This window comes from Corythoichthys intestinalis, chromosome 12, assembly GCF_030265065.1.
Source record: "Corythoichthys intestinalis isolate RoL2023-P3 chromosome 12, ASM3026506v1, whole genome shotgun sequence".
NCBI classification, from domain to species: Eukaryota; Metazoa; Chordata; class Actinopteri; order Syngnathiformes; family Syngnathidae; genus Corythoichthys; species Corythoichthys intestinalis.
Window position 1 is genome coordinate 35895390 of NC_080406.1, and position 72089 is coordinate 35967478.

General features: G+C 40.4%; 1 protein-coding gene across 2 annotated transcripts; it reads right to left on the minus strand.

Annotated features, from left to right (window-relative positions):
* Positions 1–25364: 25364 nt before the first annotated feature.
* On the minus strand, positions 25365–52239 carry LOC130927524 (matrix-remodeling-associated protein 5-like). Of its 2 annotated transcripts, XM_057853414.1 has the most exons (12): positions 51886–52239; positions 48370–48566; positions 46191–46320; positions 45266–45507; positions 42876–43027; positions 38261–41532; positions 36210–36351; positions 35196–35331; positions 31956–33047; positions 31653–31860; positions 29112–29333; positions 25365–29052 (listed from the first exon to the last, which is right to left on the minus strand). In XM_057853414.1, the coding sequence occupies exons 2-12, from the start codon at positions 48546–48548 to the stop codon at positions 27148–27150; spliced, it is 7680 nt and encodes a 2559-aa protein (XP_057709397.1). In that variant the 5' UTR covers positions 48549–48566; positions 51886–52239; the 3' UTR covers positions 25365–27147. The 2 variants fall into 2 exon arrangements, with proteins under 2 accessions (XP_057709397.1, XP_057709398.1); XM_057853415.1 differs by lacking the exons at positions 48370–48566; positions 51886–52239 and adding an exon at positions 46590–46690.
* Positions 52240–72089: the final 19850 nt, after the last annotated feature.

Consider the following 72089-nt stretch of genomic DNA (forward strand, 5'->3'; position numbering starts at 1 on the left):
GTTGATGACAGTGTTGATTTCTATTCACTGTTGCCCCCCCCCCCAACTGTTGTAATCTACGAGCACCCGCCCCTCCACCGGTCTCTGCACTGCCCTGCTGAAACACAGTGTGGGTCAACAGAGCTCAATATTTTGTTGGGTTGTACAGTGTACCGGAACATATTTCCTCCACACCCTTCTCACCTTTTTAACCCCTGACCCATTTTCATGCCTGAAAAATGCCATAAGAAAATTATTGCATGGTAATATCAAATAATGGTGGTTTAAATACGCTACGTGACTAATGTGGTCAACAGATCAACAATCTGCTTTAAAGCTACTACAGGAAAACACAATGCTTAAAAGTATGAGAGGGAAACGCATGCAAAAAGTATTTTGAGGCAAAGAAAAGGTAACAAAAGACTATAAAAACACAAGTACTTGCCGCTTTTAACCGATGTGTGCATGTTTTGGACGTCCCAACCACTTAGAAGGAATTGCAGGCCACCGTCTAGTGACAGTGACAAACTACGTTATCACCCCGAGCGTCCATTGCGCCTAAAACATGGCGCCCTTCACAGGTCAAAACATATAGTAAATATTATAGATTTTTTAATACATGGCAATATTTTATGTGTTTCTAACAAGGGCGTAGGTTTGGTCTGAACATTGGTAGGGATGATATAACAGCATAACCTGCATGTATACTTTTTGCTTAGGAGGGGACATTATTAAACCCAAAAAGATTGGGTGAACGGGGGTCAGGGCAACACTTCTCATGAATATGAACCTAATTAATTGATAGGCCAAATGATCAATGCAAAAGAAATCTGTTTTGACTTATACTAACTTTCATGTGTATTGGTTCAGGTGATACACTGTTTGATTCAAACCCTTGTTTTCGAAAACTACTAAAGAAAAATTCTTGAAAACTTCCAGAATAAATTTCTGGATTTTATTAGCAAATTCAACATACACAATAAATACAAACCTATTGATAATCTCTTAACTGTCCAGGACGGCAAAAAAATAAACATTTGTCATTAGACCACTCAACATTGTCTGTCTAAATTAATAAATATAACTGAAAAAAACTCATAAAGTTAACAGCAGAGAACACATACAGGACATTTCTCTATAAGCAGATTCCCACTCGAGTTTTGCAGGTTAGCATGTTCACACAGTTTAATGTTATGCTAACTCTGATGCAGGTCGGACTTTCAGTAGCAAAATTGGTGATGTCACAACACTGACGTCTTTTATATTCCTTACAGTAGCTGCTGCTGGCCAAAAAAAAAAAAAAACTTCTAATACCCCTCCTCTTTAAAGGGGTCGGAGGAGACGGCATGTTGTCGACATGTTGTATTTTTGTCGGGTCTGTGTGGGTGTGCGTGTGTATGTATTTGTGTGTGTGGGGAGGGCGTGGCATGTCATTAGCCAATCAAATGTACATATGAGGTTAAATAATATAATGGTCCGGCACATTCAGCAAGTGAAAAGGGGTAAATGTCAGTCTGATAATAATGTAAATTTATCATTTAATAATAGTAGGGTCAATTCTATTCTTAAAACATGAAAAAAGACTATATAAATTACCTACATAACTGAACACATTATACAATACAAATAAGGTTGCCTGAAAATTGGTGGGGACAATTTGAGAATCCTGAAAAGTTGGTAGTGTTATGTCCCTCCCGTCCCTATGTAAACCTACACCCTTGGTTTCTAATAACATTTTTTTTTATTTATTTATTTTTTTAACCTGTCCTGTTCAGCTGTTTGACGCAGAGAATGGAAGTCTAAGTGCGCGGATTCTGAACAGTTTTAATGTTTCACATGGAGAGTCTGACATTCTCCCATTGTGATCCTTCAAAATACCTTTTTATTATGACAAAGCAGCGAACAGGAAGGGATTATGGGGGGACAGAAGAAAAGAAATACAAGAGAAGAAAGAAAAGAAACACATACACAAACAACAACAAGAAATACATTGAACATCTAAACTAGTTACTAATATGCTGGTGCTATCGTCAGCGAGATGTATATCCGGTTTACACCATGTGGGGGCCAATTGGCCAGTGAAAGAGGAGAATGGGGGGGGGGGGTGTCTATAAGAGTATAAGCTAAGTGATTGAAAGGGGTAGAGTGTACACAAATCAGTTCTGTGATCTAGAACCCAGTAATCGTGTGAATCCCCTATGAGTGTAAGCCCTACGCCGCCGCATCGCCAATCCCGGCACCGGAACCCCCAACCCGAGCATGCCCTACCACATCCAGCAGCACGCAAGCCCCACCGGGCGCGCGACAGCCACGCAGACGGGCGGAGAAACCGCGCGGGCGCCAACCCAGGGCCACGGCCCCCACCCAGCCAGCCCGGGGAGGGAGGGCGGGCGGGGGGGTTGGGGGGCCATGCGCAGCCCATCCCTCCTCCCGCCGCCCAGCAAAGGAGCCACCGTCCCCCCCCCCGGGACCCAGGGTGGTCCCCTGGGCCACCCGCGCGCCCATCAACCGGCCTTCAGGGATGGCAGGAGGGGACGCATCACCAACCCCACGCCTACACCCACCCCCGCCGGTGCAGGCGACACCCCGCTGATACACCGGCGCCCAGCCAGCGACCCGCGACGGAGCGCAGGGCGGATGCCCAGCCAGAGAAGAGAGGGGAAGGCGGAGGTAGGAGAACGCCCAGGAACTGCCACGGGGCGATGCAAGATCGGAGACCCGACCCCCCAACCCACTCCTGCGGCCGGCAGCCGAGGCAGAGGGGAGGCCACACCCCGGGAGCCACGCCATATAGAAAAAGTGTGGGACCCACCTACCACCCTATTACTGTGGCTGCCAGGTTCCCAACTGGCAGCCATCACCCAGCACCGTGATGGGGGTGTGAGGGGAGGGTAGTGCAATGTATGCATTAAAATAGGAGAGCTTGCCTTGGGGCAGTGGGACCGCAGCATGGAGTTTCTGTCCAGCCGCCCGTCCCACCGCCCTTTGCCGGAGCTCTCCTGTGGAGTATGATGTGTGTGGTGCATTTAAAAAAGGTGCAGGGATGGCGGGGCCTGTGGTGAGGAGGCAGCCGTGAGGCCCCCCCCCCCCCCCCCAACAGGTCCCAACCATCCCACAACCTTGGTGTGTGGTGCATTAAAAACAGGGGGGAGTCGGGCTGGGACTGTAAAGCCCCGTCCCAACTCTCCCCGGAGAAATGTATGAGCATGTAAGTGCCAGGGTGAAAAATATTTACAGTGCCGAAGTGAGAAGTGCGTGAGTTAAGAGGCAGGCTCCCGCGGGCGTGGCCCCGTCCACCAGAACCACCGGCCCCAGGGCGGAAGAAGCGTCAGGGCCCCGATCAATCCCCGCCCCAGACCACCCACGGCGCCTCCGCGACCGCCCACCCCCCTCCCACCCACCGAGCACCCACCCCGCACCCCGAGCAGGCGCCACACCAAGCGCCGGCGACCAGGGGGCGTCCACCCCACCGGCAAGGGACAGCAAGCCTCACCCTAGGCCCCGCGGGCCCCAAGAGGCCCCGCCAACGACCCCGCTGGCCGGGGGGCAGCCGCGGCCGCCGCGGCCCAGGGAGGCGGACAGGGCCGGAAACAGACCAAGGGGAGGGAAGCGCACCCCCCACAACCCACCCCCGGGCCAAGAGGGGCGCGCAGTATGGCACCAGAGGGCACCTCCCCGGCACCCGGTACAGGGAGACGCGGCTCCGGCCGGGCGGACCTGGGAGGGAACCATGGCTGCCGCATACACCCCCCGGCCCCCACCCCAACTCCACCCCACCCCGGCCGGCCGGGGAAGGGCCGCGGCCCCGGACCGGCACCCGCGCGGCCCCCCCACCCGCCCACGACACCAGCGCGCGCCCGACGGGACCCCCCGCACAGCCAGACGCAACCAGACAAGCCCCGGCCGAAAATCCCGGGGGCCAAGACCGGCGGCGGGACGGCCCAGGGCAGGACGCCAACAAACTCCACCTGTAAAGCTGATAGAAGAAGAGGTTTATCAAACACCATTAGATGTATGCCAAGGACCAGTGAAGTGTATTATTTACGCATAGTTCCTTAATTGTTCCAAGTCTGATAAGTAATATATAGGGTGTTCCAAAAAAAGTTGCATATGATCCCCAGTAGCTGGAAACCAAATTGTCTATGAGTATCCTTGTAAAATAAGCCCATTGACCGACTAAACTGTGAAGGAAGAAAAATTATTTATTACATGCTGTTGGGAGTGTATAAAACAGTTCGGATTTAAACATGTCCAGTTTCCAGCTGCAGAAGGATGCATACAACTTCCCTGGACACCCCGCATACATCCATTTATGTATACATTTCTATTATTTTTGTGGCATTCCTTCGCAGGTGAGAGAGAATCCTTATTCTATGTTCATCATTCTTGCGACCGTTTCCCACTGTTGTTCGTATTTGACCATTTTATTTGTCTGTTTGGCAGATATTTTCTCTAATGTTATATATTCAATGATTAGATTTAGCCATTGGTTAATGCTAATGTTTTGTTTTTCCAATTCAACAATATTGTTTTTTTGGCTATCGTTAGACTTGCTAGTAGTGGACGGGTTTGATGGATAGAGATATTGACTGTATTCAGATCGCCAAGTAGACAAAGAGTTGGAGACAATGGAATCCTGCAGTTCAATAGGAAAGAGAGTTTCTTCGTTACCTGTGCCCTACCTCTAATAACATATTTTGATAAAAGAGAACAATTGTAGCTTATTAGAGCCTACAAGTCTGATGTTCCCTTTAAAAAATGTTGTGTCATTGCTGTTATGTATGTATATTGGAGGTGTGCATCGGCACTGCCCTCACGATTTGATTCGATTACGATTCGGAGGGTCACGATTCGATTCAGAGGGTCACGATTCGGTTCGATTCGGCAATGCATCACGATGCATTAAAGCCTGGGATGCATTAAAATTCTAAAGCAAAGCACATTTTTCGTGAATCATGAGGCAACACAAGTGGTCAGACATTTAACAACTTTTTATTGGCTCTTGTGTCACTCCTGGTTGAAGTCAAATGAAAATACTTTCATATGTATATATATATATATGTGTGTGTATATATATATGTGTGTGTATGTATATATATATATATATATATGTGTGTGTATATATATATATTGGGCTGTCAAAATTATCGCGTTAACGGGCGTTAATTTTTTAAATTAATCACGTTAAAATATTTGACGCAATTAACGCAGATGCCCCGCTCAGACAAATTTAAATGACAGTCCAGTGAAACGCGCACTTTTTAATTGTGTTTTATGGAGTTTTGCCGCCCTCTGCTGGCGCTTGGGTGCGACTGATTTTATAGCACCCATGAGCATTGTGTAAGTAATTATTATTATTATTATTATTATTTTTTTTTTTTTTTTTTTAAACCTGTCCTGTTCAGCTGTTTGACACAGAGAATGGAAGTCTAAGTGCCCGGATTCTGAACAGTTTTAATGTTTCACATTGAGAGTCTGACATACTCCCATTGTGATCATTCAAAATACCTTTTTATTATGACAAAGCAGCGAACAGGAAGGGATTATGGGGGGACAGAAGAAAAGAAATACAAGAGAAGAAAGAAAAGAAACACATACACAAACAACAACAAGAAATATATTGAACATCTAAACTAGTTACTAATATGCTGGTGCTATCGTCAGCGAGATGTATTTCCGGTTTACACCATGTGGGGGCCTATTGGCCAGTGAAAGAGGAGAATGGGGGTGGGGGTGTCTATAAGACTATAAACTAAGTGATTGAAAGGGGTAGAGTGTACACAAATCAGTTCTGTGATCTAGAACCCAGTAATCGTGTGAATCTCTTATGAGTGAAAGCCCGTTGGCGACCAACCCTACGCCGCCGCATCGCCAATCCCGGCACCGGAACCCCCAACCCGAGCATGCCCTACCACATCCAGCAGCACGCAAGCCCCACCGGGCGCGCGACAGCCACGCAGACGGGCGGAGAGACCGCGCGGGCACCAACCCAGGGCCACGGCCCACACCCAGCCAGCCCGGGGAGGGAGGGCGGGCGGGGGGGCGGGGGGATCCATGCGCAGCCCATCCCTCCTCCAACCGCCCAGCAAAGGAGCCACCGTCACCCCCCCCCGGGACCCAGGGTGGTCCCCCGGGCCACCCGCGCGCCCATCAACCGGCCTTCAGGGATGGCAGGAGGGGACGCATCACCAACCCCACGCCTACACCCACCCCCGCCCGCCCACCCGGACCACGAGCCACAGCCCCCCAACCGGCACGGCACGCCACGGGACCCCCAGCGGCCCACCAAGCCCCAGGCAAGGCAGGGTCCCCCGCCGGTGCAGGCGACACCCCGCTGATACACCGGCGCCCAGCCAGCGACCCGCGACGGAGCGCAGGGCGGACGCCCAGCCAGAGAAGAGAGGGGAAGGCGGAGGCAGGAGAACGCCCAGGGACTGCCATGGGGCGACGCAAGATCGGAGACCCGACCCCCCAACCCACTCCCGCGGCCGGCAGCCGAGGCAGAGGGGAGGCCACACCCCGGGAGCCACGCCATATAGAAAAAGTGTGGGACCCACCTACCACCCTATTACTGTGGCTGCCAGGTTCTCGACTGGCAGCCATCACCCAGCACCGTGATGGGGGTGTGAGGGGAGGGTAGTGCAATGTATGCATTAAAATAGGAGAGCTTGGCTTGGGGCAGTGGGACCGCAGCATGGAGTTTCTGTCCAGCCGCCCGTCCCACCGCCCTTTGCCAGAGCTCTCCTGTGGAGTATGATGTGTGTGGTGCATTTAAAAAAGGTGCAGGGATGGCGGGGCCTGTGGTGAGGAGGCAGCCGTGAGGCCCCCCCCCCCCCAGCAGGTCCCAACCATTGTGTAAGTAATTATTGACATCAACAATGGTGGGCTACTAGTTTATTTTTTGAATGAAAATTTTACTAAAACGAAAACATTAAGAGGGGTTTTAATACAAAATTTATATAACTTGTACTAACATTTTTCTTTTAAGAACTACAAGTCTTTCTATCCATGGATCGCTTTAACAGAATGTTAATAATGTTAATGCCATCTTGTTGATTTATTGTTATAATAAACAGATACAGTCCTTATGTACCGTATGTTGAATGTATATATCCATCTTGTGTCTTTCCATTCCAACAATAATTTACGGAAAAATATGGCATATTTTATAGATGGTTTAAATTGCGATTAATTGTGATTAATTATGATTAATTAATTTTTAAGCTGTAATTAACTCGATTAAAAAATGTAATCGTTTGACAGCCCTATTATATATATAAGATCACAGCATTTAATTAGTGCTTTGAATGAGACCAGGGCTTTCTCTTATTTTTTTACACACAGAAGCAGCCTTTCACACAGTGCAACATCCGAACTCCTGTGCAAAATCAGTAATAACAGTCACTGTATTTTAGTCACAACGACCCATCAATAAAAATATTCAAGTAGATACTAAAGAAAATGACAAAGATAATATTGTAGTGCAGCAGCATCTTTATCGCAATATCAATCCAGGGATCAGTTCAGTTGCAAACAAAACATCAGCTAAATTGCAATGTACAACAAAAGTAAAATGTAGGCCTAGCCGACTATATATGTGCAATAGGGGTTAGATCGGGCCTAAAAAATCCAGCCCGACCAGACACGGCCCGCTGGTATTGAAGCCCGACCCGGCCCGAGCCCGATCTAGAACTAGATTTGCAGGCCCAGCCCGAAAAAACAGATGTTTTTTTTTTTTTCATTTGTTGGAGTGACGTGGGAAAAATATGCAGCAGCAGCAATTTATTTCTTCGAGTTGGCAGAAAAAACGCAAGTTTTCTTAATGTTTAAATTGTCTACATATTAATATGATCATTTATGACAGCATTTACACAACGAAATAACGCTGGGAAAGTTAAAAAAAAAAAAAAAAAAAAAAAGTTTTGCAGACACACAGAGGTGAAGATTCAAAAGGATCACATTTCTGTTGCCTTTGTGTGCATAAAGAAAAGTGTCCTTCGTAACGAATTCTCAGTTTGCAGAAAAAAAACGTTTCTTAATGTTTAAATAGTTTACATATTTTTATGATCATTATAAAATCATTTACACAATGAAATAACGCCGGGAAAGTTTAATATAAAAAAAAAAAAAAAAAAACATGCGGTTTTGCAGACACACAGAGAAGATTCAAAAGGATCACATTTGTGTTGCCTTAAATAAATAAAAGTGTCTTTCGTAACGAATCGCAAGCGCCACAGTGGGAGGAGAAGAAGAAAAAGCTGGTGGCGCCACGGCGTTCATGTGCGTGCACAAGCAAATGCACAATACAGACAGCCTGCTCTCGGTTTTATCCCTTTTTTTTTTTTTTTTTAATTTTTTAAAATAATTTATTAGTCGGCGCGGCGGCCCGACCCGACCCAAATGTGAATGCTTAACATTTTGGGCCCGGTCGGGTTCGGGCACAAGATCTAACCTCTAAGAGATAGGACATAACAGAGCAATGGCTGAAGCGGAGAAAGAGGGAGCGAGAAAGATTATTGATGCACCTAAGACATTGAAAGCAGACATCTGGAGACATTTTGGCTTCTACGAGGTTGGTGGGAAACTTGACCAGAGTTATGCGTGTGTAAAAAATGAAACATTAGAATAATAATACAAATAGGGAAACCAAATCCGTTGCATCACCTGAATTGCGCAGGGAAGATTTTTTAACGTTCTTATATATTTTAAAATGCGCTGAATCGATTCGACTTGTTGCCCGCATCGAATCGAATCGTCCATGTCCCGCATCGGGATGCATCGCCGCATCGATTATTGTTGACACCACTAATGTATATTGTGAAAAATTAAATTTGTATCCACGGCAAGCAGGTAATTGGTGAGAAAAGCCACCTGCCGAAATCTCTTCCAGCCGGGATTTTGCTCTAAAGTCAACAGTGTTTGAAAAGTCAGGTCTGTGTAAATGTAATATTTGCCTCTGCTCTTGCATGAATTCACGAGCGCTAAACAGACACTGGTGTGGACGAATTCAAGCATCCTTAATGATCTGTGTGCATGTCAGCGTGATGCGGTGCACAAGGAGATTAATCTGGGCAAATCAACGACAGCCTGTGTGCGTTTGTACGTGCGTGACAGGCCGCCGGGAGCGCAGGCAACACCATCAGAAATTTAGCAGGATGGCGTTCTGAGTCAGCAAACCTGAGGGGATCTGAGTCAACTCAGGACTGGTGCTTGATGTCTCTTGTGTGTGTTGTCAACGCGCGTGTGTACGAGCCAAGTGATGGCGTGTGTGTGAGAGGGGCCGCATGTTGGACATGTGAAGATGGGAAATGGCAAAGGGTGATGAGGAGAAAGATGATGATGTGGAAGAGGATGTGTGAAATGGCCACCTGGATCTATTTTGAGTCTGAATTAGGACCCAACACATTCACAAAATGTTTTTTTTCCCCTCATAAATACATTTGATATAAAATTAGCAGCTAAGGAGTTAACCTTGTAAAGTTGCTCCAAAAGCACTATCATTAACTTCCATAAAAACATAGGCTGTGTGACAAGACATATCACTGGGGAGTCTAAAACGTGTCTTCTCGTCATTCCCTCAGCTGAATCTCATCCTTTTATTTCCTCGCCGTGTACCTTTTATGCTGTCTCAAACCTTTTAGCACTGCACGAAACCTAATTTTCACTGCAATAAAGAATTAAGACTGCACAGCTGTGCTGTCACAAAGTCCTACAAATTTAATATACTGGAGCAATCGTGGGGAAACAAGCATCTGACTTTGGTTTAATCAGGATGAGTATTCACTGTTAGCGGCTAGTGTGAATGACGCTTCATATTTGACATATCAAATTCAAAGCAATTTTCAAGTAGCGATAGAAGTCCAATACATTTATACTCGAACAACTGGAAAAATGTTTATTCGCTGCCAAGCGTCCCAGTTCAAATGGATAGGACATCTACCAGTGTCAAATTCATTTAAATTCACACCTGAAGAATGAAAAGCCACGTAATTGGACTTCTATCTTCGTCAACGGAACTGAAAATAGCGAATTGCATGTCGTCGATTGTTGCTCTGATCGACTTCAAGTGTAGCATTAGCCATCATCCTGTGTAAAAGCAACACAAAAGCAAGATTGTTTTCTCATAGTTGAATAAGTCTGGGTCTGTGAAAGCGCAAGTACATCTATTCATACATGTCGCCCACATCGAGCTCTCTAATGCTTCATTTTCCTCGCAGGTCATCTTTTCTTGGTCTTTTGCTTTTAACTGTCTGCACTCAGACGCCTCTGCTTGATGTCTGAGACACAAACTGTACATACCTTTCTATGTCATGTTTTCCACACTTCCTTAGACTCTTATCAGATTTTGTCAACTTTAGCCGCCCTACACGATTGTTTCAGTCTCCATGTCCATGAGCCTTTAACATGTCTTTGACATGAAACAGATGTCTGTAGATCCCTCACTTTATCTTGTACAGCTTCTGGTCTGGAGATCTGCTCTAACAGTGTTTTTGCCCCTTGTTTAGATTTTCAGCACTATTGAGTTATGGAGCCTCAAGGTTAGGTCTGGACGACCTGGCCAAAAATAGATCACTAATAATTAGTGTTGTACCGATACCAATATCAGATGGGGCCCTTATACAGGCCTCTGAAATTGCTGGTATTAGTATTGGGTTAACAAATAACATGCCAATGCCATTCTCTGCCCCCTTTTTGAAGCACTGTTCGCTAACTGTCAAACTACTGTATGGAGAAGTTTCCTGAGCGAAACATGGGTGGCGTCATCTTTGACATTTTCTGCTCCGGAGTTCCGGTTAAGACAGAACATCGTGAATTGCGGTTGAAGGAGACAAAGTTTTAAACTGCCAAATCAAAACAGAGGAACCCATGCAATCTCCAAAAATGGATTCAGCACGACGTAGAGACTCGGGGACCTTCTGCGCTGTGCTTGGTTGTGTGAACTCCTGGAAGCGTTTATATATTATATATGCTTGGAAGTGTAATGTTCTGAACAGCGTCCAGCTTCAACGCGCCATTGTGGATCTACCTCAACATATGCCTTAAAGTGCGTACGACAGGAGAAAATAAGTCTTAAATAGGATTATTATGTAAATTAGAATCATACTTTGAGACGATTCGACTATGTACAACAATTTAGCAAAGCACAGATGACAAAAAATTAGTCTTTTAATCTGCCGGTTAGCCACGTCTACCATTATAGGGCTCTAGCGTCTCCAATAGGTGGATGACGTCAGCGGAGTCATGATTTCATCTGATTTAGTATGCAGCCCATTGAGGGGTAATTATTCACAACGAGGAAAACGCGACGAAGAGAGCCGCAAAATGTCATTATTTCAGTCTCTCAACTCCAATATTTATACAGGGTATTCTTTTTATCAAAGTATTTTTCCCCAATAGCTAAATAAATGGCTTGAGAAGGACCAGTCAGCCCGGTGAGGGGGAATTATTCAGAACGAGGAAAACGTGACGAAGAGAGCCGCAAAATGTCATTGTTTCAGTCTCTCTACTCCAATATTTTTACAAGATGTTCATTTTATCTAATTATTTTTTTCCCAATAGCAAAATAAATGGCATGGTCATGACAAATAACAGTCTAATGCTAAATGGAATATGAAATAATAAAAATGCATTTATTCAAGACGACATGGCAAAATTACTCCATAATGGTCAAAACTGTCGACTTCACCTTTACTGTCGCACCTCCCGATCGATATTTTATGCCACCTAAATCGGGCTTATGTCATTTCCCTTCCCCGGCTTCGGAGAATGTAAACAAACCAAGAGGCGTGACAGCTAGCCGACATGCTAACCCGAACCGAGTGATGTTTCAAAGTCTTCGAAGCGGAAAATCACACATAACTAGCCTGGATCATTTCACATGACGACTGGGTTGTCGACTGATTATGCCGATCGGCAAACCGCCTGGCGGAGAGCAATTTACAGCTCGTTCCCCTGCTACTACAGACAGGAGAGCTCGCCAGGGAAGCAGCTGGACAATGACCGCTGAACAAACCAGCCAACATCGGGGGAGCGTGTAGCTGCCAAATGGTCAACACGAATATGGCAAAATAATGCTTCACTACACGGCGAAGTCGTAAACAGTGAGAGACTCAGTGGAGTAGGGCTGCTGCAGTTGTTGTGCAGCTAACATGTGCAGCTAATGTGTATGAGGAGAGCTTTTTACATGCCCATCCATGATCAAACGTAAGTAGTCCTTTTTGTAAAGAAGGTTTGTAGTGTTTGCTTTGTAATTACTGTATTCGCGGCTATTTTTAACTCAAAGTTGCAATTTCTGATCGGTCGGAAAATTTGACAGAACACCGGGCACATGAAGAGGGGAATAAGCAGAGTATAGTGCTCTCCCGTCGGGGGGATGTGTGACAAACCGCCGGTCGTCGGCCGAGGGAACAAGGAACATGTCAGCCACAAAATGCAAGCCACCTACATATTAAAATGATCCCAGTATATGACATAATACAAAACACAATGTTTACTCACTTCCTCGTAAGTCCCATGGTCCCACAGTAGTAGGGCTTGTTTTGGCCAATATCCACCGGTGAAAGGGAACCTTTTGAAACCCCAAAAAGCCGCACACGCCTCTCCCTCTTACAGCATGATTTTTCTGCAGCCGTTTGGCTGGCGTGATGTGAAAAATAAACGTATTAATCCGCAAAATCAGCTGAATCCTTAGTCCTTCTCATACAACAGTACGGCTGTATAGTGAAGAGGACTCCTTCCTCCGTACACCTCACAGCGCTCTCTTTCTCAACTCGAGGATGTTGCCCATAAGCGGATTTTATGGGGGGGCAGGGCCCCCCTGGTGTATGAAAAGTGTCATTGCATGTAATTGACTTTCATATATATATATATATATATATGTGTATAAAAGTTGAAAAGCAATAAAACTGCAACAAAAATGAATGAAATGAACATAAATATATATTTTTATAATGGTTCAAAATTATTTTTCGAGCACCTTACACGGTCGTTTTCTTTGCATATAATTAGAAAAAAAAATTTTGGGAAAAAAAATATTTTAAAAAATGATTTTATTCTTTGACCGAAAATATATTGTTTTTTGATTGAAGCAAACTCAAAAAGGATTGCTTCAATCAAAATGTTTTCAATGAAAAATAATGTGTTCAAATGCAAATTTTTCAATCTCAAATATTTTTTCGCAAAAACTTTTTCTATGATTTAAATTTTTCTTTTTTTGATTGAAGTGATTTTCTTTTTTAAAATCTATATTTTTTTTTTGAAGCAACTTATTTTTTCATTGAATAATATAGACACAAATGTCCTAGCCAAAATGTGGCCCAAAAACACATCAACATTACTTCAATCAAAAAAGTAGCTTCAAAAACAAAACAGAAAACTTGACTTCAATTAAAAAAAAAAAAAAATCAAAGAAAAATAGTTTTCACATGCATTTTTTTTGAGTTTCAAATTTATTTTTACATTCAAACACATTGAGTTTCAAATGTATTTTTGCATTCAAACACTTTTTTTTTTTTTGGTTGAACAAAGACACAAATCTACCTCCATATGGCTCCGCCCCGGTGATACAATTTTTGACTGGGGTAACTACATTGGCACGACACCGGCGGGCGTGCCATATTCAATGGATGACAATTTTGGCGAAAAGTATTGCCTAAGCAGCTTGATTCAGAATTCCCCTCAAGAATGATGGGAAACAAAAAACACTCATTGTCAACTTATGATTATAAATATTCTTGTAAGTTAATTTTATTGCTGACACTACGTTTCGGGGTCATCAACATGTTTTAGTCCAGTGCGACTTATTTGTTGATTTATTTGGGTTAATAGGTAACAGTTTATTTGATGTCATTTATTACCAAATGCTTATGACAGATTTCATTTAGTGTCAGCGAGCAAATTATAACTCCAACTCCACTTATGTCCAGCTTGGATCTTTTACATCCATTCAAAAGTGAGGTAATTTGCTGGAAAACACTAAATGATGTCTGTTATAAGCATTCACTGATGCTCATGACAGTGTCATGTCATAATTATGATTGTTTAATGACAGTCTTACCACTCTCCACGCCAATGTCAAATAAAATGTTACCAAATACCATAACTAGCAATTAATAAAACAAATGGAACACTAACTGAATAAATAATTAGCACAGAACATGTATTTTGATTATTTATTATTGCTGCAATACATGCTAGGAGGCTTGTTGGACAACAACAATAACAACAGTTTTGACTGCAGGTGGCAGTGGGAAGTTGATTGTCTCCCCCAAGGGAGCAGTGATGGCCAAATGAAGCTGCTTGAAGCAATGAAGCTTTGCAGCCAATTGGTTCAAAGCTTCATGGTGGTTTATTTGACATTCGTATGATGCTGCTGTCAAATAAAGTTTTACTGGTTATTATCTTTTCGTGTAAATATCCCATAATACAGTGAGGACAGCTACGGCTTGCAGTCCAGTGCGTCTTATCCATGAACAAATGGAGGGTAGCGGCTATTATAGCATATTATATTGTATAGTACAGTGTATATACAGTATATGGCGGAAAACACTCAGGTGGATGGATGGATGGTGACTTGAAGTTCTGCTCTGAGGCCCCCAATTTGGCCAAATTTCAAAATTGTCCGATATGCATGTGTGATACATCATTGGAAAGCTTAAAATCTCAATTTTCTGGGGAAGAAAATTTTTGAACAGGAGGGCATTTAAAAAAAAAAAAAAAAAAAAAAAAATCTTTTTAAAAAACCCTAACTGGAGGCGAGAGCACACGAGAGCAGAATTAAAGACGCCACGATTTTAATGCGATATTATCGCGTACTTACCTTGTTTCGATCCAAAACTCCATGTAGCATGTATCACCGAGCGTCAAGACACAGCTGTGAATGGCCACAGACAGATTTTTGGGGGATTTTATGGGTGAAACATGGTGATATAACAAGGGTCGAGATGCAGAAATCGCAGACAAGGAGTGTTTTCTTTATCGTATAGTTTCCCTTTTAAACATTATTTTTCAATTTTTCTTTGTTTGGATCGATTATTTATCATCTAACATATCGGGGAAAATGTGACAGTAACAAAAAAATACAATTAAGGGATAGTTATGAGGTAGATATCTGACTTTTTTTACAGACGCCAAATTTTTCATTGTCACGTAATTTGTTTAAAAGTTTAAAATATGAGAGTGAATAATTTTTTTAAGTTTTCTTTTTTTAAACTAAATATTAGACATCAATTAATGATTCTAAGCTAAAAAATGACAGACATTTTGAATAATAAATACAATTACTTACCTTCTTTTTATGGCTAGGTTGAAACAAAGCGCTTGCGCGACGTCTGTAAACAGGGGTTTTCACAGGGTAAAACGGACAAATTAATAATAGTTCGGGGGCTTAATGCGCCATGAATCTGATATGGCAGCATATAGACATATTGTTCTATCAAACACAAAGGCTGTTTTGGCTCAAAATACTGCAGTTTCTTTTAAAGACGAGTGCAAGAGCAGAAACTGCTTTTTTAGTCTTGTCTGTGTTTTCTGCCATATACTGGACTGTCTCAGGAAATTAGAATACACAATATTCTAATTTTTTGAGACAGTCCTGTGTATATATACAGGACTGTCTCAGGAAATTAGAATACACAATATTCTAATTTCCTGACTGTCTCATATTGTGTATTCTAATTTCCTGAGACAGTCCAGTATAATATATATACTGTGTATATATAGTAGCATATAGTCAGATGTGCCTTATAGTGCTGAAATTACGGTAATTGTACCTATTATTGCTTTGTGGTGGCACTGTCTTGGTTCCACATCTGCCCTCATAAATACAAAATCCCCATATTCATATATTAGGACACATTCAACTGGATGCTTCGGAGCTTTTCAGGTCCTGGATTGCGTTTCCATCCACTGCCATTAAATCAATAAAATACAACACTATTTTGGTTATGGCGACTCTTTGCCATTTCTTTATGTTGTCCTCCCATGTCGCGATGATGGCAGATGGATGTGGCATTCCAAATTTTTTTTTTTTTGAGGGATTTTCATGAGTAATTCGACACCAGCTCCACTGCTGATTTGGTTAGAGAAAGTGTAAAATGGAAGTTGCGAGCAGAAATGCGGAAGTAAAGCAGAAGTACCTGGAAACTTGTCTATAGCAGGCTGAATTGCCATCCTCTCCCAGTTCAAATGGATTTGCCGTCTATTCCAGTCAATGGCACTGTATGAGTTAATTGGCTGGAGATTCTTGGCGATTTTTTTATATCATGCTCCTCCTCATGCTTCTCTGAGCTCATCACACAATCCAGTTGTCCTCATTTATCATGCTTCCATTCACAGTACTCCAACATTATTTTTTTAGTCAACTCTCAAGGGGACTGCCATAAATCATTTGGCATTGTTTCACATATACTGTAACGCTCTAACGTCTGCCGATTTATTGCTTTTTCCTCCTATCCTCCCTCACACTAATCTAGTCATGCATTCCTCTATGCACTTCTCAAATCTTGTTATACTGTCCTAATCTTTCCCATCTTAATTCACTTCTGGCAAGCTCACCTGCTGCACGATTGTTGTCATGAGTCATTATCTCCAACACCTGTAGCGTGTGCTTTGGTGTCACTATGTTAGTGTGCACTTTCTGTAAATGTGCAAGAAATGTGTGCCTGTAGAAAATGTATTATTATTTTTTTATATGTATTTATTAGTATTATGTATTTTTAAATTATTTGTATTGCTTTTTTTTTTTTTTTTTTTTTAAATCTATTCATGATCGTTTTAATTGTTATGTCTTTTTATAATCCCTTTTTTATTTTTATTAATCAATAGATAATCAGTAGAAATGTTCACTTATAGGAATGTTATTGGAGAAAGTGTCAATTTTTTTGTAAAAAAAAAAATTCATTATTTTGATTTAAGATGATCATTTCTTTCTATGGCACAGATTGATAAATCCACCACCGCATGACCAGCTGGTTATAACATTACCTTGTCCTTGAGATTATATAAACAGCACGACTTTCTCATGACAACATCTGTGCTAACTGTCAGTCCAAGATTGTCTTCATATTCAGTCCAGCACTCTGCCTCATCGCTGGCAAAGATGCTAGTCATGGTAATGGTTGCGTCTTTGCTGCTTGTATTTCTCAAAGAACACAAAGCATGTATGCATGGGTCACTATCATCAAAATGACCTTCAACCTTTTGCCTTTGGGCGTTTCTCGATGGCTGTCTTTGAGTCAGATGTGGCGATCACGTATGAATAATTATAGCAAGACCTAGAGGTTGCAGTGCCGTCGACTATATTTCATAATGCTGAACTAGATTCATCTTGGTCCAGAGGCCGTCATTTTTTCCCCTCTCTACTTATAATATGAGTTACTCCGCAATTCCCACCCAGAGGAAACGCAGAGCTACAAATTAGAACGTTGCAGATTGGATATCCCTCAGCACCAGAGGCAGATGGTGCTATGGCGAAACGGCATGTAAAAGTAGTGCTTTAACTGGAATCATACACACACGCACACAAAAAATTTGAATCCAAGTTGTCTCGTTGACAGCGATATACTGTACATCCGATTCATTTTAACTGAGAGATGCTGGCAACGAATGATCGCTACTAGTCCTCCCAGCCTAAATCGGTTGCATGTCTGTCGTTGTCAGCAGCCAATGATAATTATATTTCGTTACATGGTTAACACGAAAAAGGGTTAGGGTTAGTTCAGAATTTTGGACATTAGGCTTAATCTTCGAGTTAGCAGGGATTTCGTTAGTGGAGTTAATTTCAACAAATTCTATATAGCTAGTTAGTTATTTATTAGTTTTGGGGCTCCGGAGTGGCTAAGCTAACGCAAGTCAATGAGCCCGTCCTAGCATGCCAATAAAAAAACAATACAGTGGGACAAATAAGTATTTAGTCAACCACTAATTGTGCTAGTTCTCCCACTTGAAAATATTAAAAAAACCAAACAGAAAATCACATTGTTTATTTTTAAAGAATTTATTTGCAAATCATGGTGGAAAATAAGTATTTGGTCAATACCAAAAGTATATCTCAATAATTTGTTATGTACCCTTTGTTGGCAATAACGGAGGCCAAACGTTTTGTGTAACTCTTCACAAGCTTTTCACACACTGTTGCTGGTATTTTGGCCTATTCCTCCATGCAGATCTCCTCTAAAGCATTGATGTTTTGGGGCTGTCGTTGGGCAGCAAGGATTTTCAACTCCCTCCTCACCCCGTGGCGTCAAAATGATAACAAGAACGGTGAGCAAAAAATCCCAGAACCAAATTGGGGGACCTAGTGAATGACCTACAGAGAGCTGGGACCACAGTAACAAAGGCTACTATCAGTAACACAATGCGCCGCCAGGGACTCAAATCCTGCACTGCCAGACGTGTCCCCCTGCTGAAGAAAGTACACGTCCAGGCCAGTCTGCAGTTTGCTAGAGAGCATTTGGATGATCCAGAAGAGGACTGGGAGAATGTGTTCAGGTATCAAGAAAACTAAGTGGAGAGAGTGTGGAGTCATAATTCATCAAAGTACCCACGTTACCTGAAGGCAACGTCATTCGGGGTTGCTTTGATAGGCTGTCTCTCACAATTCAACACGCCTCTCGTCGAGGCCGCGCCCCCCACGTTAAAACAAGGCCAAAAGTTTTGAATCTGAAAAAAAAAAAAGATCTGAAAGCGAAAAAAAGATTTGAATGTGAAAAAAAGATTTGAATGTGAAAAAATAAGATCTGAAAGTGAAAAAAAAAATTGAAAGTGAAAAAAAGACCTGAAAGTGAAAAAAAAAATCTTTGAACCTGAAAATATCAACTTTGTAACTTTTTCGCTTTTGAAAGATTCAAGAATAAAACTGAAACATTCAGTTTCAAACATTTTTTTTCAATCGTTATTTTTTTCAGATTACAAAACTTTTGGCCTTGATTTAACGCCATACACTTCTGCTTTAATAGTAGTTGATAATTGACTTATGGCAAGTGTCATCATTTTGTAGACCGCTGAAGAAAATCAATGACTTCATGTTTCTCCCTAAAGTAAAATTTAAATCCAGTTTCTGCAGTACTTAATGAAAGATTAAGGATGGGGGAAATCAGAGAATACAGTATTTTGTTTCTTTTTTTATATTATTAAATAAATAACTAAATATAAGAAAATAACATTTTAACTTTTTCCTTTGTTGTTTTCTATAATAAAGGTAAAAATGAAGGGTATTTTCTGTTTTTTTTTTTTTTTTTTTTTAACAAAAATTAAAAAGATTATTTCCTGTTTTTCTGTCTTTTGTTTTTTAATTAAAATATTTGCTAGTGGCAGGCTCAAAATGAGAATTTTCACAATTTTAAAGTCAACAATGTCTCAAAATGATTCATCAACTTTCAAACCAGTTGTCTATTTATCTGAATATTGATTACTCGATTAATTGCGGCAACCAGTGTTGTTAATCTTACTTAAAAAAAAAGTAATTAATCACAGTTAAAATTTCCATTAAAAAAAAAACAAACAAACACATAGGTCACACAATGTGAAGTTCAAAGGGTGTTGGGGACAATTCGCCCTAGCCCAATACTTGACCCTCAACTTAACTAGACACATTGTGGATATTGCGATTACTAGATAGTAACCTTTGCTATGTTTGGAAGTCATTTAATGTTGTGAATCAACCGTTAAAGTTGTTAAAATTGCTCCGGTTATTGCATTATTGCATTAGTTCCCTTTCTACATGTGAAAGTTTTAAAACTGTTTCATCAAATAATGATAGATTCAAGTCAAGATTTTTCCGATTTAGGAGTATTTTAGATAAAAAGTTACATAGGTCCGCTGGGAAGGTTCTCTACAACAGAGCCTTGCTGAGAAGTGTACTGCTTTAAGATGGCGGCTGTTTACTAACACCGGCAAGTGTATCATTTCGCATCTACTTCTCTATACATTTGCTAATGCCGCCGAGTCTGTCATTTCGCATCTAGTTGTATATGCATGTGATATCTAGCGTAGCATCATGTGGGCGTAGATTGTAGGCTGTTGGCAACAGTCAGGTATTATTGGAGCCACCTAGCCTAGCATCGCATTTGCAACGGCATCACAACTACCTTCCCTCCTTCCTACTCCCGCTCTTCTCTTTTTGTATCTCTCAAACTTTTCGCGCGTCATTCAACCAACGTCGTAATGTATAGTAACGCACGCTTTTACATCCTCAGTAACGGTAAGGGCGTTGCAGAGATGTAAAAAGTAATTCATTAGATTACTAACAGTGTTATTTTTTTCAGTAGTGAGTAACGCTGTTATACTCTAACGCCGTTATTAACAACACTGGTGGCAACCCTGGTTGGTAGAGATTGTCACTCCAAAGGAAACCATGTCTATGATGTGGCCTGTGACAAAGATGAGTTAGACACCCCATGGACTGAGTTATACGTCAACCCTGATAATCAGAATCATGTGAAAGAGGCAATATTGTGAGTGATTTTTTTAATACTTTCTTTTAAAAGAGATAAATGGCGCTGTATAAATTAAGTCCTTTTACCGTTAGCCTTTGTCAAATGGCGGTGGACTTTAGGGAGGAAGTCTCCAGCAATATAAATCCTATCATTGTAAGAGGTCCCTCGTTTCATGATAGCCGGGTTCATGCCTCGTGCTATCTTTGCGCCAGCTCGACTCTTAGAAAGCTTTGTCCCTGTGAGCATGACTGGAATGGTTAATCCACACAAGCATTGTATTCTTTTGTTGCTTCCTATCTGGACAAAGTCAGAGCATTTTTCAACTTTAGAAGAGGTCGAAATCCATACAGCTCAAGGCAGCAGTCTAACCTTCTGCAACAACTTTTCATCTCTCTGTGGAATGGTGTAATTTTTTTTTTCAAAATGGACATCTTTGATTGCATGCCTGAGTATTGCCTTCTGTTGTAGTGGTCCAGGTTCCAGTTAATGTAGGCCATCCACTAATGTAGCCCATGAGTCATTTTTTTTTTTCCTCCGGAGAATGTTGACTGCCTTGACATCAGACCATCACTCAGCATCTGTCTGACACACCCTACACAGCGGACACTCAAATCTTGGGAGTACTGAAAAACAGAGAAATACACTGTACAGTCACAAAAAAGGGACAACTACCAATGTACAATGGTACCTCGACACACGAACACCGACGTAAAAATTGACTCGTTGTTTGTCTCGACTTGCTCAAAATACGACGATTTACAACAGCGTCGCAATTTCACTGTTTTCCTGCAAGACTGCAGCACGGCGGATTTTCTGGTTTTCTCCATTCTCCAGTTAGGGGGACAATTATTATTATTGTAAGATCAGCAAAGAAATCGCCAGCTTCGTCAGGTTTTTAATAATTTCAGAACTTGTGCAACACAACACGGCTACTGTCCATCGTAGCAGACGCCAATGACAACATAACATGAAAGTGAAAGTAAAAACTCTACCGCACCTCCCTCACTCTCTCGTCAATCTGTTTAGGAACAGCATGCAAAACACAACCGCCACATTAGGACCCGATTCGTTATATTATTGTCATTATATGATCAATTTGTATTCATAGTTTATTTGTTTTTCTATGTGTAATTGCTATTTGTAATCGGACCTGCAGTATTTATGATGGATTTAGAGTAGGTTTTTGGGCTGCGGAATTATTTAATCAAATTATAATGTATTCTTATGGGGAAATCCTGCTCAACATACGAATGGATGGAACAAATAAATTGGTATGTAAAGGTACCACTGTATAAAGATTGCTAGTGGAGGTTGCTTTCGAAATAGAGCAATTTCATCATTGCTAATGATAAAATGTTCGATATTACCCTCAGAGTACAGTGATCCCTCATTTATCGCGGTTAATGGGGACCAGAACCCGCCACGATAAGTGAAGAACCCCCTCAGCCCCCCTTTATTTTTTTGTTCAATGTATTTATTCAGATCTATCACTGGATTTTTTTTTTTTTTACCTTTTTCCCCAAAGTATAATCTAAAAAAAATTATATATCTACATTTTAATAAATGGTTCTTAAGCACTTTAAATGTAGAAATTATAAGTTTTAAACGTGTTACTGCCCACAGAAGTATTTTTAAACAAGAAAAAAAGTAGACACCCAATCCGTTTCCAAAAAATAAAAAAATGCTTTTCTTTATTGTCTAAACTCTAAAGGCTTCATTGAGTATCCACTCAAATCCGCGCCAGTGCTGACTTCCACACAATGAGTTGCCACAGCAACTGTTTAACAAGTTAAACGATGACTGACGCATGCGGCCCTTTGAAGGTCGAGTCTCTGGCAAAATCAAAGCTTTCAGTCTTTCAATCATCGTTTACTTTAATAAGCAACTCCAGTTCACTCTCTGACGAACATAGAGCAGGGAGAGGGATGGAGGGAGCGAGCGTGAGACTATGCGATCGGCTCGGGACATTCATTCATTCATTCATTCTCCATGCCGCTTTTCCTCACGAGGGTCGCGGAGGTGCTGGAGCCTATCCCAGCTAACTCGGGGCAGTAGGCAGGGGACACCCTGAACTGGTGGCCAGCCAATTGCAGGGCACAAGGAGACATACAACCATTCACGCGCACACTCATACCTACGGACAATTTAGAGTGTTCAATCAGCCTACCATGCATGTTTTTGGGATGTGGGAGGAAACCGGAGTTCCCGGAGGAAACCCACGCAGGCACGGGGAGAACATGCCTACCATGCATGTTTTTGGGATGTGGGAGGAAACCGGAGTTCCCGGAGGAAACCCACGCAGGCACGGGGAGAACATGCAAACTCCACACAGGAAGGCCGAAGCCCGGGATTGAACCCTTGATCTCAGAACTGTGAGGCAGACGTGCTAACCACTCAGCCACCGTGCCGCCCGATAATAAATAATTTTTTAAAATGCATAACCTGAGTTTTTGAACACCTGGAGGTTTAAAAAAAAAAAAAAAAAAAACTAGTGATGGATTCAACATAGATTTGCCTTTGATCTCATCAGATTTTTCGTAATGACATGAACAAAACAGTGCGGTTCACTTCTGCACTGCCCGACTGCCAGCTAAGAATGAATGCACTTCCATAAACCACAAGGCTTGGTCTTTCCTTGCTTTTATGGGAAGACACTCGTCTTAATATTGTGAAAGTACAACAGAAAAATACACATATTCAATACTCAATATACAACAAACTGCACAACAAACTTATATACACAACAATTATATGTATAGCATAGGGTGACCATATTTTGATTTCTAAAAAAGAGGACACTCAGCCCGGCCTCAAGATACTTGAATTCACTCTGGATGGAAAAATGCAGTTTGAAACAAAATAAATAATGACTTTAAAAAAAAAAAAAAAAAAAAAATATATATATATATATATATATATATATATATATATAATGCAGACCCATAGAAATGTAGTCCAGTCAATACACATACACACAGTAGGCTATGTGCCAACTAAACATTTTTATAAATTACTATCACGACAATTATCCTTGACAAATTGTTATTCCCATTCAATTGATGTTCTCATTTAATGTTCTAGATTGCACACAAACAAAAACCGAAATAAACTGACAAACTATTCAATCAGCATGTTTCCAAACGTAGCAGTTCAAAACTACGTTTCCCATAATGCCTAGCGCGGTTTAGCTTACTGATAGCTAGCTGAGGCAAATTTCAAACTTTGCTATGAAAGTTTACAATCATCGGCAGCGCGCCGATGCGACACCAAACGGGATTTTACAGTCAAAGCTCCAACAGAAGTCAACAGTTGCCATTATATACGTATTTTTCATTAAAAAAAAAACAGGCATTGTGGCCAAATCGTCAACCCAGTAGATGGCGGTAATGCCTCATGATAGGGGTAAACTGCCAACAAAAACAAGAAGAACTACTACTTCCCTCCATTCTAGTAGGAGCCATGTCAACTGCTGCCACCCAGCGGCCGGAGGGATCTCTTCAAATTGGTCCCGTGAAAAATCATAAAAACCGGACAGTTTTATGAATTTATAAAACCCGCCCGGACCACGAGGACACTACGTGAAAGTAGGACTTGTCCGGGCAAAAGAGGACGTTTGGTCACCCTAGTATAGCATAGCACTCTAGCTTGAGCTACTAAATCATTGGCTGGCTTCTATAACACAACTTATGAAGTTCTGTACATCTGACCCTTCACCACAGAAGTAAACATATATTGCACATCCATATGTTATAGTAAACATAAAATACTTACATATATTTCCGAGGTCGAAACGTAACAAGAAGTATTCACGACTGTCAATGCTACCGCTAGCACCGCAATATGTAAGTGATTGAACCAGACTACTGTAACAAAAAATAGATGCAGTGAATTACTCTGACCAGCAGGTGGGAGCAATGGCCCGCAAATGGTCAAATGATTTCCCATGCTAGAAACTGTAAAGCCAGAACAGTACATATTATTGATCCTATTATAAATGTTATTGGATTTATCGGGATGACGTCATAATTCCTATCATTGGACCGATAATTATCGGACCAATAATTATCGTGCACCAGTACTTGAATCCTTGAACAAATCACTCCTGAGACAATCATTCATGTTTGTATGCAGTATACAGTATGCATGTATATAGCTTTCATACTTTTTCAACCTAAATTCGGCGTTAGATCGCTGCATGTGACCGACTGTTAATAAATGAAGCGGAGTGTGGGACGGCCCCCTTCGGGAAGGCGTGACGCAGTGAATGGCGAATGTGTCACGTCAATACATTATGAACTCTATGCACAAACCCAATTATCAGTACGCAGCATGAATCATGCTGCTTTTACTATTAGACTCTAAGTATATTACTAATACTATTGATGGCGATTGATGTTCAATTATCTGAAGTGTTGCTGCCAGCCAATTCAAATGGATTGGACGTCTATTGCCGTCCCTGGCATAGAAAGAGTTAACAGTTTGATTTGTTTGCTGAAAGTGGACATAGACGGGAGCTGTTTCGTTGGCGGGCCACAGTGAAATGAATTACGAGACCATGAAGAGTTAAATCAAAACATGTGCTCAATCAAATCGTGTGCCACAAAAGTGAATTGTGCTTACCAATGGGCCATGTTTTTAATCAGCACAGCTGCTGTTGTGCCAACAGATGTGATGTTTACGTGAGTCATCTCAATAACATCGACGGAATAAAATTAGTGTTTGTGTTTCTTCAGTAATCTTGTTAAAACCAGTCAATCATTAATTGTGTCATCATAATGTATAATTTGAAGAGACATTCTGTGGGGTTATGAGAACACACAAGAATGCGTGTGTTATTGTTTAGTTTTTGAGTTTTATTGCAGTTTCAAGTAAAAAAACGTGATTGTCATGTGCAAACCTCAATCCTAGCTCTATGGCTGGGTTTGGGGAAAAAAGACTTTAGACAAATGATGTATTCTTCTTTTTATTATTAAATTGCTGCTGTTAAAAATATAAGACTTTCATGTTGCTTGACAGAGACAACATTGTATAATTTCCCTTTTCTTTAAAGATCAAACAGGGGTGGGGATTCTTTTACTCATAAATTTTTAATAAACGTTCTTTGAGGGGCATACTGATTTGAAAAAAAGAAAGAAAAAAAGATGTTTATTACTTTCGCCAATAGTCGCCAAAAGTTTATATACTCGGTTACATGTCTTCTTTTCTGTATGTTTGTGTACAAAGTATCTCAAGAACAAGAAACAGGATTATTATCCAGCTGGCAAGATGTGGTTGTAATATGAAATGTAAGAGCTGAATAAATTTTGGAGTAATGAAGTCACAGATCACAGAGATCAGAAAAGGATTTTTTATCAAAGAATTCAAATTTGCAGGGTAGGTGATAGGTGACTAGAAAAGAGAGTGATGGCATGAGGAACGGCAGTGCCAACTCTACTGAATACAGTATGACGGAGGTCTGCTCTTTCACACAGCTCTTCGAGTTATAAATGGGTTTCTTTCTAAAATTGTGTGGCGGGTTGATTCAAATGCTCAAAAGGTCTGCATATTGCCCACAGGCCGTAGACTCCCCACCCCTGTCATAAGGAAATAAACTCGGGTTTTATAACAGTCTTTGCAAGATCAATAACTTAAATTAAAAGCAATTAAAAAAAAAAAGGATAGTTATGAGCTGCTATCATTGTGCACATATCGAGAATAAAACCATTTTTATCAGCACAATTATTACAAATATGCACTTTGTCTTGCAAACCTATTTTTAAACGTCTTGGAACATTATCACATTGCCACGTTATAAATCTGAAAAGTTGCAGGCATTTGAATGAAACATTAAACTGATATTTATCCAAAGTATTTAGAGCCTCAGAGGAGTGAATCATCATGTTTGAGCATTATTATTGTTTAAATTTGGCAGTTACTGAGTTAGAAACTGCAAAATGTAATTAATCCTGTAGTAGCAGTATTCCAAATTGAAAGAAGTTGATTTATATATGTACAAAATACAACCACAGTGTTGCACATCGTAAAATCATAAATATCTCACTTGAGCACCATTTTGAAATGCATTTTAGTCCTTTCATAAAGACAAGGCACATTTAGTAAATGAGAGAATTTGTCTAAACAAAAAAACAAAAACAAAAAAACAGAATGATACAAAACACACAAACTTATTTTAGCCAAAAACAGACAGACAACTTGAATGTACTGAATTGGAGTCTTCAACATTATCAATATCTCAACAAAGCTTTGCAGTTCCTTTGGGCATGAGGGACACACTCAATTAAGTCACTGAATTAACCCTTTATAGGGCACTCATTTAACTCATTGCCATTGACGGCACTAGGCGTCCAATTCATTTGGCCTGTCCAAAAGGATTAAACGCTTAGCGCTGTCAGTGGCACTGAAACATGATATAACCAGAGTGTGTTTGTTTTATTAAATTTTAAGTTTGTTGCTATTGACATTTTATTAATTTATAATTGTATTTATTCACTTTAAAAATATAAAAATAATGATTTCTGACAAAAGAATTATATAATTACAATTCAGAAATAGTATCCACATACTTGGACATTACATTTCGGATCATGTAGGCCACAGTTGTATACCAAATGTTAATATTGTGGACTGTATTACCCAAAATGTGATGTCCACATTCGTGGACGCTGGGTCTTTAATTGCCAAAAAGTCACCTGGCCAATAAAGGGTTAAAGCTGTATGCATGTGCTTTACCTCATTATATAACATGCAGGTATGTCGTCTTGGTATCCACCCCTACAACATTTTTGGCCGTGCACCTGTAAAATCCCGTGTCCCGACTCGATGGTTTCTGTATCACGAGAGAACCTTGAGGACTGAGATAACGGTTACCATAGATACGGGCCTGGCCCAGCACCCTCAGCTGTGTCATGTCTGGCGTTTCCCAGGTAACCATCGCCCTGGGAGTTGCTATGGTGAGGCAGGGCAGCTCCACGGCGACACCGGGACGTGTGTAGGTCACAGGTGAAGGCCCTGTAGTAATGCGTGGCGGGTAAGCGATGATTATGACGGGAACCGTGACAACTGAAACTGAGGAAGTTTCAGGGTTGGTGGATCTGCAGGTATAAGTGCCTCGGTCAAACACTGATGCCTGTTGGATAATCAGCGTTCCATCTTCTTGGACTAAGTACCGACCAGAATCCCCGCTGTCACCCCTGGACATGACCTTGCCGCTGGGAAAAGTCCAAGAAAGGGAGCCTGTGGAGTGTTTTGGGGTTTGAGAAGAATAGCAGGGTAAGCGAAGAGTCTCTCCGTTTGTTATGCTCATCAGAGAAGCCGTTTGGGTGCTCACTGCTGGTTCTGAGATGGGAGAGGGTGCGGGTGGACCCACTGGATTAGGGGCCGCAAGTGAGGATGGGCCACGTTGCGATGATTTTAGGGAAACTATGGGACGAGGCAACTCAGGCACTAGCCTCGCAGATTGAGAGGCTTGTTGTACGGCTGCAGATCGAGATGTCAGAGACAAAAGTGGGCGGGATGCTTCTTGTGGCTCTGAGACCTCCAACTCGACCTGAATCCTGGTTTCTCCTGTGTCACCTTTTACCACGCACACAAGAGTACCACTGTCGCTCACCCGGGCACTTCGCAGCTCGAGCGAACCGTTCCGGTGCACTGTGAGCCGGCTGCCATAGTAAGGGGCCAGCAGTACACCGTTACCAGGAAGATACCAGGTTAAGGGAGGGGACCCATATGATGGACATGGCAAAAGAACAGTTTGGCCTTTAATTATGCGCTGTTTCCCGGTTGTTGCCACGCCCACAAGTTTGTTAGGGGTGCTACCAGTGCCTGCGCTGCCAGCACTGGTCCGACTACCCAAGTCGGCTCTAACCCAACTTGCTCTACCATCACCATTGTTAGTTGTACTACTTGCAAATACTCCATTTCTTGAAATACCACTTACAATTCCAATATTCCTACTAGGGTTTACACCATTTTTAGCCTTTTGCACTGCAACGTCATTACTTCTCGCCCAAAGATTGCTTGTATCGCTTCCTTCTGTATCTGAACTGGGACTATTTCTCCTCATACTATTTAAAGTTCCATGTGTGTTTCTATTGAGGGTCCCACTATTTTCCGCTCCTACGCCTATATTGCCATCGCTTTTCACACCACTACGGACAACATGACCAAGCTGCGTTGTAATTCCACTACTTGGCTTTTTGAATCCATTTTCACTATCGCTCCTGGGGACTGGATTAAGGCTATTAGTTGCTTTGTTAATTCCATTGATTGTTCTTATCCGGCTAATGTTATCACTATAGCCATTGTAACCGTTATTAGGGACATCCACCTCGAGGCCAACGACCATACTTCTTTCTCCAGCTGAGTTGCTGGCTCGGCATGTATAGTTTCCTGCGTCTATCTTCTGGGCTCTATGCACCTCCAGAGTTCCAGCAGAAGCCACCACAACCCGATCAGAGTAAAAACCGGAACTGGATGGGATGACACGATGCGCTGGGGACAGCCACATCACGGTGGGCGGGGGATCCCCAGCGGCCTGGCAGCGAATGATGGCTGTAGATCCCTGACGTACTTTAATTACTTGATAACTTTTGTCATCATTGATGATTGGTGGAGATGTCATCATGACTTTGACTTGAACCTGAAAAGTAATAGTTTTAAGAAAAAGAACTGTATTTCTGTTGTATGCTTCACTCTTACCTTCATGGTATCTTGACCTCCTTGATTTTCAGCATAACAAGTGTACTCGCCTTCTTCTCCCCTACCCACAGCTGGAACCAGCAATGTTCCATTATTGAAAACAATAAGTCTGCGTCCTCGCCCTGCTCTTTCTTCCCCTTGCAAGAAACTGTTCACCATAGTTCCATCTGGTAGACTCCAACTGACTGATGGGTCAGGTAATCCTGATGCCAAACAGTCAACCTGCAAATACCAAAACCATTGAACTAAAATGGAAACAAAGAATTCAATTGCTAACCTCACATGCTTGTAATTGCTGTTTCATTAATCCTTCATAAGGCACTCATTTAACTCATTGGCTGCTCTTGACGGAGCGAGACGTCCAATCACTTTGAATAGAGACTGTTAGCAAATAACTGTTTAAATGCGAGTATTGTGGCCAACATGAACCAGATTGTGATGTTCTTGTACAGTGGGGCAAATAAGTATTTAGTAAACCAGCAATTGTGCAAGTTCTCCTACTTGAAAAGATTAGAGAGGCCTCTAATTGTCAACATGGGTAAACCTCAACCATGAGAGACATAATGTGGAAAAAAACAAACAGAAAATCACATTGTTTGATTTTTAAAGAATTTATTTCCAAATTAGAGTGGAAAATAAGTATTTGGTCACCTACAAACAAGCAAGATTTCTGGCTGTCAAAGAGGACTAACTTCTTTTAACGAGGTCTAACGAGGCTCCACTCGTTACCTGTATTAATGGCACCTGTTTTAACTCATTATCGATATAAAAGACACCTCTCAACAACTTCAGTCAGTCACACTCCAAATTCCACTATGGCCAAGACCAAAGAGCTGCCGAAGGACACCAGAGACAAAATTGTAGACCTGCACCAAGCTGGGAAGACTGAATCTGCAATAGGTAAAACGCTTGGTGTAAAGAAATCAACTGTGGGAGCAATTATTAGAAAATGGAAGACATACAAGACCACTGATAATCTCCCTCAATCTGGGGCTCCATGCAAGAAATCTCACCCCGTGGCGTCAAAATGATAACAAGAGCGGTGAGCAAAAATCCCAGAACCACACGGGGGGACCTAATGAATGACCTACAGAGAGCTGGGACCACAGTAACAAAGGCTACTATTAGTAACACAATGCGCCGCCAGGGACTCAAATCCTGCACTGCCAGATGTGTCCCCCTGCTGAAGCTAGTACACGTCCAGGCCCGTCTGAGGTTTGCCAGAGAGCATTTGGATGATCCAAAAGAGGACTAGGAGAATGTGTTATGGTTAGATGAAACCAAAATAGAACTTTTTGGTAGAAACACAGGTTCTTGTGTTTGGAGGAGAATGAATACTGAATTGCATCCGAAGAACACCATACCCACTGTGAAGCATGGGGGTGGAAACATCATGCTTTGGGGCTGTTTTTCTGCAAAGGGACCAGGACGACTGATCTGTGTAAAGGAAAGAATGCATGGGGCCATGTATCGAGAGATTTGGAATGAAAATCTCCTTCTATCAGCAAGGGCATTGAAGATGAGACGTGGCTGGGTCTTTCAGCATGACAATGATCCCAAACACACAGCCAACAAAGAAGTGGCTTCTTAAGAAGCATTTCGAGGTCCTGGAGTGGCCTAGCTAGTCACCAGATCTCAACCCCATAGAAAATCTGTGGGGTGAGTTGAAAGTCCGTGTTGCCCAATGACAGCCCCAAAACATCACTGCTCTAGAGGAGATCTGCATGGAGGAATGGGCCAAAATACCAGCAACAGTGTGTGAAAAGTCTGTGAAGAGTTACACAAAACGTTTGGCCTCCGTTATTGCCAACAAAGGGTACATAACAAATTATTGAGATGAACTTTTGGTATTGACCAAATACTTATTTTCCACCATGATTTGCAAATAAATTCTTTAAAAATCAAACAATGTGATATTCTGATTTTTTTTTTTTTTCACACATTCTGTCTCTCATGGTTGAGGTTCACCCATGTTGACAATTACAGGCCTCTCTAATATTTTCAAGTTGGAGAACTTGCACAATTAGTGGTTGACTACTTATTTGCCCCACTACATGTGGATGCCAGGTCTTAATGGGGTTAAGTATTTTTTTTTCATTACCAAAAATAGTCACTTGGCCTATAATAGGTTAAACGGCACAATAACTTTCTTACTGAAGAAACAGTACTGCATGCTTCATGACTTTGAAGCTCAGCAGTAGCAGAAAAGAAAATATGTTCCAATTAATTACAAAATAAGCATTTTACAGATCTATCACAGATCCACAGCCTAGTAATCAGACGCCCAGTGTTGACTTTGACCCAGGAATCTTAAATCTGAGTCAATTGTAATTGAATAAAGTTCTTGTTTCCCAATCCCTGAAAGTCTAATAAATGGCTTAAGACATGTGCTGATTAGATCATTGACCTGAGCCACCTGGGACATTTCATGTCTTATATTTAATTACTGGATTTATTACTTTGACACTGATATATAATCCCTCACAGTTTGCAAAAGGCAATTTCAGCATTGACGTATTCCTGTTTAGTCTGAAACAGTACCTTAAGTGCCTTTCCAAATGACACCATCTGATTGAAAGGCTGCTTGGGCTCAATCTTTGCTGGCTTGATAACCACAGACACACGGAGAAGGCGATAATCATCAGCGACTTTGTTGCGTGCAATGCATAGGTAGTCTCCGACATCGCGATCAGTCACTGACTGGACAGACAGTGTTCCGTTTTGGTGCACCTTAAGTCGTCTGTCATAACTTCAGTTTCAATGGCCGCAAAAAAAAAAAAAAAAAAAAGATGGACCAAAATGTTAGCATCAATTTCATGTCATGCAAATTTTATTTGTCCATACCTGAAATTCATGTCCACCAGTTTTCTATTGGGGGTCCTCCAAATGATGATTGGGGAAGGGTTGCCCGTTACAGAGCAGTGAAGCTGCAGATTCTCCCCGTAGGACACGGCAGTGACAGAGGGTGAGGTTGAAACAATTTGGGCTTTGCTGAATGGAGCGACTGGCAGGGCATGTAAAATAACTGAAGGTCTGCCTTTGTCAGATGTGTTTGAGGTGAGTTTGCTGTGATGAGTACCTACGGACGTTTTTGTCAAGTTAGTCAATTGTGAGGGGGAGGTGATGACTGTTCTATTGATTTTCGAGGCTGAGTCAGCATAAGTGGGCTGATGAGGGTAAAATGGGGATTTGGGGCTCAGAGGGGTCAATCTAGCAGAGTCGAGCGGCTTTGACTGGAAGCCAGAATGGGGCGAAGATCTGTTTTTTAGAACAGTGGATGAAACTGGAATGTTTTTTGGATCACTTGTCACTTCTTCTTGTGCTTCCTTTTGAAGTTCCACTCTCACAGTCCTCTTATCAGTTCCGACTGCATTAACAGACGTGCATTCGTAACTTCCGGTATCCTTAGGGCCAACCTTTCGAATATGTAAGGTCCCGTTTGGCAAGACGAAAAGGTTGCCGTGGAGGAACTGAGATGGACGAACTAGAGTCCCATCTGGGATACGCCATCGCAAAGTTGGCGGCGGGGCCCCTCTGGCAGTGCAGTGAGCATAAACAGGTCCCCCTGAATTCAAAAACAGGTGTTCCTCTCTCGGTTGCTGGATCACAGGAGGCAACGATGTCACGTGCAAGCGTACAGACGCACTAGCAGCGCCAGCAGGGTTGGAGGCCACACAACGATATGACCCCCGATCGGTGAGTAACGTTGATGATATATGTAGGGTTCCGTTTTGGTCCATGGTAATCCGATTGCTCGAATTTGTCATGGATGTCAGGACAGAGCGATTGGGAAGAACCCAAGAGAGCAGTGGGGTTGGAACACCACTGGCCTGACACTCCAGGTGGACCTCGCCACCTTGGTGGATTGTGGCTTCTCGGTAGCTTGCTAGCTGCATTCGTGGAGGGCGTGTCCACACTTCCAGAGTAGTTAGCAGCCTTGTCATTGAAAAAAGAAACATTTTCAGTGGAAGTACTCTCCATTAACTCATTGGCTGCCATTGACAGTGCTAGGGTTAGGTTTGATTTAGGAAATGTTTTAAAATACTTTTTACATTGATGTCACAGAAACTTTGGCATATTACCACTTATACAACATTCAAATTGAGGAAAAACATCAACAACTGATCAAATGACAGTTATAGACTGATGTGACTATGTATCTAAGACAGTGGTTCTTAACCTTGCTAAAGGTACCGAACCTCATGAGTTTCACACGTGCATTAACCGAACCATTTGGAATTAGAAAAATGTTTTTTTTTGTTTTTTGTTTTTCTCCAAATTCCAAATCAATGTATCTAAGCAAGCAAGCAAAAACCCAAGTAAATTTCCATTAAAATTTCTTCTCATTTAGACAGCATGTTTTTAAATAGTAATACTAAACTTGGTTCATTTCACAGTTTCTATTTTTGTTTTCATGTCGACATTCTCATTTACATCCTTGCCTCACATACTGTTTTTTTATGGTGTAAAATGTGACGCAAATGCTTTTTTTTTTTTTTTTTCATGTATACTCAGTGCATGTTACCCATAGGTCTGTTATACTTCCTAATACCGAGTGACAGTCAACCTTTCACTGAGCAAACAAGTTTCTCTAGGAGTAGCAGTTGAAAGAATTGGAATAAAGCCTGTAAATTAGGCACTAACCAGTCCAAAACCTGGTCTAAAATGCCACTTTGCCTAGATTTAGTCAGCGTCCAAAAATATGGCCCTGCGTGTCTTAACCTTCACCGAACCCCTTAGACCAGTACTTCTCAAATAGTGGGGCGGGCCCCCCCAGGGGGTTGCAGAACGATGCTGGGAGTGGCTCATGTGACCTTGGGGAACATACTTTTTTGTCGTACTAGAATAAAGTGCAATTGCACATCCACTGAGTGGGTGGCAGTGGCGCGCTCATTTTCAGCATGCGCGCAGTACTTTTTAACCAAACGATATATCACCACAAAGAGCACCAGAGATATGAAAAGCGAAGACGAAGAAATATGATGAAGCATATGTAGCATTTGGCTTGTGGCTTAGACTTCTAGCACAGTGGGAGACGAGGCAAGACCAGTCTGTTTACTTTCTCTAAAAATGTTCGCAGCGAACAGCAGGAAAATTTTTTTTTCAGCGAAAACGCGCCAAATATTGCCAACAATCGTCCCGCTTTGTCCGTGTTACATCAGTAAACCAGGGAGCACTGTCAGCATCACATAAGGTGGCACACCAAGTTGCTCAATGCAAAATAACCCAACACCACAGCAAAGAAGCCGATACTGCCTGCAGGAAAAAATAAAAACTGTCTCTCTGTCCAATGACACTGTCGTTTTTGTTTTACAGTCTAATTGTTTGGCATAATATCCTCTCAAGTTAATGTTGCTAATCAATTTGAATTTATAATTATTTATTGATTTTATTATTTTTTTTTTCCCAGTATTGAACGGTCAAAAAATGTATCTTGAGTCTATTTTAACAGCATGGATGTGTTATTATTATTATTATTATTATTATTTTTTAACACTTTTTTTCCCCTTCTTTAATATTAAAAAGGACACAATTTTATGCAGAGCTGTACTTGTAATAATAACAATTTTATGGACAAATGATACTACAGCATATTTACAGTGGCGGCAGAGAGTTGGGGGGGGTGCGGAACGTTTACGTCTTCCTGGGGCGGGGGGCGTATCAGAATATAATTGAGAAGCACTGCCTTAGACTGACTCGCCGAACCCCTGGGGTTCGATCGAACCCAGGTTATGAACCACTGATCTAAGAGAAGAACCTCACAGAGATCCAGCCAATTTGATAAAGATAACGATAAAATCATTTTGGTATCTTGAGGTTTTTTTTTTTTTTTTTTTAATCATATATACAAATGATGGGAAGGTCTTTCCACCAATAATAATACTGTATATTGACTGCCATTGACAACAATAGACAACCAATCTATTTGGATTGGGAGGGGTTGGCAGCGATCGAACGATGCTTACCATAAATGGCACTGAAACATGATGGTTCAATGACATCCATCTTAGTTCCAATGGATTTGACCTCTATCGCTTTCAATGGCAGTGAATGAGTCAGTATTCAGAATTTGAGTGGTCTCACCTGTCCCGACCAAATAAGCTGTGTGCACTGCAGATGTACGTGCCCCTGTCTTGTAGCTGAACATTTTGAATAGTAAGGGTGCCGTTTGAAAGAACAGCAAACCGTTGAGCCTTTGAATGGAGAGACATCACAGCTCCTGAAACACATAGACCCAGAAAAACCATCAGAAAGGGAACCATTAGAGAAATAAGAGGCGAAAAATCCACTTGGCAACCAATCATGTTATTAATCAATTTGTACAATAATACTGTGCAAGTCAGTGACCTTGTCTAAGGAGAATGTCAGATGTAAATGCCTGAATTGAAGACAGAAGTGAAAAAGAATTCCTTTTTGACTGGTGTTTCTGAACCTTGAAGGTGGGTGAACATTCAGGCAGTTCAGTTATGATTCAGTAGGGTAGACAGTTCTACGTATAATTTAGTGATTTAAATTATGAAAATTAGCATCTTTAGCCAAATCTTGTTCTTTAGCACACACCATACTAAAACGCTTTACGGATTTAGCCCTTTACAACATTTCAGGGAATTATGTTTGCATAATCCTGTCCTAATCGGTCGCTCCCTACTGTTTTAGTTTTGTCAAAATGACAGCTGTGAATAGATCATGAAAAAATAGTGGTGCAATAACAGTTTTGCACAAGGTCAACTGTAGCACATTACTGTGTATACAGGCCAGTCTGTGACATTTGGTTGTTGTAAGTATATTAATTTAAAATGTGTGACTGCAATCTTTATTTATTCTGTTCCAGTGAAAAAATCTGCAGCTCTGGACATGACATTTAAATTACTTTTTTTTTTCTGGAAATGGAACACATACAGGGGATTTCTTTGTTATGGAGGTCCACATCGTATTTGCTGAGATTACAAATCAGCTACATCAAGTCTGCTGAGAAATGTTTGACATGAATGTAAATTGAAGATAAGACTGGCTTCATTTCCATATAAATTCATTGTGTGCTTTGTCTATATATGTATGCTGGGCCAAATGCGTGCATATCCGTTTCACTGCATGCACCTGTAGCAACTTTGGTCCATGTGATGGAGGGTTTCGGATCTCCTTGAGCTTCACAAGTAAGCCTGGCAATGGTTCCTGCTGGGATCGACACAGTTCTGATGTGTGGGTCTGCAATCCTTGGCCTGGTTCTTAAAACTGGAGTCTGGTTTAAGAAATAAAAGATGGGAAAATGTGTGTTAACACTGCATTGGAAATCAAAAGACAACACCTAGATTTTTGTCGTTAACTCTTCATAGGACAAGTAAATATTTTTGGTAATTTAAAAAGAAATTCACTTATTAAAGCCTGGCATAATATTATTGGTCATATGGGGCACAATATTATCATTTAATATAGTACAAGTGTGGCTTGATGCCAGATCTCTGTTAGAATTATGTTGTTTTTGTTTTTAATATTTAATCATTATTCCATTTTTTAATATAATTTATACATGTTGTCTATAATGAATGAATGCATTTATTAATAAAAATGCTACTAAAATCAAAATAGTTCAACCTAAGCTGCCAAATTCAAAGCATTGCCATATTTCCTCTAAGACCTTTTCTCTTATCACATTCACTGCAAATTGGAGTTAAACCCTGATTTTAGCATCTCTTCACTGGCTCCCAGTACATTACCGGATACATTTTAAGATATTATTATTTGTTTTTAAATGTTTGAATAATCTTGCACCGCCATATCTGTCAGAACTGCTTCAGCCTTAAAGTCCAACCAGAACCCTCAGATCAGCTGATCACCTGCTTCTAAAAGTCCCAAGATCAAGGCTGAAGCTTAGGGGTGACCGTACATTTGCGGTGATGGCGCCCAGGCTGTGAAACCAATTACCACTTACTATTAGACAGGCCCCTTCACTTACAGATTTAAAATCACGCCTTAAAACATTTTATTTTTCTTCAGCTTTTAATGTGCAATGACTGTTTATGACCTCGTTTTTTATTTATTTTATTCCTTATGTGTTTCTTTTATCTTTGAATGTTAACTTATTTTGCTGTTTTATGGTATGTAAAGCCCTTTGGACTCCTTTGCGGATTTTTAAAATGTGCTATACAAATAATGTTGATTGATTGATTAAACCGGCTAATCCGTTCACAAATTATTGCGAAATTGCTCTGTGACCTTTAATTCTTATTAACCCAAACTTTAATCAAGTTTGATAATATTCTCTTAGTTCGTTCTTAAGTTATCGTGAGTAAAAACGTACAGACTGACATACGGCAATACGACAATACATAACCTCCACCTTCTGTAGGTTTCACCAACTGGCAGAGGGGCAATGTAATGAATTAAACAGAAATACACTTTGTTTATGTCACCCAATAAACACTTTCAAGTTTTATTTATACTATCGTACACGTCCGATCTATTTTTAATGGGAGGGCTAGCAATGATTATTCTCCTCAGCTTCACCCAGTAACAATTGATTAGATGTCTAACACTGTCAATGGTTAAATTAGTGCCCCATGAAGTGTTAAAAATATCTGACAAAAAAGATTACAGGTTACAGTCATCTTAGATCGATTGTTCCTTGGCGATAGGCTCATCACATCGGATTGCACAGCTCTGTAAATAAATTAACGTCTGATTGCTATAAATCCGCTGGGATTAGACGCCCAAACACATAATGCTGTTGTAATAGAGCATGTGCTTTTCATCTCTGCTTTCAAAAAGACTCTGGCGGAGCTCTGAAAAATCTCTAAAATTGGAGAATTGCCATAAACATCCCTTAGGTTTTACAACAGACCATGTGATCACAGATTAGACTATTTTCAGGTCTATTATGCATTTTCTGCTAAGCTTTTTGCCCTAGGGCTCGAGCATTTTGGTAGGTGTGAATGCTAATAACAGTTTTGTGGGAATGCGCCAGCACTGTAAATTACATTTTAAAAATACCATTAAAGAAATATCAAACTGGGGATAGAAAATCTCTGAAAAATGAAGAGCGTAAATGTGAATAAATTAACATTCAAATAAGGGCTTTGTTCATAGTCTTATTGTAAGTGGCTTTAAAATGTGTTTGGGTTAAAGACTTTTAGTAATCTATTAAGACTCACTCTTGGGGCGGCAGGAAGAGGAGATGGAGACCACTGTGGCCTGCTGCTGTGTGAATCAGGAATGAAATTAGCTCCAGGGTTTCTCCAGTCAGTTGGGGGTCGGCTCTCGTGCGTAACGCCAGACACAGGCCTCCCTTTGGGGATGACCTGCCCGATGTTTGGCCTTTCTCCGGATGATGCAGTAGCACTTGATGCTGTTGTTGTTGTGGTAGAAATAGAAGATGCACTTGGTATAGTCTCAGTAACTGTGCCTGGTGTGGCATTTTGTGTAGGAGTGCTCGTGTCAGATGTAGAAAGGACAGGGATAGTAGTTGAAGGAATATTTTTGAATTGATCTGGATTATCTGGTCTAATAAAACTAGTCGTTGGTGAGATTGTGGTTGGTGAATAAATTGTAGGAGTAGTAGATGTAAGACTCGAATATGTCGTGACCCTTTCAGTTGGGATACTTGTGTGGGGCAAAGTCAATGGAATTGGGTTTTCAGTCGGAGATGCAAAGGTAATCATTATTGGAATTGGGTCATCAACAGTTGCAACAAATGGGTCACTAGCAGAAGTGCTGCCAGGATTATTTATAAAACTGATTGGATGAGTTGTTGTCAGGGAAACAGTGAGTGTGGCCAAGAGAGGGGTGGAGAATTGAGATCCATTCGGGACATCCAACAAATTATTTTCCAGCCGTTCACCCTTTTCCCCTGAGGGTCTATCTTCATTTAGGCCCAAAGTTGTTTGTGTGTTTGTGTGTGTGTCATAAGAGTCAGTGTTTGCCAGGGTTTGTGATTTAAAGACAGGCGACTCGACACTGTCTGGTATGTTGCCTGAATGAGTCATCACATCTGTATTTGTCTCTGTGTCATCAGGGGGTAATGAAGTGGGGGAGGAGGATGTTGGTGTGAGCAAGTCAGATATTGCGGTTGTGATATCAACAGTGGTAAGAACAGAAGGAAGAGGAGGATTTACTGTGTCAACATTTGACGTTGAAAACTGAGTTTTAATATTTTCAATCTCTTCTGACATACTTGTCGGAGATATGGTTGTTGTTGTTCTTGCCATTTGAGTGATAGTAGTGTCAGGCGTCACACTTTTTAGAGAATCAGGTAAAGGTCGAAGTGGTTTCTTGGATCGCCCCCTTGTCCTGCTGATGACTCGCCTCCGCTGTCCAATCCTTCTGCGAGAGTTCCAAGGGCTTTGTGGTCGTGTATTTCTAACTAAATTAGGAATTTGTCCTTTCTGTGGTTTTATAGGACTGACTCTTGCAGAGGTGGGATTTGCTTCCTGTTCCTCTGCCCGTGCTTGATCTGGATCGGTTTCGTTAATTTCTATTGTTGGATTTAGGTTAACTGAATCTGTTTGCGTTTTTGTTTGTGGTGTCACATTCTCATGCTCGTTGTCATAGGTTTGTGTTTCCGTGTACAATTTGCTCTCAGGTTGTGCTTGTGTTGTGACCACTATTGCAAGAGTGGGGTAAACAGGTTGTAAACTTTCCTGTTGCAGGATTGTGTCATCAACTGATGAGCCCTCCATTTCAGATGCATCTATTCCTTCTGTCTCTGCATTATCTGTGTTACCTTCATGTCTCTCACTGACTTCATCTCTTCTCAATGAATTTGCTGTGGGCTTTTCTGTTTTGATGTCCTCACTATTGTCTGATACTATGGTTTTTTGCCGTATTTTTGCGAGTATGTCAGCCCATTTTAGTGGGTCAATTTTTTGTTTGTTAGCGCTATAACGATTTCTTCTCTGCTCAGGTGATAGAGGCCTCCCTCCTCTTCTCAAGGGACCTTCTCTCAAAGGCCCCTGTCTTAGGGGCTTTCTAACTTGATTAAGTCTGTTTGAAGAGTGTGAAAAAGGAATGTTATGTTTCCTGTAGACTTGAGTGGGTCTCTCATTTTCCTCTAGTTCAACGCCTGATCCTTCCTCTATTGGACTTAGTAATGGTGCTCGTATCTTTGTTGATCGCCCAGAGGCTGATTGCGGCCCCCCTGGAACATCTCCAAGTGACAAAGTCTTCCTTTGGTTTATTTCTAGGGTCATGGACAGAGAGGCACTATCATACTGGTTGACAGCGACACAACGATAATGACCAGCATCTCTCAAAGTGGGGTTGGGAAAGAAAAGACTCCCATTTGATTGCACAGTCAAGCCACCTACTCCTGCTAATCCCTTCTTTACTATATTTCCATCCGGTAATACCCAATATATGTGTGGTCCCGGTGAACCGGAAGCTCTACAGGACAGGCTGACTGGCTGTCCCGCTCCTCCTGTGACAGGATGTCCAACTTGCTCACCTGATTGTGGGGCAGAGGACATCTCTACTACCACTTGCAGTGGCATAACATCTAAATCCTTACCAGCCTGGGCTACACAGTAGTAAATCCCTGCATTTGATAGCTCCGCATTCAGTATACGTAGCCTAGAGTCAGAGACCTGAATCCTTCCATCTTGGCTACTGGATGGGGAGATCAGTTTGGATCCATCTGGCAGAATCCATTGTACTCTGGGGTTACCAGAGCTTAGAATAGGGCAGAAGAGATCCAAACTAATGCCTGCTAGGCCTGTTATTGCTGAGGATGTATTGTTCGTCAAAATGAGTACCCATGGGTGAGAAGCAGTGGTAGATGCTGCAGCAGGTGTAGTGGGGTCAGGATGAGCAGAAACTCTTGTTGAATATATAAGGCTGATTACGTCTCGACTCGACTGTGCTCTGTTGAGCTGAATGCCAATAGCAGGCTGCATTAACCAGTGTGGTCCTGTTGCAACAGAGGCTTTGACCCCAGTATTATAATAGCCCTCTGTTTCTGCTGTCTGCCTGTAGCGGTAGGCCAGTTCTGGTGCCTTACTCAGCATGATTTCCCTCTCAAGGTGCACAGCAGTCTCACTATAGTAAGCCAGAATCCTCCAAAGACTCTCGTAGCTCTCTCTTGCCACAAAGCACTCCAGGGAGAAAGACAGAGCCATGGCAACAGGTGACGAGGAGGGAAGGGAGAGATCTGGAGCTGGAGAGTCTGCCGAATGACTGATGTTGCAGTGCAGTTCAACACTGTTCCCCAGTTGATCTGACAGGTCCAGAGATGCGGCACCTAAAGGCTCTCTGAAGGATTCACTCGGTTGTATTTCACCCAGATCCGTCTCTGAAGGTGTCTCTTCTCCCCCCAGGGTAATAACAGGGGATGTGCAGGCCAGATCTTTCTGATCAAACAAACCTTGACCTTGAAGGGCATTTGGTGATTCACATATTGGACACTGAAGACCTCCTGAACATTTCATTAACTCTGGATGAAAAAACAGACAAAGAAAATGTGAGAAAGAGTTCTCCCATCCCATATATGATAATATGCATGTTAAAGCTGTCTGTGTGCATTACTAATACCAAATTTAGAATGCATACTCTTCTGTACTATTAATTACACTTCATATCACTTACTAATTTGATACGGTTACTTAATCTTCCCATAAATCGTAAATATGCAAACCTAATTATTCCATGGCAAGCATTAGCCTTTGTTTCAACTGCCTGCACACAATGCTGCCAATATGTATTAGTCATGGGAGGTTAAGTCTGGCATGTCAATGAGAGGCATTTGAAATTCCTGTCTTCTTTCGAGTCTTTGTCAAAATTCCTAAATAGACCGAGATGAGCGTATGAGAGCAAAGAGGGAGCAGGCCATTAAAAGCAGGTTTGTCAAAGGTACACATTAGGGATGTGTCGTTTAATCGTTTAACCGCCTATTCATCATTAAACATTTTGTATTTTACTAGTCGGTTAAACGCAGCATCATGCATCTTGAGCCCCTTTCAGACATAAGCTGAACTCCAGTTAAGTCTGTCCGTTTGACCATCCATCCATTATCTATCGCTTAATCCGTAGTCGGGTCACGGGAGCAGCAGCTTTAGCAAGGAAGCCCAGACATTGTCCGGTTAAGTCCCGGGATTTAAACAGGTAGCTCTTATGTGTGACAGCAATTTCCCGGGTTGACTAACACGAAAATGACATGGACATTAACCAGGTAGCATCCTAGTACAATGTCCGGGACGCGGCATGCATGAAAGCAGCCAATTAATTTCCCAGTCACAGCTGATGACGTAATTGTCATAGCAGGCCGATCGTCATTTCCTCTTTCTTCGCAGTAAGACAAAAAGTGGTAAACAAACATCGCAGTTGTCAGCATGGCAAACTGAAAAGATAGCAAAATTTAACTGGAAAAGTAAAAAAAATAATTTGCTACTACATCTTAGAGCTGAGGAAGAGACAGCCCATTGTCCATCTTTGGAAATGTGTGGTTTATTTTGTTGTCTATGCTGACATATGTATTAAATTGCAAGTTTTTCTTGCTTATAGACTAGTCACAAATAAAATCTAAGCCTAGTCAGGAGGGAAATTAGTCAAAATTCCCATCCCTAGTACACAATATCACAATCATGTTTATTTAATTTTAGATATAACCAATCTATCAACCATCAAGCTTTTTTTTTTGACATTTTAAAACGAGTTACAAGACACATTACAGGCTCATCAATCAGTCAGGAAGTGTGTCTTTCTCTTTTAATTTCTCATGCAAACCTTTGCCTTCTTTGCTCTCTCATTCAGTTGAATTTAAATTAAAGGACAACAAACCTGGATGAAGAAAACGCCAAGAGGCAAGCCAATTCATACTGCAGTCACAGCTCCAGGGATTAGCCTGAAGCGCTAGAGTTTCCAGCATCTGGGCAGTCTGCAAAGTAGCCCTGGGCAGGGTGCTTAAACTGTTGTTGGACACATCAAGGTGCCTACAGAAGAGGAAAAAAAATTGAAGATTTCTCAAGTTTAAAAGTACCACTGTATATAATATCTGTATTTGGTAAACCAGTGGTTCTTAAACATTTAACAGCAAGTACCACCTCAAAGAATTTCTGAGTAGCGATCAGGGCCATTTTTAATTCACTGGCTGCCATTGACGCACTATACATCACATTCACTTCACATTCACACATTCACACACATTCACATTGATTTTCCACATCCATTTTTATTGGGAGAGGCTGGCAGCGAATCTTTGCATTAAAAAAAATCTGTGAAAACATAAAAAAAATTTTTTTTTTTTTTAGTTTTAATAGCATTAAAAAGTCATTTAGGAATGGTATAAATCTATATACATTCACAGTGGTGCCTCTACTTACAAAGTTAATTCCAGGACCGTGTTTGTAAGTCGAAATGGTCGCATGTCGAGCAGGATTTTCCCATAAGAATACATAATAATTAAAGATGTCCCGATCAATCGGCATCCCGATAGATCGAGTCCGATCACGTCATTTTCAAAGAATCGGAATCGGCAAAAAAAATATCGGACATGCCTTTTTTTAATATATAAATATATTTTATTTAAATCGCTTTCTAATTGTATTTAACGTTACAGACGAAATGTCTTACACTCATCCAGAGTAGTTTTGGCTTAAAGTAGGGCAATCAAATTTATTGCGTTAACGGCGGTAATTAATTTTTAAAAATTACGTTAAATAATTACCGCATGCGCTGCACGACCCACTCACGCATTGTCGCGTTCAATCTATAAAGGCGCCGTTTTACCTATACATAGAGCTAAAAGGCAGCGCATAATGAGTAGAGAGAATTTTGACAGCGTTTGGAGCCTTTTTTTATTTGGCTAAAGCCTTACAATCCCTCTCTCGGCAATTAAAATATCATGAGAGGCCATGTGGGGAAGAAAGGTAGTAGTTGATCATTTTCTTAACACCTTATGTTCTTTCCCCACGCAGAGAAGATATGTCAATTGGTGCCTCTATGCACAGTCATGGTTGCACTTCCCATCTTGCATTTGGGCCGAACAGTTAAATGGGCGCAGTATCATTTACGAAAGCTCAACGAATACACTAGATGGCAATATTTAGTCACAATATACAAAGTCACATTTATCCTTTAAGAATTACAAGTCTTTCTATCCGTGGATCCCTCTCACAGAAAGAATGTTAATAATGTAAATGCCATCTTGAGGATTTATTGTCATAATAAACAAATACAGTACTTATGTACTGTATGTTGAATGTATATATTCGTCCCAGTTTTATTCATTTTTTTCTTAATGCATTGCCAAAATGTATATGATCGGGAAAAATTATCTGGAATGATTGGAATTGAATTGGGAACAAAAAAAAAAAGCAATTGGATCGGGAAATATCGGGATCGGCAGATACTCAAACTAAAACGATCGGGATCGGATCGGGAGCAAAAAAACATGATCGGAACAACCCTAATAATAATTCCATTCATTTGTTCCACAGCCTGAAAACCTACACTAAATCTTAATAAATACTGCTGGTACAATTGTAAATAGAAATTGCACAGAGCAAAACAAATAAATTATGAATACAAATCGTAATAATAACAGTAATGATAATAATAATACCTATAATAATGTAACAAATTGGGTTCTAATATGGCGAATGTGTTTTGCGTGGTGTACCTGAACGCACCACGTGGCTGACGTGACTTTTTACTTTCATTTTTCATGTTCAGCTGTGGTGGACAGTAGGCATGTTGTGCTGCACAGGTTCTGAAATTAATGATTAAAAACCTGACGAAGCTGGCATTTTTTGGGCGATGTTGCAATCATCGAGATCAGAGTTATTCTACGGCCATATTGTTGAGCCAGCTCACGGACGTGCACACAACCCTCATATTTTTCTATCATTTCCATCTTCATTTCAGTATTAAGCCTCACCCTTTTCCTTTTTTTCCACCACCTGCATTAACATTCTTGGAACCCATGTTGATCTCTCTCACAAGAAAATCTGCCGTGCTCCTGTCTTGCGGGAAAACAAAGAAACTGTGGCGCTGTCATAAATTGTCGTATTTCGAGCATGTCGTTGGATGTAGAAACGAATGGTGAGTCAAATTTTACGTCAGATGTTGAAAAGATCCTGTGTCGAAGCGATGGTATGTGGAGGTACCACTGTATATATACCTTATTTTGAGAACCACTGTGGTTGACTAGTTTTAGAAACTCAACCTACCGGAGTGTTGAAAAGTAGTAAGTGTTGAGTAGGGAAAGTGTGCACAAAGCGTGGGGATGCAGCTGATGCAGCTTGTTTCCTTGAAGACGGAGCAGACGGAGGCTCGGCAGCTGGAGCAAGGCCCTCGGGTGGATGTACTGGAGGTGGTTGTGATCCAAGTATAGACGCAGTAGCGAGCGCAGGCCAGAGAAAGTCTGGGATGAAGGGATCTCCGTCAGCTTATTGTAGCTCAGCTTCAATATCTGTGGTGGAGGAAATGGAAATGACATTTAAAACAGACCGGAAGATATGTTTGGGGATTGGAAGTAGGACAAATATTGGAGGTAACTCATCGTGAATATTTTGAATCATGAATATTTTAGATTTAAAGTTTGCCTTCCGGTAAACTCTGCTGAATCTAGCTCTTCCAGGCATAGGGGAAGAGTTCACAGTATTGTAAGAGGATGCATGTTGATGAAAACCACGTTGTGGAATTTCTGTAAGGCTCATGATAAATCAGCTTTCCAGGGTGGCTACTTCCAAAATGGGGAAAGATCCAGCTGCTGACAATTCAGGCACAAGGAAATATGGATCCTATTATCACGGTATGGCGAATACAGTATATATCCCTGTTTGGCTATGAGATGAAAGGAGCAGCGGCTCTGCGAGTAACATCATTAAATTCAGGTTCCTGTCTAAATTTCCACGGACAAATAGAAAGCTGGTGCATTGGCGGAAATGTCAGTCAGTTGGAGGAACAAAAAACACTGCAGCTCCTGGTACAGTTTGAGAACTCTTATACCCACCACGATTTTGCATCTTTAAAACTGCCACAACCCCATTTCGTTAGTGGACAGTGTTTGTTAGTGGTGTTTAAATTGAAGTGCCTTTCTCTATTATAAACCTCATTCCAAGAATGATCATTCGCTTCCTCTTCCCAGCCTACCTGCAGTGATTTCAGGTCTCGAAACAGTGCGTCTGGCAGGTGGTGGATGTCATTGCTGTGCAGCATCAAAAGCTCTAACCTCTGTAGCCCAGCCAGCGACTTGTCATGGATCCTGCTGATGCTGTTGAACCTGTACAGGGGGGAGTGAAAAATCAATTCATTGCCTCACACAAGAAACTTTTCCTCTACAACGGAGCCCTCCAGATTCAAACACTTTCTGTGACACTGATTGTGTTAACCCCTTTTTTTTTTGTTTCCAGTACAACTTTTTGCTGTTGCAATATTAACATTTGACATAAAAGTGTGGCCTACATGAGGCAATATCTTATGTTTAGGATAGGTTTGTAATACAAAATGGAATAGGTGATTAAATTTTGGGATCAAGAGGCCAAAGCTTACAGCGCCAAATTGAATTTGTATGTTTGTGTACAACAGGGTTCACTAAATCCGGACCTCGTTGCCACTTTTCCTGGCATGTTTTCCACGTTTCTCTCCCTTAACACACCTGAATCAAATGATTATGTCATCAGCAACTTCTCCAGAAGCCTGATAATGATCCTGATTATTTTGATTCAGGTGTGTTGGAGGAGGGAGACATGGAAAACACGACAGGAAAAGTGGCACTGAGGTCCGGATTTAGTGAACCCTGGTGTACAAGATAACTAAAGCAGGGGTCTCCAACCCAGTCCTCAAGGCCTACTGGGGGTCCTGGTTTTTGTTCCAGCAGAGACAGTAGAACCAATGAGGCTTCTGCTAAAACAAGCCACACCTGACTGCAATCAACTGATTGCACTTGTAAAACACCAGATTGGGGGAAAAGTGTTGTCATCTTGTTTTGTAGGAATGAAATCCTCCACCCACAGTGGGCCTTTGTGGAATAGGTTGGGGACCCCTGAACTAAAGAACGAATAAAGATATTATTATCCAACTGGCAGGATATGTTATTAATATAAAATGGAAAAGGTGATTACATTTTGGGGTACTGAGGTCAAAGGTCACAAGTCAAAATTGAATTTGGCTGCTTAGGCAGAGGTCTGCTTTCTGAGTGCTCCTCACGTCTATTATATACAGTATACTGTATATGTACATTTTTAAAGAATAAAATGTTGATTAAAAACAAAATTAATTCAAATGAATAAAATCATAATTAAACTGGTTATGGCCCCCAGTAACACACTAGTTTAATTTTTCCTCCTAGTATTAACTATTGCCTGTCATTGTCAATGATGGATGTCAGGTAATTTAAACTGGATCGACTGGCTTTGCCTGCTTATCCCTAAGGGGCAGTTTACATGGCGACTCTGCGACACGAAGACGCAATAACTGTGTTGCGGAGTGGCCTCGCATGCATATGGTGTCTGCGAAGACGGAAGGCGAAGACGAAAAATTCTGAATCCTGCCTCCAAAGTGGAACAATCCGATTGAGGGGGGCTTCCTCGGCATGCATATCAAAGGCTCCCATGGCGCGAGACCGCGCCGATAACGTCAGCACTCGTACACGTCACATTGGGCGTGTGCAGCGGCACTACTAAACATTGAATACAGCAAATATGGCGGAATGTCGGCTTTAATTTACTGTTTTAATAATATTTTCTAATTAGATATGTTGAATGTTTCCATTTTGTGCCTTTTTGAACAAAAGAAAAATCCCATTTCTTCGAATGGGCAGGCATATTTTTTTTCCATGAAGGGGGAGCTTGATCGGATCAAAGTGCATCATTCTCTGTCTCCCTGTAAATCTGCACTGCCCCCAAGGGCCTGGCATGAATACTACGTTTTCATGCGGAATTGCGACATTGTTCGAATGGAGACGCAAATGCAAATGCAAATTTGAAATTTTTCGTATTCTCGGAGAGTCACCATGCAAACGGCCCCTAAGTGCCATTTACGGTGCTAGACGTTCAATCCGTTGTGACTGGAAGGTCTAGCAGCGATCATTCGCTACCGGCCTCGAGCAGTCAAAATAGACTGGACGTCTAGAGATGTCAAAAGCAGCCAGTGAGTGTCTTAGAAAGGGTTAACGCTAACTGTGATTTTATGAGGATTTGCTCCATGCATTGGTTTGACACCTTCTGTCCAACTCGGCACATGAGTTTACACAGTCAACAAAAGCACCGTGTGACAATTGGCTCGTGTACATGTGAAGTGTGCAAACTGTGTGCAAACCGGCAGTCTTTACCCCAGGTTGATGCGCCGTGTGTGCGCAGGCAGTCCAGGAGGGACGGTGAGCAGGGAGCGGAAAGTGCAATGGACTTCGCTGACCTGGTAGCAGTTGCAGCTCCTGGGGCATGCTTGGTCCCCGGTAACCACTAGAGCCCATAGTGCCACCAGCGCAGCTACGCTTGGATACATCTTCATCTTCAAGGATAGTACCGGCTGGAAGATAACACATTAGTGCAATCCTGTAAGTGAAACTGTCGGGAAGGTACTGATCCAACATGTATGTTTGTTATTGTGGTAGTAGTTTTCAGTGGTTTACAACAGATAGAAGGGGTAATAGATTTGAGTAAAAATTTTAGGTGCACTGATTGAGCAATTGTTCAATTTCATGAAATCTCGTGGGATTGGTCGATGACTTTAAAAATAAATAGAACCAATCATGTTTCCCGATCGTGTCGAGAGTCACATAGCTACATTAGCAGTAGCAGCTGCTAGCATTTTGTTGCGGACATTCATGGTCATTTTTTATGACGATACAACTGCATTTGTTGGGTATTTTTTATACTTGCATGACCCCAACATAAGGTTTGTGATTGTAATGTCTGCTCCTCTTTGCTAGGAAGGAGTGAAATTTATATTGACGTTCCATACTGTATATTCACTGTGTGGTAACTGTTTTGCAGCCACTAGATGGCTTCATTATGCTTGTCTTTGCTTTGTGAACAGAATAATACCTGTTAGTGAAAGCTCGCATTTGGCTCACATTCAAACAGTTCCAGCATTAAAAAGTTATAATATCCGGGAGGGAGGGGGGGTCTTAAAGATATATTATAATCTTGTATTTATTTTCTCCAGAAAAATATTAATTTCCTTAAATCTTGTACATTAATTTTTTTAGTCTGGAAAGAAAGAAATTTTAAAATATTTTTTGTGACCTGCACATGCCGTTAAACAGTCATGTTTTCACAGTGTTTTACAAAGAAACAAGATTGATTGGAATGTTAAAGGAAGGTGCATACTGTTGTTTATTAAACAAATAGGATTAGCTAAAATTGAGACTGGCAGGAGAGGCTTTTCAATAGCAGTGATTTGCCAGAAAATTGTGATCGGTACGCCTCTGGGATATTATGTAAACACAAAAATTTTGTGTTTTTCCTAAAAGATTAAAATGTATTTACTCATGTTTTACGAATTGGTGTGTTATTTGTCTCATGAAATAAGTTGTTGCTTGAGTTCATTCATCTTATAGACAAGTTTCCGAGGTACTTCCGCTTTACTTCCGCATGTTTTCAAGGAACTTCCGTTTTAGAATTTCTCCATCCAAAACAATAGTGGAGCTGGAGTAACATTAATCATCAAAATCCCTTAAAAAAGACAATTTAGAAATACTGCATCCATCTGCCATAATCACGATAGGAGAGGACAACATGTTCATGAAGGCAGATGTGGAACCAAGCTCATGCCACCACAAAGACCAGTGTGTTTTTGTAGCAATGTTGCTGCTGTGTTATGAAAGGTATGTTCTTCCTATCCCTGCATTTTCATGTGTCAGGTGCTCGAAAAATACTAAAGCTAAAACCTTGCACAAGAAACGACTTGTTGCCTTTGATATTATTATTACGATGATGATTGTAATTATGATGATCATTAATATTATTTTCTACAACTACTGTATCTGCTGCTAGCCTGTTGCTAATCAGTACATGTAGATGGCACAATTATGTCAAGTTTTTTGTTCGTTTGTTTACAGGTAGAAAACACTGTTAGGCAAGGGAAGATAAATTGATGTGCCTCACAGCAACACTTACTGTTCATTGATGGACATACTGTATATCGAGACTACGTCATTCTGCCCAGCGGTGGCCGTCAGCTCGATCTTGATATCCAACTACGAGCTTTTCAACTGCAGCAACTTTAAGATACGCTATTGGAGCTGGAATTACCAAGGACAGTGGGAGAAAGCCCTTCTGGAAGCCGTAATGTCGGGTGAAAGTTTGGCGAGGCTCCAGAGCTCTGCTGTCTGATATCACATTCTTGTACGCTATTTTTCCATTTATTTTATAAATTGTGGTTTATTGACCTGTTTTGCATATTCACCAATCGTTTTGAATAAAACAAGAAATAGAATCATGTCCAAATGTTTTATTGCGATCAGTCAAGTGACCGGCGTATCATCTACACCTCACGTCAACAAAGGATGACAGGTTGTTATAATTTTGTCCATGAATGATCAACGAAATGATAAGAACAATCATACAATCTCATCTACTTTGTACTCAATCCATTTTTGGAGATTCCGTAGGGTTCCTCAGGCTTCATTTAGCAGTTTTAACTACGGCAACACGCTGCCAATTTCAACCGCAACTCATGAGGTTTTTTCAAAACTGGAAGTTTGAAGCAGATTTTCATATTTCCCTCAGGAAACTTGTCTATATACTGCTTATTCTTACTTGAGTATCCGTGTTCTGGAGCTTAAGGGTAAGTACACCCTGGACTGGTCACTAGCCAATCCATTCACCTTCAAATCTTTACTTAGTTTATGTAACATTTGAGGTCGGGGGTCAGCAACCCGCGGATCTTTAGGGGTGCCCTAGTGGCTCTCTGGAGCTTTTTTTAATTTTTAATTTTTTTTTTTAAATGTTTGAAAATGAAAAAGATTGGGGAAGGTAATATATTTTTGTTTTAATACATGTTCTGTAGGAGGACAAACTTGACGCAACTATTTTTCTAATTCATTAATATTGTGATGAAATTAAACTTTAGGCAGCATTGTACAACAGATAAGTCACGTGGTGCGTCATTTCTCTATAGGATGTACTGCAGGGAAAATAAACATTTAATCACGAAGCTCATTATGTATTTGTAGCCAACTTAGTCATTTTGATAGGTTAATAGCTAATATAGATACCTACAAGTGTGTTGCCTTTATTATAAGGCTTATAGAAGGCTTTTAATTTTTGGCGGCTCTACACATATTTGTTTTTTTTGTTGTTGTTGTTGTTTTTTTGTTCCAATATGGCTCTTTCAAAATTTTGAGGTACCAACCCCTGGTCTAGGTAAATAAATTGACCTGATTATATGACTCAATTTAACAGAGGTGTGGACTTAAAACATATACCCACCTGTACGGCACATTTTTTGAATGAATGAACATGAATGTTAGGGTTCACTGGGATACTATAGAAACCAAATTACATACAGTGAGCCCAGATTCTAACCTTTATGGCCTCCGAAGTGTATTGTTGATGTGCTAAGATCTTGCCTGATAGCACTAATTATTACAATTATGTAAAATAAGCTATTTTACATTAGTTCAAGTGACATATTTTCATATTTATTTGATCAACTCATTTGTTAACGAATTACACTCATACCAGTCGCAAAGAAAAGCATTTACTAATTCTCAATATGAATGAAATTGGGCGTTACAGCACATGCAGTTTCCATTGCACTTTTTTTTTTTTTTCAATCACGCATACTTTTGCATTGCTCACCTAAGTTTTGCAACATGCACCAAAAGTGTTTAAAAGCTTACCTTACAGTCCTTTAGTTGGATGGCGTAATCTATCCTGCAGAGAATCTTTCATCATCCCAATTAAACGCGCATTTGTAGTTCCACAACCTACGTGCTTTCCTTTTTCTGTTTAAAATTTGGAACGCGATTACGTGCTCTGGTCACCCACATGCGCATTCATTGAATTCAAAGTCAAACCAGAGTTGTCTTAGCATGAAAGGCTTGTGAAAACAAAATAAAATGCTGAATTAGGAACATCCACAAGCGCTTTTCAGTAGCATCCAAGCAGCCTCCGTGTGCGCGCGCGTCCCGGGAAAACCTGTGTGTGCGTTGGCGATTGTGAATGAAAGTGAGCGAGTGCGTGTGTATTTTTCGGTGGAAGAAAGTCGAGTGGGCTAAAGTAAACTTGCAGAGAGGCTCCCACTGTCAAAGGAGGGGCTTGCCTGCACTTCTTGACTATCACGTCAAAGGGAGTTCCTCTCTGGCTATTTGAGAAAGAAAAAAAGGCACATGAACAACATTTTTACAAGGAAGACCTAGTTGGTTTTATGTTTTATTTTTCCGTTTTCCATTGGTAATTAATATATTTCCTTTCATATACACAGTAGTGATACCTCTACATACGAAGTTAATTAGTTCCAGGACCTTGTTTGTAAATCGAAATGGGCTTATGTCGAGCAGGATTTTCCCATAAGAATACATTATATTTCCATTAATTCGTTCGACAGCCCGAATACATTATGAATAAAAATCAGCACAATAGTAATAATTATGATTAGGGTTGTTCCGATCATGTTTTTTTTGCTCCTGATCTGATCCCGATCATTTTAGTTTGAGTATCTGCTGATCCCGATATTTCCCGATCCGATTGCTTTTTTTTTTTTGCTCCCGATTCAATTCCAATCATTACCGATAATTTTTCCCGATCATATACATTTTGGCAATGCATTAAGAAAAAAATGAATAAAACTCGGACGAATATATACATTCAACATACAGTACATAAGTACTGTATTTGTTTATTATGACAATAAATCCTCAAGATTGCATTTACATTATTAACATTCTTTCTGTGAGAGGGATCCAGGGATAGAAAGACTTGTGACTTTGTATATTGTGACTAAATATTGCCATCTAGTGTATTTTTTTAGCTTTCAGTAAATGATACTGTAGCCATGCCCAAATGCATGATCGGAAGTGGAACCATGACTGTGCGTAGTGCTACTAATTGATATATTTTCTCTGCGTTGGGAAGAAAAAGATCAATTACTACCTTGCATCCCCACATTGCTTCCCACGACATTTCTAATCGTAGGGAGAGGGATTGTAAGGCTTTAGCCAATTAAAAAAGGCTCCAAAGGCTGCCGAAATTCACTCTACTCATTTTACGCTGCCTTTTAGCGCTCTATATAGGTACAACGGCGCCATTAGAGATTGAGGACGACAATGCGTGAGTGGGTCGTGCAGCACATGCATTAACTGCATTAAATATTTTAACGTGATACATTTTTAAAAAAATTAATTACCGCCGTTATTGGGATAAACTTGATAACCTACCTTAAGCCTAAACTAAAGACTCTGGATGAGTGTAACATATTATGTCTGTAACGGTAAATACAATTAGAAAACGATTTAATTAAAAAATATATATATTAAAAAAAGGCATGTCCGATATTTTTTTGCCGATTCCGATACTTTGAAAATGACGTGATCGGACCCGATCAATCGGGATGAGACATCTCTAATTATGATAATACCTATAATAATGTAACAAATCGGGTTCTAATGTGGCGGATGTGTTTTGCGTTGTGTACCTGAACGCACCGCGTGGCTGACTTGACAGAGTGAGAGAGGGACTTTTTACTTTCACTTTGTTCAGGGGCGGCGGACAGTGGGCATATTGTGTTGCACAAGTTCTGAAATAAATGATTAAAAACCTGATGAAGCTGGCGATTTTTTGGCGATGTTACCACAATGATAATTATCACCATAACTTATAAAGACTGGAGAACGGACGGAGGACCGTCGAGATCTTAGACGTTCTATGGCCGTATTGTCGAGCAAGTTCACAGAAGCGGACACGACGCTCATATAGTATTTATATTAGGGTTGTCAAACGATTAAAATTTTTAATCGAGTTAATTACAGCTTAAAAATTAATTAATCGTAATTAATCGCAATTCAAACCATCAATAGAATATGCCATATTTTTCTGTAAATTATTGTTGGAATGGAAAGATAAGACACAAGACGGATATATACATTCACCATACTGTATTTTTTTATTATTACAAAAATCAACAAGATGGCATTAACATTATTAACATTCTCTTAAAGCGATCCAGGGATATAAAGACTTGTAGTTCTTAAAAGACAAATGTTAGTACAAGTTATAGAAATTTTATATTAACACCCCTCTTAATGTTTTCGTTTTATTAAAATTTGTAAAATTTTCAATCAAAAAATAAACTAGTAACTCACCATTATTGATGTCAATAATTACACCATGCTCACTCATTGTGACACCCATAAAATCATTTGGACCCAAGCGCCAGCAGAGGGCGCCAAACACCAAAAAACAAGTAACAAGCGGACATTACACTGCTGTCATTTTAATCTGTTTGAGCGGGGCATGTGCGTTGATTGCGTCAAATATTTTGACGTGATTAATTTTAAAAAATTAATTACCGCCCGTTAACGCCATAATTTTGACAGCCCTAATTTATATCTTTTTTTTTTTTTTTTTTTTTTTTTTTTTTTAACTTTCCTGTTCAGCTGCTTGACATGGAGAATTGAGATCTGAGTGTCTGATTGTTTTAAACAGTTTTAATGTATCACATGGGAGCATGACATACATCCATTATGATCATTCAATGTACCTCGTTTATTAGGAAAAAGAAGCGAACAGAAAGGGGATTATGGGGGACCAGAAGAAAAGAGGGAGAGAGAGAGACAGAAAAAGCACAACAACAATAAATACATTGAACGCCTACTCTAACTATATGAATATGTTGGTGCTATCGTTAGGTAGTTTATTTCCGGTTGACACCATGTGGGGGGCCTGATAACCAAGGATGGGGGCGGGGGGTTCTGAGACATAAGTGATTGGGAGGGGTCAAGTGTACATGAAACAGCCATGTGGTCTAGAACCCAGTATTTTTGTGAATCCCTTGTGAGTGTGAGTATGTTGGCGTCCTATTCGATGCTGTCTCATTTCTAATCCTGATATCGAGGTTTTCTACTTGAGTGTGTCTAATTTCACCTAGTCATGCGTGAGTCCCATCCAACATGTAATAGTCACGCAGACGAGTGGAGATGCCGAGTGGGTGCCACCCCAGGGCCATGGCCCTTCCCCAACCAATCAAAAATTTTCTCACCTTTTTCCTTTTTGTTCACCACCATCACTAACATTCTTGGAATCCATGTTGATGTCTCTCATTAGAAAATCCACCATGCGTCTGTCTTGCAGGTAAACAAACCGCGGTGCTGTCATAAATCATCGTATTTCGAGCATGTCTTCGGATGTAGAAACAAATGATGAATCAAATTTTATGTTGGATGTTGAAGCGATCATATGTCGAGGTACCACTGTATATATATTAAGCAAGAAGCATGAAGTCGATGATGATTTACTTGATATACGAGGTACCACTGTATACATAAAAAAAAAAAAAAACAGTTAAATACAAATGAAAAAAATAAATACCGTAATTTGTGGAGAGTACAGGTGCTACTTTTTTTCCCTGATTTTGAACCCTACGGTTTGTAGTCCAGTGCGGCTTATTTGTTGATTTATTTGGGTTAAAAGGTAACACTTTATTTGACAGCGGCATCATAAGACTATCATAGGACTAGAGGTGTGCAAAATTTCCGATTCTTAGATTATTCGCGATTCGGCCGTGGAAGATTCGAGAACGATTCACAAACATCCAAATTCCGATTATTGAAATATGCAAGTAAAGCGGAAGTACAACACACTCAGCGCGCCGCGCGGTCTTCAGGACGCAATGAGGAAGGAAGCGAGAGTAGCTAAACATCATGCTTCTCATTACCCGGCCCCTCGGGTAATGCCAATGCTCAACTCACGGCTCTAGCTCAACTCATGCCACGAGATGAAAAAAACACAACAACATACCTGACTGCTGCCGAAAAGCTGCTACAAAGTACATCCACATAATGTTACGTTAAATATCATTTATATAGGACTAGATGCAATGTAGATTCGGTAGCGTTAGCAGCACATCTACAAAAAACTAGATACGGGTGTTAGTAAACGGCCGCCATCTTAAAGCAGTACACTTCCCTGCAAGGCTGTTGTAGCGAACCTTCCAAGCAAACCTAATTAACTTTTTATCTAAAATACTCCTAAATCGGTAAAATATTGACTTGAATCTATCTTTAAAATAGTTTTAAAACTTTCACATGTCAAAAGTAGAAAAAAAGGGAAATTATGGAATAACGGGAGCAATTTTAACAACTTTAACGGTTGATTCACAACATTAAATTAATTGAATGTAGTTTAAAGCTGCTGATACAGACTGGGGACTGGAGTTTTTTATTTACTGATATTTTTGTATATTTGTTTACTTCTATATGTTAACTTGATACTGAAATAGTAGTTTGGTTTAGCCTGAGAGTATTTTTGAACAATTTTGGAACTAATGTACAAAACATTAAAAAAAAAAAAACAAAGTAGGGGGGTGCATCAATAATCGTTTTATAATCGAATCGGAGCCTCGGAATCGGAATCGTAATTGAATCGTTAGGTGCCCAAAGATTCCCAGCTCTACATAGGACCGTTATAATTATGACATGACACTGTCATGGGCATTAAGTAATGCTTATGACAGATGTCATTAAGTGTCATCTGGCAAATTTTGTCACTAAATCCATTCATGTCCAACTCGGGTGTTTTACATCCATTCAAAAGTGATATAATTTGCCAGATGACACAGTGTCATGTAATAATTATGACGGTCTTATGACAGTTTTATGGCACTGCTGTCAAACAGTGTTACCGATTATTATCTTTTCGTGTAAATATCCCATAATACAGTGAGGAAAGCTGCTGTATATAGTCCGGTGTGGCTAATCTATGAACAAATGCTGTTTTCGTGTCAAATTTGGTAGTTGGTGGCTTATAGTCAGGTGTGCCTTATAGTCCGAAAATTACGGTAGATGAATTAAAATGGTAAATTGAGAATACTTATATCGCGCATTTATCTACATTGTTACAATGCCCAAAGCGATTTACATTAGCACACATTTACCCTTTCACAATAAATACACACTCCAATGGTGCTGCTGCCACATAAGGCGCCGCCAACCCATTGGGTGTGATTAAATGTGATTAATTAGAACAAATTTACATTTTTTTTTTCATTTAATGTTTTTTTGTTTAATCAGTGGCAAAGCAATGTGACCATTTGCACAGCATATGAACTCATTAGCTGATGTAAATGGCAGTAGATGTCCAATTTATTTCAACAAAATCAAAAACACGTACATGAAAATCAAACAGGAAGTCTTCCATTTTGTTCGATGAAGTTATTTTGGGGTCAATTCCCGAATTTATCGAACCTGTGTGTCAGTTGTGTTCAAAATTATATAACTCAGTAAAGTCTGACTTAATTTTATTGATTTATTTTTTAAATCTCATTCACAAAAAGATAAAATAACTTAAATTTGTTACAGACAAATGCACTTTGTCTTTGTTTCTTAATTTGATCTGAGTATAAGATTAAAAAATAGTGAGTTACAACAAAATACACAATTTATGCTAAGCATTACTCTGCTATGTGCCATTATATTTAGCAAATTAATACAACAATCCTTACTCATTTGATGACATTGGCAGTAATGATACATCCAAATCATATAAAGAGGGTGGCCGGCAGTGAATGATCATCATTTAATGCCATTGACAGTGATAGACGTCCCATCCTTTTTAACTGTAAGCTGCTAGCCTCATTTAAAATGGATTGGGAATCTATCACCATAAATAGCAGAATAAAAACATATTTATTCAACACAACAATGCTGTCAGTTTTTCAAGGCTAAAATGTCATGACGGGTTTCCTTTTTAAAGACAAAGACACTGCTCCTCCCGCTGTGTTTTTGGCCTTTTAACACAGCATTGAGTTTAAACACATTTAAGCAACGTCGAACTTCAAAGGAGTTGGAAATTCAGTGTTGGCTTATTTCGACTATCACAATAACTTCATCTGCCTCTTTCTTTTCCAGTCACAAGCGCCTGACACTGGCCGCAAGAAACTTTGCACTTATGAGTCCTGAGGGCATTGATCTTGCCTATAGCACTGTATTGTCATAATTATTTTATGATTGCTTTTATTTTATGGGTTTTATTGTAGCCTTTCTACTCTATTCTATTTATGTTCAGTCTTTATGTGACAGCTGTGGTTGTTTTAGAAGTACTCGACAGTTGAAGTGAGAGTTGAGCGTTTAGTACACGATGACCTGTACAGGAATGGTGGGAGTAGATCTTTAATTCAGACAACTGTAGCAATTATAAACCTCATATGTCATTAACTCATTCATTCTCAGCCATTTTCACTGGAGCAAGGCCCTTCGCTCCCGGCCGTTTTACTGGATTTTGACTGATTTTGAAAGGCCCACAGAAAATTCTGTTCTATTGCTATATAAACATGGAACCCACCAAAAGAAAGATTAGACTCTGTTCTTTCAGCAGAAAAAAAGTTACTTCATATCTTTTTCCATTCTTGAGAAATCAGCATTAGAAAATAGCTTAGTTTGATCAATTTTCCCAATTTCTGATGAAACAAGGGAGAAATTGAGCTTTTTGTGAAAGCATACATTTCAAACAAAACTATTTTTTGCTTTACTTACATCCCAAACATCTTAATAATGGTTTCCTCATACAAAATAAGATAAACAACAAGACAAATAGAGCTTTTGATAGCAAAGTAACAATTTATTTACACATAACTAACTGAAAGATGACGCGGTTCTGGTCGCGACACTCGGTTAAACTTTTCCCTCATTGCCGTCTGTCTCATAAAGATGAATTTTTTTGAGTCTCCGCTGGCTCTGCTCGCGAACAGCAAGGACTCAAAGGCATCGTCCGCTGCACTAGTGGTCCCGGTCGTTCTGCTCGGTCGTCCAGAGCCTGGCATCCATTCGGTCGTCTTCCGCCGGCGCCCGGCCGTGCGGCTTGGCCGTTCGTTGCCGTTGAACCGGGTTGCGGGTCTTACCAAATGCTACTGCCCTCCAGTGGCCAGTTTCATTGCTTTAAAATGAATTTTCAGCTTTGTGCTTTGGAGCTAAATTGAACCATAACCCAGAGATGTCTTTTTTGAAAAAACAAAACATAAAAGACGTATAAATACATCTTCGGGACACTGAAACAATTAAAAATAGAACGGATTTGTACGTTTTTGGGAGCAAATGAGTGAAGTTCCAGTAGACAGCTAGTGAATGTTGAGCTTGTTACTGTAGTAACATCCCACCTTATTACAAATGTGAAAAAAAATCAAACTGTATTTGAAAGCTATGACACAATATTTAAATGTTCTAAATACAAGTCGAATGATAAATTTATTGAGTAATTTGAACTTATTGGCTGCCACTGACGACGATAGACGTTCAATCCATCTTGACTGTGAGGTGCTGGCAGCGATTGATCGCTATGTGGAAATGTGAGACTAAAACTAGTGGGTCATTTGTCGTCTAAAATAAAAGTTTGTGTGTGCATAAGATCTATAATGATCCAGCACTGCAGGGGAGAACAAAAATAGATTAACGTCGCTCAGCTGTTGTCTCCTGTAGGCACAGTAATGCCTCCTTCCCCCAACTCATTGGCAGTGGAGCCATTTTAAACACAAGAGAGCTGTTTAGTCACGACTGGTCAAATAGTAAAGCAAAACTGAAATCGAGAGGTAAGCGAAAGGTCAAAACTGTCCTGTTTTTATTTTTATTTTTTATTGTGGTTATAAAAGTGGGAGGTTTGATCAGCTCCCCAAAAGGGAACATCTGCGAACATCTTTATACATGAGATGTGATGTTGTGCCTTTACCAGATAATTACTCCCGGATGAATCTCTTTTTATCATTTAAACATCTCACCGCAGCAGTTATGTCTCTGCATGTTGACTTAGCAGTAGTCGTACTGCACTGCAGCTGTGCAACATAGCTCAATGTCTATCCTTGTAACATACTCTACTATACATCCTACCTAATGTCATGTAAATTGCAAGATAACAATTTACAGTTTAGAATAAGCCGTTAAGCATGAGATACTGCTTAATAATACAGACAAATAATCTCTTTAGCAGTCATTCAAACCCATTAAATAGAGTTGAATAACACCGGTCTAATACTATTTAACAACCTTTTTGGGGCTCCTTTTTGTTATAACACATTTTACATCTGTTCTTATTCTGTCACTAAAGCTGCAAGCAATAAAGAAGTTGGCGAGAGAGGTGATGATGATGCTATGTCATCCCTGGCTCTATTAAAATACATCACTGCCATAAAACACGACGATTGTGTCATCAATGACCACGTGTGTGTTTTTCCAAGTGAAAAAGCTGTTTGATCGCAGAACATGTTAAGAGACCCTCACTTCTCGGCACCAGCTTTATCACTTTGTGTCAAGGTCACTTGAAAAAGTGAAAACAAAAAATGGAAGGAGCGGAAGCTGGATGCCAATAGTTATTCTTAGAAAAAGCCAGACCTGGAATTACTCATGACCTCCAGGCTACAAGCACTAGGATGCCTGCTTAAACACACCAGAAACAGCTAAAAACTGTGCTGAACGGCACCAAAAATTATTTGACAACTGGATTTACTGGAATATATTATGAATATTATTATGCTCGTGTTTGTTAGAAAGAAAACATTCAGCTTCAGATGGAATTTTCTGTAGTTCAATCTGTATCTGTAAACTTATCTTTTTTTAAAAAGCTTTCTCTGGCTAATTTTATCTATCTTATTTTTATCTGATTTGTTTCTGATTTTATCTGTGTTTCTGTCTGTTTTTGCTTTTACTCTTTTATTCTTAGTCTTTTTTTAATTCTTTTACATGGTAATGTGCAATTTGAGATTTGATTTTCAAATGTAAAGTGCGTTATACATAAAATGTATTATTATTATTATTATTCTGTATATTAGCACCCTGCCAGTCATTGTATTTAACGTTCAATCAAGAGTCAACTAAGTATAAAATCACTGGTTGGTAAACAGTCATAACTTTCAAAATTTACAGCCTTGACGACAGTCAACCCTCTTAAAGTTTGACTTTTTCTCACCTAGCCAAGGGCCAAATAATTGATTCGAGGCTCCAGACCTCTATGGGTGTCAAAGGTCAATGTCTCTTTAGTGGAGCGAGAGCCTCAAGTGTTGTTAGTGAGCCATTCGGATGATGTTGTAGGCAACTTTAAGGACATTGACTTAACCTCTCCTTAAAGTGCCTGTGACACGAAAAAGCATGTTTATTTCATAATACACGCGGTATTTTATGCCCCTGAATGATATGGGCCGCTTGGATGTGTGTGGAAGCGATCGCTATTTTTATTTAGTTTTTTGAATCCCGCGCCATGAAAATGAGTGACTTCTGGCTTCGGTCTTGCATTGAGGAGGAGGGCGCTGTGACGTGTACGGTAGAAGACGTCCTCTTCACGCTACAGTGTACTGTTGTGTATGAGGACGAAGGATTCAGCTGATTTTGCGGATTAATACGTTTATTTTTCGCATCACGCCAGCCAAACGGCTGCAGAAAAATCATTCTGTATGAGGGAGAGACGTATGCGCCTTTTTGGAGTTTCAAAAGGTTCCCATTCACCGTGGATATTTACTGTGGGACCATTGGACTTATGAGGAAGTAAGTAAACATCTTGTTTTGTATTATGTCAAAAACGAATACAGCGATTACAAAGTAAACACTACAAACTTCCTTTAAATGAAGGACTACTTACGTTTGATCATTGATAGGCATGTAAAAAGCTCTCCTAATGGTCATTAGCAGCACCACGTTAGCTGCACAACAAATCCAGCCACCCTCCTCCGGGGAACGAACTGTAAATTGCTCTCCGCCGGGTGGTTTGCCGATCCACTAAGACAATTGACAACCGGGTTGTCATGTCAAATAATCCAGGATAGTTATGTGTGATTTTCCACTTCGAAGACTTTGAAACATCACTCGGTTTGGGTTAGCATGTCGGCTAGCTGTCACGGCTTCTGGTTTGTTTACATTCTCCGAAGCCGGGGAAGGGAAATGACATATGTCCGATTTAGGTGTCATAAAATATCGTTCGGGAGGTGCGACAGTAAAGGTGAAGTCGACATTTTTGACCATTATGGAGTAATTTTGCCATGTCGTCCTGAATAAATGCATTTTTATTATTTCATATTCCATTCAGCACAATACTGTTATTTGTCATGAACATGCCATTTATTTAGCAATTGGGGAAAATACTTGGATAAAAAGAATATCCTGTAAAAATATTGAAGTAAAGAGACAGAAACAATGATATTTTGCCGCTCTCTTCGTCGCGTTTTCGTCGTTGTGAATAGATCCCCCTCGACGGGCTGACTGGTCCTTCTCAAGCCATTTATATAGCTATTGGGGAAAAATACTTGGATAAAAAGAATATCCTGTAAAAATATTGGAGTAGAGAGACTGAAACAATGACATTTTGCGGCTCTCTTCGTCGCGTTTTCCTCGTTCTGAATAATTCCCCCTCAATGGGCTGAATAGTAAAACCGATGAGCCCAGTCTACCGCTGACGTCATCCACCTGTTGGGGACGCTAAAGCCCTATAATGGTAGGCGTGGCTAACCGGCAGATTAAAAGACTAATTTCTCGTCATCTGTGCTTTTCTGAATTGTTGTATATAGTCGAATCGTCTCAAAATATGATTCTAATTCACATAATAATGCCATTTAAGACTTTTTTTCTCGTGTCATATGCTCTTTAACCCGACCTAAGCATTGTGCAATGATTCCAAATCTATTGTAAGATTGAACACAACACAGGATTTGATCAGTTATGTTTTCATTTTTCACACAGTAAAAAAGAGAATTTCATATTAGTCATGCTCAGTGGCGTCGGTAGGCCTATTTTAGTGGGCTAAGTCCCCCTAAATACCGTAATTTCTGGACTACAAGCCGCTACTTTTTTCCCTCATTTTGAATCCTGCTGCGTATGCAATGATGCGGCCAATTTATCAATTTTTCTAATGACCGCCAGGAGCGCTCGAGCATAAAATATAAGCGTAAAACACGTGGAATATAGACCCTACTCACGTGACGTCACAGCCACGCCCTCGCGCCATATTGTCAGTCTACTCGTCATGTTAATGCATTAGCGCTTCGTAAATTCCTCCTATTGTGGCGTGTTTTTCTGCTCGTTAACATTAATAATCAAAATGGTGAAGTTGTGTGTGGCGGTCGGTTGCAAAAACAGAGAAGATAGACGGAGAGACTTGAAGTTTTACCATATTCCGAGAGACCCGGAGAGGAGAGCGAGATGGACTGCTGCAATTCGACGAGAAAACTGGGCTCCAAACGACTACCACAGATTATGTAGTAGTCATTTTATATCTGGTAAGATGCATTTAATATATATTTAGAGGGTTTTGGGCTGACAACCACAATTAAGATAATTGCTAGGCTAATCGCCGATAACATACACTCAGACGTTGTGAATGAACTACCTGAAAATATATAATTATAAGGAGATAATAAGACAGTTGTCATACAATTAATTTACAATCTCACTATTGAGGTCAAAAGCCAAAAAATAAATTCAACTAGGGATGATCTGGAGTAGTGCTATCGCACTTCATATTTATGTATGTAGTGAGAGTGCTATCGCTAAACCATATAAACATTAAAAGCCCAAGCTCCATTGACAATTGATATGAAATACATTAGACTTGACAGTGGATGTTAGCAAGAACAAAAGATTTTGAATTGAAAATTTCGTAACTCACCTTCCCGAGCACAAGATAGATTCCTGCCGAATTTTCGTGGACGAGGACCTGTTTCACCCAACCAGCAACGAAGTATTTATAAGCCTCCAAGCTCTTAAAGTTTTTCAAACTTTCGTGAGAATAGGCTGATTTTGTGTGGACAAGATAGTTGTAAATATCAGGGTAGCAGATGTCAGTCAAAGACGGCGAAGACGGCGGGTCGAAAAACATCGATTTAGGCATCAAATATGGATCTGGCGAATGGATAAACTGAAGCTTATCCACATAACGCCTTTTATGCAACGCATCCAATGAGTTTACAGCGTCAGATAACACCGGGGCTTCCATGAATTGCTCTATAACTTGCACGACTAATTGAAAACAATGAGAATAGGTCTAAAAAATACGGACAATATGGCGACCGGATACAGCGACACGTCATTTTGTGACGTAGGTGAGTAGGGTGTATATGTGTCGAGGAAGACGCTAGTTTGCACTCTTACCTGTATTTTAACTTTGTGCTTTGTGCACAAATAAAAGTAGCAGATCTTTGTGCATTAGTAAAATTAGCAGACCCGCATCATAGAAAATGCCAGAAGAAATGGATATGACGCGCCGAGTTGAATTGAAGGCTTGGATGAGAGATCGTTTACCAAAACTGGCCGCACGCGACGAGTAACTTTTGCACAAGTCTGACAGCGTGGAGCAGTATAAAAAAAATCCACCATCACCAACGGGTTTTGAAAGCCGGTTTGCTGCGTGACGAACAGGACGACACACGCTCAGGAGTGAGCTTGAGAAGTCAGCTAAGTGCCGTTTTGCTGGCGCTCTTTGGAAAGAAAAGTTAGGGTATTGTAACGTTGACAAAGAGTCACCCGCTTAGTTAGGTTGCAATTCTTTATTTTGGAAACTCGTGGAACAACACACGACTGCTGTCTGTGGCAGCCAACGCGCACCCCCCCGCGCAACAACAGGAAGGCACGCCTCTCGCTCTTCCGCACCTTCCTTACTCCCATAAGTCACGCGCTGTATTTGTAACCCGATTCGTTAAAGTATGTTATTAAAACTCAGAAAGCTCTGTGTATTTCTTCATAAATATCTCATGTTACTATGTGGGCACAGGCGGCTTATAAACAGGAAAAGCTTATGTATGTACAAAATGGTTTTTCCTTTAAAAATGTACTGTGTGAGGCTTGTAATCAGGGGCGCTCAATAGTCCGGAAATTATGGTAATTTGGTGTTGTTTTATCTAATTCTTTTTTTTAAATACACAAAAATGCTGACATATTCACTATGAAGTTGCCAGAAAGTTTGGACACACCTTCTCATTCGTACGTTTCCATTATTTACATTGTAATTTCTCACTAAATGTAAAAAAAAACTATAAATGAACATATGTGGAATTATGTAATTAGCAAAACACGGTGAAATAACTAAAAACGTATAATATTCTAGTATACTCACAGTGGCCACCCTTTCCTCTTTTTCAAGAAGGAACCACCTAAAATGTTTTTTGATTTCACAGGTATACCTTTTCGGGGTTAATTAGTGGAATTTATTGCTTTAGTGATGTGGTTGGGACCTTTATTTGTGTTGCACTGAATGAGGTATGTCCAAACTTTTGGCCTGTGCTGTATGTATGTTTGTTTGTTTAATGCTTGGATATGTGTTTTTTGTGCATGTGCGGGGGTGTGCGTGTGTGTCTAAGGCAAATTAGCATGACCCAGATATTACTTAAATTCAAGTAAGTAGTAGTATTTTTCAGGGTTTGAAATTACAGCCATTTTTGTTACATACAGTATATGCCCAAAATGTAATCCGTGCGATTTACAAATACTGTACATGGGAACAAACAATTACTGTGTTGTGAGTGAAAGTCATTAGCCTCTATGATTAAATATATGTGTATATACTGTATATGTATATGTATATATATATATATATATATATATATATATATATATATATATATATATATATATATATATATGTATATATATAGTACATATATAAAATTATCGTTCTTTGTTAGCTGTTTGTTAAGTTTTGTGCTTGTACGCTACGTTCACTTACATCCTGCATAACTTCTGGGGTCTAAGCCCCCCCCGTTCCTAAAACCTAATGCACCCCTGGTCATGCTAACTTAATATTTTAGATAGACGATACTCAAATTCATTCATTTTCTTTGGTATTATAAGTATACTCACAACAAATTTTATTAAGGTATTATTGTAAGATTGGTTAAATGAGTGGAATTGCATGAAATGGGCTATCCAGTTGGGAGTAAGATAGGGTGTTTAGCTCAGTTGTCTGCACGCTCTGCTGCTACTGTGGTGGCTATGGTTCGATCCCTGATTAGAGAAAAATACTATATAGTGTTTACTGAAGTCTAGTTAACTTAAAATGTTGAGTCCAATTTACTGAACGGAAGTTCAGTTTTTTGAGAATTTTGAGTTTGCGTAAATTTTTTTTTTTTTTTTTTTTACAAAACTTGGTTAACTTGAAGTTTCAATTTCTGCCTTTTTTTCCCTACAGTGTACATTTTGTCACTCTTAGGTCGGTGGTGAGCAAAATCTGAACATTTTTAATAGACATGCAAGTGTAGAAATACGTCAGCCACTAAACATCAAATATACATATATACATATATATATATATATATATATATATTTTAAAGATCTATTTGCTGAAAATAAATAATAAATAAGATTAATAAATGCACTGCATGCATAATGTTCAAACAATTCCGCTGCCAATTCTCAGGTTTAAAAATGGTGCCAACACACTTTTAGGTGTAACACCATTTTATTCAGTCCTTAAGTACATTACCATTTCGTTCATTTATTTCTAAAATCTAAATACAGCTTTAATGCTCAGACTGTAGCCTATGAAAATAAATAACTCTACATTTTGGGCTACTACACTAATGTACAGGCACCCCTGGTTATTGGGGACCAGAACCCTAAATGGTTTTTAAGCACTTCAAATGAAATAATCATAATTATTTTTAAACATGTAACTTTCCCACCGAATTATTTTTAAACAAGACAAAAAATATAGACGCCCAATTCATTTTAAAAAAGTTGAAACATGCTTGTCTTTATTAAATGCTTCACTGAGTCCACTCAAGCTACTCACTTACACACAATGAGTTGCCACAGCAACTGTTTAACAACTTAATGCATGCGGTGCTTTGAAGTCTCGGCTTACCAGCGTTTTAGGCAAGATGAAATCTTAATTGTCTGTCAATCATCGTTAACTTTAATAAGCAACTTAAGCGCACTCACTGCCTGACTGACAAAGAGCAGAGAGAGAGACTACGATCGGGGACAGCTCATGTTTTTTTTTTTTTTTTGTTTGTTTTTTTTTTAATCTGTAATGGACTAAGGGTGCGAAGTTTTTGAAGCGCGAAGTATCGAGGGATCACTATTCAAACTCATTATCTACCATTGTCAGAGAGACATCCGATTCATTTAAACTGGGAGGACTCGCTGTATCCCCGTCAATGGCGACCAGTAAATCGATTTTTCAGGTGCACATTAACTTTCAGGTGTGATCATTTGTAGCCAATGAGCAGTCACCTTCGCATTCCCTTTAAATAGTGGATTTTCAAGCTTTACAAATCGAGACATTTGGATATGTTTGCATTTGAATTCATGCAAAAGCATTTTAAGCACATGCAGTTCTTGTATGTATTTTGAAAAGCAGGCATACAAAGACTTACAGTAAGTCTGTGGTCACACTGTGCCGGATCAACTTGCACTACATGCTCGGATGATTTGCACAAAATTTAAAGAGGATTTGTGGTTTTTCGGAGACATCCCATGGAGGACAGATCAAAACTACTTGTATTAAAACTGTCGGCCTTTCTGCGTAATTGAATAAACATAACCTGACAGTGTTCTGCAGATGATGTAATCCACGCAGACACTGTAAGGAAAGAGTTGTCATCCTATTTGACAACTGTCTGACCAATAAAGCCGGCGTTGTTTTCCAGCCACAAAACTTTTGGCTTACTTTCTGGATGCTTGAAAGCCCCGTGGCGCATTTTTCCTCCTCCATTAAGTAAACTGGCCTTTAGGTGTAAACACACCCTTAAGTGAGAGGACATCCTCTTTATGGTCGGTTGCTAACCCCAACTTTTTCTCAGCCAACATTTGGTAACCTGAGACTGCCATGGTTAAATGACACCAGCATTTATTTCACCTTAACCTTTTCTAGGGCACTTATTTAACTTATTGGCTGCTTTTGACAACCACAGACGTCCAATCCATTTTGAGTGGTAGAGTTAGCAGTGAATTAACGAATAAAACATGAGCATTCGCGCCAGTCTTCTGAGTATGAATTGACTGTATATCGTTGTCCCATTTTGGATCATACATGCCACACTTGTACACTCAAATTTTAAAAATGTGGGCCAATGTTGTTGTTGTTTATTGTTTATTGTCATCATCATTGGTATATTTGACAGTTACAAGATAGCATTGTGATAAGATTAATTAACCCGAAGAAAAGACAAGGACTGACGGCAGAAGCCTGGGCTTATTAAATCCTGTCCCCAGTAAACCAAAGGATACAAATCTTCGCATGATAGCGTAGACATTTGACATTGTGATACAAGTGCTTTTTAAAATTTTTTTTATTTTTAATTATTTTTTATTATTACACATGAATTATCTTCCCAGTAGTCATTGATTAGACGTGGCACTTGGGTTATTCAGTCAATCATCAGTTAGCTTATTGATTCGGTGAGAATTGATCGGTTACAAAATCTTCCAGTTGATGGAGGACAGCCGAGGGAGACACGGAAGCCCTCCTCCGCCGCATCCCGTGCAGGTGGTACACTCCTCGTCAGTCCTAGCTTGGTTCACACGAACAGGCCTCTCTTGGTCCCGAATCTCCGTGATGATTTTCGTCATCATTTGAGCTGTGGCAACATTAGACGCTCTTAGATCCATCTTCACCTGTGATTTGTCATCACAGGCCTTGTTGAGGCTGGCGCGCCCCGCATTGATAGCATCACCGATATTGCGAGCAAGCTCCATTGCTTCTCTGTGGTGTCGCACCACTTTCGCCTAGAAACGAAGCATCCATAGGGCACTAAGACCCAGCAAGAGAGCAAGAACCAACAGTGTGCTGAACACATAAACATCTTCAACATCTTCAATGTCAACTGCGGTCAAACATATGGGCCTCCATCTCCCTCAGCTATCCTCCGTAAATCCAAAAGTGAAAGTGTTGGCCGGACATGGGCGTTGGCTTGATGTAAGTCGCATTGTTGAGAAGATCTTGTCCAAGGTACTTAGAGACCAATTGATCATAAGATGATGCATAAATTGGTACAGAATTAATCACAACTGGACAGCATTCGCGTATGTCAGCAGATGAATAACAACTGATGTGAACCAAAATGGGATGTCCACATAATTGGATGCCAAGTCTTTATGGGTTTATGTTTTTTTTTTCCATATATAAGGTGGGGCAAATAAGTGTTTAGTCAACCACTAATTGTGCAAGTTCTCCCACTTGAAAATATTAGAGAGGCCTGTAATTGTCAACATGGGTAAACCTCGGCCATGAGAGACAGAATGTGGAATAAAAACAGAAAATCACATTGTTTGATTTTTAAATAATTTATTTGCAAATCATGGTGGAAAATAATTTTTCAATACCAAAAGTTCATCTCAATACTTTGTTTTGTACCCTTTATTGGCAATAACGGAGGCCAAACGCTTTCTGTAACTCTTCACAAGCTTTTCACACTGTTGCTGGTATTATGGCCCATTCCTCCATGCAGATCTCCTCTAGAGTAGTGATGTTTTGGGGCTGTCGTTGGGCAACACGGACTTTCAACTCCCTCCTCACCCCGTGGCATCAAAATGATAACAAGAACGAGGAGCAAAAGTCCCAGAACCAACCGGGGGAACCTAGTGAATGACCTACAGAGAGCTGGGACCACAGTAACAAAGGCTACTATCAGTAACACAATGCGCCACCAGGGACTCAAATCCTGCACTGCCAGACGTGTCCCCCTGCTGAAGAAAGTACACGTCCAGGCCCGTCTGCGGTTCGCTAGAGAGCGTTTGGATGATCCAGAAGAGGACTGGAAGAATGTGTTATGGTCAGATTAAACCAAAATAGAACTTTTTGGTAGAAACACAGGTTCTCTTGTTTGGAGGAAAAATAATACTGAATTGCACCATACCCACTGTGAAGCATGGGGGTGGAAACATCATGCCTTGGGGCTGTTTTTCTGCAAAGGGACCAGGACGTCTGATCTCTGTAAAGGAAAGAATGAATGGGGCCATGTATCGAGAGATTTTGATTGAAAATCTCCTTCCATCAGCAAGGGCATTGAAGATGAGACGTGGCTGGGTCTTTCAGCATGACAATGCCAAACATTATTATAATCCCAAACACACAGCCAGGGCAACAAAGGAGTGGCTTCGTAAGAAGCATTTCAAGGTCCTGGAGTGGCTTAGCCAGTCTCCAGGTCTCAACCCCATAGAAAATCTGCGGAGGGAGTTGAAAGTCCGTGTTGCCCAACGACAGCCCCGAAACATCACTGCTCTAGAGGAGATCTGCATGGAGGAATGGCTGAAAATACCAGCAACAGTGTGTGAAAAGCTTGTGAAGAGTTACAGAAAACGTTTGGCCTCCGTTTTTGCCAACAAAGGGTACATAACAAAGTATTGAGATGAACTCTTGGTATTGGCCAAATAATTATTTTCCACCATGATTTGCAAATAAATTATTTAAAAATCAAACAATGTGATTTTCTGTTTTTTTTTTTTTTTCCACATTCTGTCTCTCATGGTTGGGGTTTAACCATGTTGACAATTACAGGCCTCTCTAATATTTTCAAGTGGGAGAACTTGCACAATTAGTGGTTGACTAAATACTTATTTGCCCCACTGTATATATATATATATATATATATATATATATATATATATATATAAATTACCAAAACATTGTATCTTGCACTGTAAAGTGTTAAGTGTGCATAAGCACCATCAAGCATCATTTTTCTATGAAATCTGCAGGTCCGACGATGATGTAACCCTGACTTTTACCTTACGCTGAACATTGTTTGTGTATTCCCATTCTGTAACATTTAATTCGGTTAATTTCAGATGACAAAAGAAAGAACAGAAGCCTAACTGAATATACAATACATGCTACATGACTTTAAGTAGCATTACCATGTTGTCACTATTAGACATGTGCCGATTACTGGTTTCATGGTATAGCGTGGTATGAAAACGTCAAGGTTTCAAAACCGCAAAATTTTTCCGTCATACTGTTCCTAAGGTATTAGCTATTTTTTATGTCCCAAAATGCATGGAGAAATCCTTCGGTTGCAGCTGCAATGCTCAACTCTCCCCCACCGGTTGTTGCTCAGTGTCAGTGAGTCAGCTGTGCTACACGATGGCTAGAGGAGGTGAAACTTTTTCCCCCCAATCGAAGAAAACGAAATCGCTGGTATGGGAATACTTTGGCTACAGAAAAGTTACAGACGGCAGTGGCTTAGAGGAGGAGGGCCAACCCACATGTTAAACGTTTGTGGAGGGTGACTGCCGAGGAGGCAATACCTCCAATATGATTTCGCATTCATACAAAATTAGAGATTAGTAAACACTGTCTTGAAAGCTTCCCATCAGCTGCGAGAGTTAACTCCAGCATGTTTAGTGTGTCAAGCTGTGGTAAAATGTGCGTTTTTCTCTCTGGTAACTGTCTGTGTTGAGATAGAAAGTGTGTGTATAATGTAAACATGATACGAGTCATACACACTTGCTTTTTGTGGCAAATAATTCAATTATTTTCGTTCTGGTGGTAATAATGTTGAGCTGTGGGTTTAGGCTCACCTAAAGGTCTGCATTTATTTTAATTTTATTTAGAATATTTGTCCATCATCCTGTTCAATGGAAAAAAAGTTTGTTTTTTAACCCAGATATCTCAAAGTAACACATTTTAGAGCTGTAATTGCAATACCATGACACCGTGATATTTTGCCTTAAAGAGCATACGACACCAGAAAAAAAGTCTTAAATGGCATTATTATGTGAATTAGAATCATATTTTGAGACGATTCGACCATATACAACAATTTAGCAAAGCGCAGATGACGAGAAATTAGTCTTTTAATCTGCCGGTTAGCCACGCCTACAATTATAGGGCTTTAGCGTCCCCAACAGGTGGATGACGTCAGCGGTAGACTAGGCTCATCGGTTTTACTATTCAGCCCATTGAGGGGGAATTGTTCAGAACGAGG

Bases quoted from the DNA above. Each gene is read 5' to 3' on its own strand.
- LOC130927524 (XM_057853414.1), bottom strand. From the start codon at position 48,548: ATGAAGATGTATCCAAGCGTAGCTGCGCTGGTGGCACTATGGGCTCTA. The intron at 36,352-38,260 runs GTGAGTCTTAAT...TTCTTAAACCAG, and splicing joins CTCTTCCTGCCGCCCCAAGA to ACTCCAGTTTTAAGAACCAG. The intron at 29,053-29,111 runs GTAAGAGTGAAG...ATTACTTTTCAG, and splicing joins GAGGTCAAGATACCATGAAG to GTTCAAGTCAAAGTCATGAT.